General features: G+C 39.4%; 1 long non-coding RNA gene across 1 annotated transcript; it reads left to right on the top strand.

The window, feature by feature from the left end:
• Positions 1-29,433: 29,433 nt before the first annotated feature.
• On the top strand, positions 29,434-51,880 carry LOC139078932 (uncharacterized). Its single transcript, XR_011532124.1, has 3 exons — positions 29,434-29,614; positions 39,199-39,305; positions 50,819-51,880. It is a non-coding gene; the product is annotated as an uncharacterized lncRNA (long non-coding RNA).
• The last annotated feature ends 20,088 nt before the right edge of the window (positions 51,881-71,968 follow it).

Genomic DNA, 71,968 nt, shown 5'->3' with positions numbered 1-71,968 from the left:
TTTGCACGCTCTGCATCCCAGGGTTCACGAGTTCAGATCCCAGGCGTGGGCCTAGCACCACTAGTCAAACCATGCTGTGGTGGCATCCAACGTAAAATGGAGAAAGATTCACACAGATGTTAGTTCAGTGGCAATCTTCCTCAAGCAAAAAGGGGAAGATTGGCAACAGATGTTAGCACAGGGCCAATCTTCCTCACACACACAAAAATAATGATAATAAATAAAATAAGTACCTTTAAAAAAAAAATAAAAGCTCCCAGACGGTGATGTTACCATGCAACTTGTAGATTTTTGTGCAGCACAGATGTAAATAATGTCTGTTTTCTGGAACAGATAATCCCAAAGGTATGGTTATAGCCCTATAGGCTATTAACCAGTTATTTGTATCTAGTCCAGCAATCTTATCCTAACATTCCTTTATTAAATTGCCTATAAGTATCTAAGTCCTCAAATGCTCTTTGAGATCATCTTAACATCATTCCAATTCCCTCATTAATAAATAAGTGAATAATACCTTTGACATGTGTTCATTTCATAGTTGTAGGTGAATCACGGTTTTAATTTTCTAAAAATGATGTATCAGCAGCCCTGAGGAAGCTTATTAGGAAAATGGTTACCAAATCATTTTACAAAAATGAAAATTATTTGGCAATGTGAATTATCACTTTCTAGTTCATCTGTTAAATCAATTAAGAGTTTTTCTGTGTGTTTTCTTCTAGCTGGGCATTCTTGGGGCCAGGCCTTTGGCATGATCAACTACAGCTGCCACTCGCTGCAGCATGATGAGTTGGCAGCAGTTCTAAAGTGTCTTATGGAACTGCATTCACAATAAATTCAAAATCGCTGTAACAATCGCTATCGGCTTCCCTTTCTTTGCTTATTCCAATAGTACTGATCTGAGAGATAAGGCTCATGTTACCACATGCTCACAATGTCTGGCTAGCTTCACATGTATGAAATATGGTTTCATTCCAGTTTTTCTGCCAACAGGGGAGAATAAACAAAGCTAGACTCTTGTGGGTTTGTTGGTTAAGCCATTTTGCACCTTATTAATATGTCATGCTCAGGGATACAGAAATCATTTGGCAACGCTTGGAGCCAAATGTCTGTTTAATTCATGACTACTTTAAGCCATGTGAATTCTCATAAGTTCACATACCCAAGGCTTAGAAGAAAGAAAGGCGTGAACAATTCATATTTGAATTTTAAATTTCATGGATAATTCACAGTCTAATGATCCATGTTTCCATGGACAAACGGTTGAGGTATACGAATTCAGTGAGTTTGGAATAGGAAAAACAGAAAAGATATAAATAGGGGAAATTATTCTCTTCATAGAAGGATTCTCCACTATACAAAATAATTTATGATAAGACCTTTTAGGAGCAAAACCCCTTAGGACTTTAAGCTTTGCTTTTTCTTCCTTTGTTTTTTCCTCCTTTCTCAAGACAAATGTTTAAAGCAGTGTAGTAGAATAAGCAAGGCTTAGGTTCTGCTAGTGTGGGACCTTACAGAAACCTATTCATCTCGCTTGGATAGGATTTCTTACCCCAGAATGAAGGAGTGGGCCTGGTGGAACTCTAAGACTCCATCCAACTCCATTCCATGAGTTACAGACAGTTCTTTGAGAAGACATATTACATAAGCGATTCCTAAAGTAATGTGAGGAAAGTAACTGCCAGAGAACGTCTATATCCTCAGCTCACTTGACTTATGGAGAAAGGACCATGTCCTCTGATGGATCAACTCATGCTGCTAACTGTTTTTGTCTAAGAAAACAGATTTGGGTAATGGGAAACTATTGAAACTTTCAGAGCAGGTCAGAACTAGCCTTAACCTATGCAAAATCTTGAGGGTGAGACTGCAGATGGGGAGTCAGGCTGGAGGTGATGCAGAAGTGATGAACATGGAGTGGTGGTGGTGGTAAGGATTTGAATTTGACCCAGGGCAGGTGGTGGCACTTTGTCAATTGAGACTCGATTGTAGAAAGAAAGGAAGAACTCACATCTCTGGGATGGAGAGAGAAGAGGAAAAGACCTGTATAAGAGAGAGGAGGTGCTCAGCTCTTGCTTCATCCTTGGGATGGGGACCAAGGAGAATGGACCATCGCTCCCTATCCATCCCTGGCTCCTTGTTTGGGAAAGGGTCTCCACCATCCTCTGAAGTTTTTAATTTTGAGTCCAGGCTGAAGCTAGAGAGAAACAAGGAGAAAAGGAGGATCCAAAAATGGAGGCAAAGTCCACAGGATGGGTGTACTGCCGGGTCCTATAAGAAGACTGATAGAGGAGGTCATCATCCATGGTTTTGAGGGTCAAGTGTCTGTGGGAAGGGGGCTATTCTCCCACTTTCTGGGAAGAGGCAGAAGGAGGTTTTCCTTCCAGAAGTCAAGTGAGGGACGCTCTGAGAAAATCCCTACAGGAGAGCAGGGTGCCTTCAGAAAGGGGCACCATTTCCTGGCTGGTTCCCCACTGGGCTGCCGAGTCCACAGATCCACATCCATCCCAGCACAGGAGCCAAGCTTGGCGAGACCTGTCTCAGTGTCGAGGCAGCACATTCTCAGAGAAGAGGCTTGTGGCGTGTTTGCCTTTACAGTCCCCTCCCCAATCTGGGGGAGAAGGGAGGGCTGCTGAACATGTGCTCCCATGTTAGGAAACTATAGACATAGGAGGCCACATCTGCAAGGATTGATGGGACTGTTGTGATGGGTCTAGGAGGGGCATAGAGAAGCCCCTCCCCAATCCCAGTTCTCCAGGGTCCTTCGAGGATGTGTCTTATCACCTGTCTCATCCCTTAGCTCCATATGGAGGCACACAGAGATTCGCAGAGGGTAGGAGCCTTGGGAACTGCACAGGTGGCACAAACTAGAGAATAGTTTAGAACTTTTACTCCTGGTGGCAACGAAGGAGCCAAAATGAAGCTGAGCTGTGCCCCCTAAAAGCCACCAATAGTTCCTCTGCAGAGACCACCATATCAACACAGGCTACCAGAATCAGACAGAAGCAGGCCAAACTAGAACAAGCAGAGGATGCCTCTCTCCTTTGATACTCAAGTGTCAGGCAGTATCAGCATTACCTGGGAGTGATTAGCAATGCAGCATCCCAGGCCCAACCCTGAACCTCCTGAATCAGAACCTGCTTTTTATCAAGACCAGTGGGAGATTCATATGCACGTGAAAATCTGAGAAACGGTGCTGTACACCATGAACCTGTCACCAGCCAGGGGAGCAGAGCTTCTCCCTTCCTGCCAAGTCGTCTGAATGCGCACTGCAAGAACCTGTGCGAGCCCAGGGCCAGATGAGAGGTAGGAAGGGAGTTCCAAAGGGAAAAGAAAGAAGAAAGAGTATGTAAGAAAGTCCATACACTCGATTTTCGCATCACCGGGTAGACAGGGTCAGAGAAATGGGAGGAAAAAAGCTTTAGATGAAGTTTTCAAATGAATAGTCTTAAAGACTCAAATAAGACTGTCCCATTACTTAAACTGACAGGAATAATATGAAATGTGGTGAAGAGGTTTTTAGCAGCAGTTCAACAGAGAACATTTGAAATCAGTAATAAGGAAAAAATGCAATCATTCCATGTTTACATGCTCAATAAGTTGAGAGTTCTCAGGAAAGCACTTCAACAGCCATTCATTCATCCAGCAAACATTTCTTCAGAATGGACTAAGTGCCAGGCACTGTGCTAGGTGCCAGAGTGCAAACAGGCAAGACGTGGCCCCAGGGACTTCAAGGCGACTGAGTGAGACAGTCACTCCTTCAGCAAATATTTATTGTTACCCACCTTGATCTAGGAAATGTCATGAGCCCTAGGAATACAAGAGTGGACCAAACAAGGAAAGCCCCTCCTCCTGGAGGTTACCTTCTAGGGGAGAGATGGGCAATACGTGAGATAAATAAGTAAAATGTACAGTATGTGGGATAAGGGCTGAGAAAATAAAATAAAGCAGTGAAGTGGGACTACGAGTGCAGGGGGGCTGGAGCAGTTTTCAATGGGGTGGCTCGGAAAGAAGTATGAATTTTGAGTAAGCCTGAAGAGTGAGGGAGCACGCCATGTGGATGTCTGGAAGGAAGCAGTCCAGGCAGATGGAGCAGTGATTCAAAGGCTTTTCTGTGCCAGGACCATCCAGGAGGCCGCAGTGTGGCTGCAGCAGGAAGAGGGCAGGTGACAGAGGAGATGAGGTTGGAGAGGTAACACGGGCCAGGGAGAGCGAGTCTTGAAGGGCAATGTGAGGACTTGGCCTTTTCTTGTGAGAGACAGGAGAGTCATGGAAGGTTTTTAAGCAGAAGAGTGACAGGAATCTGACTTATGTTCTAATAGGATCGGTCTGGTTGCTATGAACAATGAAAGTGATGAGAAGTTGTCAGATGGTGGGTATATTTTTTAGCTAGTGTCACCATTTGCTGTTGGAGTGTGAAAAAAAGACAGTAGTCAAGGATAACATGTAAACAAAAAAGTATAATAAGATATTGTGTTTTGTAATAAGATATTGTGTTTTGTTAGCCAAGTTCTGTAAATCAAATCTCGTGTTAATCCAAGAGCTCTACTCTTGAGGCCGGCTCATCAGGCCCACTCAAAGCAGGACCTCATGCCGGGGCTACGTGGTCTATGAGCTGCATAGAGAGCTGCTCCACACCCACTGGATGCCATACAGGGTTACCATATTGTGATGAGGGCACAGAAAATGAAATCACAGGATGCTCTAGGTGTCACCTGTCTGCTTTCTTGGATCAAGTTAAACTACGTATTGGAGTATTTCTTACATTTCCCCCCAGTGTTCTCAGGTTGTAAGCTCTGGACCGCTTATAATCCACCCACTGGAGTTACTGAAGGCAAGACAAGATTTTACTAATGAGGTTCCTCTTATTGGCTTCTTCCATGCCAGCACTAACTCAAAAGATGGTCTCCTAAAGCCTCTTCCGTCCTTAAGAAACCCAAAACTAATTTCCTAAGGTAGTTGAACAAAAAGTGGCAAATGAGTGCCTCAGAGGGACAATTCATTCTGAAGTAAGCTAAATCTGAAGTATACATTTCTAAACATCCAATCATAAGTCTCAGTTATCTTCAGACAATGTCATCTCAACTAAGTTATTTTCAGACAATGTCCTCCCTGACTTCCTTTTTAAAAGAATCTATAAACCAGGATCGTAAAATCCAAAGGAATTTACATTTTAAACATCTAACCACAAGGTGGAGATCTAAAGCAAAGATTAGTTTTCATAGCCGGGCTCAATTTAGAATCCAGAACTTCTCCTCTAAGATTAGAGTTGCACGTGTTCTCAGATTGTGCCAGAAACTGACTTATTATTTTAAGCTAGGGGAAAACACAGTGCTTGTGTATCAGTGTGCTTTTGTACAGTTTAGGAAAAATATGGCATGCAAATATTTCAGGAAGTTCTAAGCAGCACAATATCAGGTGGCAAAGCGGAGAGACACTGATTAGAAATTTCAAGCTTTAGGTCTAAGGTAGGGAAAACACTGTTGTTATATCTCTTGATCATGAGTACATTTAACAAGGGCTGATGGCATTATTTTAGTGCAGACTTTTTATTGCTGGTATTGAATAACTAATTCCCTTTAACTTGACAGACAGCAGTGCCAGACGAGTGCTTCTGAAGATTTTAAACCATGAGTATGACTAAAATAGCCCTCCAGTTTTATTTCATCTGTCTGCAGTAGCAAGACTGACCTACACAAGGGAGGCCCTGGTGACAGCAGAAAACCCCTCACCTCCTTTTTAGATGAGTGGGTTTGATCAGTTTCCCCAACCAGACTCAAAAGGTGTTCGTTTGGTTCACAAATTATCTTCCAGGTTTACTCATCTAGAAGTTCCATTATTTTAAAAATAATCTGAATTTCCTTTGCTTTCTTGCAGTGTGAATAATTATTCTTCCCTGTAGAAACAAACAAAATTGAAAGAGAAAATCTAAGCTAAATAATAAATAGAAAACATGGTATGATCTTTTCTCTCTGTTTCTTCCACTTCCATATGCTTTAACTCATTTTAGAGATCATGTAACGGAAATAAACTATCTAGTCACAACAGCAGCTAAAATTCTTGGTAGGGTAACTCAAAGCTCTTCTGCTGTTTTTTATCGTAATGAAAGAACCCATTCGTGGAAATTGTTTTTCCTCCTAGTTTATTCAGGTTCTAAGACCTTCAGTCTTCAATTTATTAGTTTGATCACCTACATCTTAGAAAATGGAAAAGGATGGCAACCACAAGCTCAAGTATTGTTGTTGTCAGTTTTTAGGTGGGAATTTCCCCTTGTTCTTAGCACTTATTTCTTTCTTCATCTCAGTCACCTGCCTATGTTACAGTTAGTAGAGCAGAGGTCCATGCTGTTTATTTAGATAAGCATCAAAGTTTGGGATGCCGATCTGTACTTAAGAGACCTTTGATCCTGTGCACCTTGACTTGGAAATAAAATTGGAACTCTAACAAGAAATTTGTCTCTTCCGCTACTTTCTGGTCTCAGCACGTCCGGAAATACCAAGAGCCGGCTTCGTGGTAGTTTAGAACTTCCGCTTCCTGTTCTGGACAAAAGCAGAAGTGGAGAGACATGAGAATGTTAACCAAAAGCACAATAACCTTTTGCAATCCACCATAGTATCCAGATTAGGTTTTGTTCAAATGCTGCCTGTTTACTTAACCAGTGTAAGCTTGTATGATACCATTTCAAACCAAAACAAAATCTGTGGAGGACTTTCAGATCATCATGCATTGGCTGCTTCGCTGGGGAACCTGAAAGAGAGAGTGAGAAACATTCTCCAGGAGTGGCATCTGGAAAGCAAGCATGATGTGTGGGCCAGATGATCAATCACAAGCTTAGATGGCAATGGGGCTGCTCAATTCTCGATTCCTCTTGGCAGTGGTTCTCAAACTTCATGTGCATCAGAATCGCATGGAGGGCTGGTTAAAATGCCGATTACTGGGCCCATCCCACCCACCCTTCCCCACCCGTTTCTGAGTCAGTAAGTCTGGAGTGGGGTCAGAGAATTTGCATTTCTAACAAGTTTCCAGATGATACTGATGCTACTGATCAGAGGACCACTCTTGGAGAACCACTGCTCTAAGAGATTTTGCCTGCGAAAATGGGGAAACACACAAACCTTAGCAAATATTGGGATCTCATTTTAAAGAGGAAGTGAGACAAAACAGGAGCACAGGGTTTAGAATCAGCTATACCTGGCATTTGAATCTGGATCTGTCCAAAGCTGTAAGTCTGGGCAAATTGCTTAACCCGCCTGAACTGTACTTTCCTTATCTGTAGAATGGGGCATAAGAATCTTACCTGTCCCTGAGAACCAAACGAGACATTGTATGTAAGGCGTCTGTCATGGTCCTCTCGAAATGGTTATTTTTATTTTAAAAATTACAGATGCTATTAGTAAAAAAAAAAACAAACCACAAAGACAAAAACGAAAAACAGTTCATATGTAGGCAATGATCTCTGAGATCTAAGCATAGGAGAAACTTTGGTCAGGATGCAATATGGATTCAGATGAAATAAAAAGAGATTGATGCAGTTTAAAAAACAATCTTTCTCCTTTAATGTAAAAATCTCTCATAAGATCCCTGGTTCTTTCTTGAAACCTATCGCTAATTTCCATTTCTTTATTGCCATCTTAAAGCTCATTCTAACATTTACTTCTTTATTCTGCCTCTTGCTGCTTATTTCTCTACTCTGCTGTTTACACCAAAAAAAAAAAAACTATTTTTCTAATACAGAAAAATTCTGAGAGCCCTAAACTCCTATGTCATGGACTTAACTCTCTCCAGTTACCAAATCAGAGTTTGAACACAAGGGGGTAATTAACAGATTGAAGAAAACGAAGGAAATTAACAACATATGTTAATAAACTAGTCTAGTGACATTAAAATTAATTTATACTGCCCAGTTTCCATGTTAGTGAGGCATCTGTACATTTCCACCATAGTAGTAGTGTTTTACATCCCGAAATAAACGGAGAACTAGAGGAAAGTGACCAGAAGTTCCCCATCTCTTCCAGGGAATAAAAATGGGCTCAAGCCAAAGCACGAGAGATATTTGTTAAATAGAAGGGATAGCTCATTCATTTATTAGGTAAACATTCATTGTGAACTTACTCTGTGATGCTGGGAATATCCTTATGAGTAAAAGAGACCCAAGGCCTCACCTCATGGAACCTGTAGTCTAGTTGGGAAAACAAACGTTAATCAAATAAGCACACAAATGTATGAATAAAGAGACACAGTAATGGGTACAGTGGACCACAAATCTGAGTTAAACAACGCAGTGACAGTGGGGTTGGGGCAGCACAGATGAGAGCCTGCAGGAGCTAATACACCCTCTACAAGGTCATGAAATGACAGGAGCATGATGGCACATCTGAAGATATAAAAGGAGACTAGAGAGGCTGGAGGTGAGAGTGAGGAGGAGAAAGAGGAGAAATCGGGATCACGAAGAGTCTCGTAGGCCATGGGGGCCTTCATCTAGGAATAGTGGGGAGCCACAAAATGATTTTAATTCGGGAATGGGCATGATCTAATTAGGATTTTTAAAAGGTCACTTGGGCTTCAGTGTGCCAAATAGGTTGCCTGTGTCAGGGGATGGGGATGAAGAGGAGGAATTGATGGCAAGGGCGTGGCGGGGCGAGTCAGTGCAGCCTAGGGCACTGCTTTTATAGTCCAGTTGAGAGAGAAATGATTATGGATTGGACGTCATAGTGATGAAGTAGTTTAGTTACTCATTGTAATCTTCTTTAGTGAAAATTTGTGCAAAGAAAAATGGCATTTCTTCAGGGAGTCAAAGTGTAGACGTGCCTAAAAGCCTACAGATGGACCACATGGTTGTTCAAAGTCCCTTCCAATACTCTGATGTGATTTAGATAAAGTTTTAACTCACACTGTCACATCCCCAGCCTTATGAGTGATATTTTGTTTCATTTCAGGGCTATTGAATGGATTGCCCAAAAGACCCATCACCTGGGTGCCTGAACTCACCTTTTGCATTTCATCTTTTGTGTGGTAAAGGCTTATCATTTTTCAGGAACTACTTAAATAAATACCTCCCAGAGCAAAATTTTACTTCATTTTCTGGTTAAGCCACCAATGAGGATTAGTTAGAACTAGCTAAGAATAAGCTTCTGGAAAAATAGGACTGAGGGTCTTCCTTAGCAGACCTGAGGTGGCAGAAGAGGAAAGGGTGCTGGAGTAGAGCAGGGAAAGAGGAAGTGGGACACTAGGACAAACTTCACCCCCTTCCTCAAGTTTGCCTGGGGCCAGCCCTGTAAACATGAGGAGCCGTGTGAGGGTTGCTACAGGAAGTAGGCTGCCATTTCAAATTAGTGTTACATAGTATCCTCGCTCTATAGATTATCAGCACAGCGTGAAAATGAATCCCAGCCACACATTTTCTAATTGGACCCTTTGTTGTTGGAAATGATCCCAGTAAAGGCAGAGGGATAGGTTCATGAACATAGACTTTCTGTCCACCACAGCCCAGGAAGCCACTACTTCTTTTCTTCATTTCCATCCATTTGTGTGCTGAGGCCATTTCCATATTTTTCTACATGGTTCCTCTCTGGTGAGGGCTCATAAACTGTGGCCACTCCCAGGGTGGTAGCACTCCCTTCAGGTACGTCTGAGCCCTGACCCACTCTCAAAAGACTTATACCTAAGACATGACCTCTCCTTTCTCGTCCTCTAATACTGCGCTCAACTTACACGAAGGACCTTTTTCATCTCCTGCATGCTGTTATTAGAGGGAATTTTATTGCCAGTTGTTCTCTAAGATTCTTCTTAGAGTTGAAATCTTCTAAGGAAGTGTATATAGAAAGGGTGGACAGGTGGCAACTGGAATCACATTTGTCTAGAGTGATTCTGTAAAATGCAGATCCTGGGTCCTGGCTCAAACCTACTAGATCAAAATCTACACTGTAATAAACGCTCCAGGTGATGCCTAGCACACTCAAATTTAGAAACCACTGCTCTATGGTGATATTACAACCCCACATGGATGCGCTGCTGTGTCTCAAGTTAATGGGAGGGAAGGGAGTGGGTTGAACAAAACCCTCAGCCTTCCTCACCCTGGGAGAAGCCTGAAGACCTCCATTCATTAGGTCCATCAAGTAGATTGCTGAGGAGTTTTGTCTTGGACAAAAACACTGAGATCTTTCCTCTGAAATTCTTTTCAGAGTGAAATTTGAATAAAAGAAGGACGGTTATCATCTCATCTCATCTCATCTGGGGAGGTCACACTGGTGACAAGTGGGTGCTATGGGCACTTGGTGGTTAGGGGCCAGAGATGCTACACATCTTGCCTTTTGGGAGCCTCCCACACAACAAAGAACTGAGCTGTCCAAATACCAGTAATACCCCAGGTTAGAATCCTTCAGCTTTGATGTTACTATCATGATCCTGAATGCAAATGTTTGACATTTACCACAGAATCCTCTCTTTGTCCTATACATTGAATATGGTATATGCATATCTATATTGTTGAAGAGAATGTACATAAAATGCTCAATGCAATGCTTGTTTTATTCTAGGTAGCTCCAGAAGTTTCAGATTTACGTGGATTTCATCAATGGAAATGAATGATTGAGGACTAATTAATAAGATTTTTTTGCTGAGCTTGCCAATTTGAACACAATCCAGAGTGAAAAAATGGAAGAAGGTTCATATAACCTATCAACTTACAAAGTGTGTGACACCTCTTGCTTACCTCAGGAAAGTCCAGTATCTGTTCGACCACAATTCTCCATCTTCCCATCACCTTTGGTAATAACGTTAAAATATCCGATGGGTTATATAGAATTTTACCAAAAGTTGGGAAGATGGAGTGCTTGCCATTGAAACACTGTGCATTCATATTTGGCCTTAGTTTTCAGTGCTGTTAACAGTAGTTTCTAAGATAAATCGAGCTTTCTAGAAAAATAAATCCAGTGTTAGAAATCATAATTTGTACCAGACTCAGGAAAAAAAGATCCTTGCTCAAAAAATGCAGTTGAAATGGTATTCTTGCCAGAAGCTATATGCCATCCTGAAATTTATTGACTTTTTAGTGGAAGAAAGGACTTCAAAGCCATAAGTATACACATATGCTACAAGTATGTCCAAAATTTAAATGTAGGAACCTCTGAACCAACTTCCACATGATACAATTAGCAAGTCTATCATTTATATTAGTAGATAATATAAAAATGAGGAGATGTAGAGGTTGAGAGATGGCATAAATTGCGCTAGCAAAGAATAGCAAGGATTGGAAGATAAAGCTTTCTAAAATACAGATGTGATCAGTAACTCCTGATCATCTTTAAGATAAAATCCAACATTTTTTTACATGTCCTGCAAGTCCCTTTTGGATCTGACCCTTTGAAAACTAACAAAGCAATATATGTTTTAAGTACTCATTTCAAAAGCAAGGAAGAACACGCAGAAGCATAATATAAAAAAGAAAACATTGCTCTGAGAGATGGAATGGGTGACTTTCTAGTGTCCATTTTGCCACTAACCTCGTACAAGTTACTTTTGTCATCTGTGAAATTGCGAAACAACACAATAGCTGAAATCAATGGTGATGCAAACAATTTATTGGTTTGCTTGAATTTCTACTTCTTTGTCAGAATTGCTAAGCGTATCAACAAGGCTTATGATTGGTCTGTTTCACATCTTATTCTGTCTTTATGAGTTGCGTAATAGATTGACATAAATTTAAGAAGCAATTGCTAATAGTTTGAAGATTGATATCTTTTTAAAGTGGAAAAAGGACTTTTCGTTAAGGGAAAGCAAGCAGTGAAACTCATGCTCTCTTCGGTTTTATTGGAACGTAAAAGTTTTTGAAACTTCAAGTTTAGTACTTTGCCCATCTGCTTCTTTGAACATTCATTTGAGAAAAATGCTTTAAATTTCAATTGGGTTGCAAAAAGGCTGTTTTGATAATAGATCACATTGAACCAATTTAAGTTTGCGCTAATTCTAAATCCAAGGAAATGCTCCTTGTAGCTGCTCAGCAGAGGATATTTTTGGCATCTTTCACAGTGGTATTAAGAATTTTTTAGTATGTGAGTTTTCCCAAAGGCTTTTTCAAAATAGGCATGTTTCTAAATAGACTTTTAAAAGAAATCTCATAAAAACAATGATAGCGTGGCAGCAACTGCTTAGAAAAGGAGAAAAAAATCCACCCTCATAATTGGTCTATAAAGGTTTCTTTTAGGAAGCCTATGCTGCTTAAAAAAAATTCTAAAATTAAGTATCAAGGTTTTGATACTACTACACAAATTAGTCGACTATAAAATACTTACACAAAGATAAAGTGACTGGCCTAGAATATATTATTGCCATTTTGTCACCAGCTTCTCTAAATTTTATCCAGAGCAATCCAGTCCCCAGACATCAAGTTTAATCCTAAGAGGATGCACTTTTATGCATTTCTAAAATCTGAACCCTGCAAGAAACTGGCTTCTTGGGAGTGCCTTCATGACTTCCTGCCTGACACCTCCCCAACCTACTTCCCCTCCTGCCTAGAAGCTTCCTCCACTGAAAACCTGCGTTCACAAAAGACCCCCAGGGTGCTGCCCACCCTATATGGAGGCACTCAGGCAAAATTCTGACACTTGAGCAGCGACATTCCAATTAAGTGTACACATTGTCAAGGCACTGATGATGGAATTTTCAAGTATGTGGCAGAGCTGTGTTCTGGTGAAAAAGAGGCCAATTTCAAGTGTAGTACTTAGGATTTGCACTCTTTTGGGAAAAGAGCATTAGTCAGATTCTCACCATCACCCAATTAGGTACCGCAGGACCTAGAGAAGTTTGTGCCACATAAGAGTGACAGAGAAAAGGCATTAACCGTGTAACTGCCTCTCTGCTCCTGTGGAGCTGGGTAGACTTCCGTCTGGCCTGACGGGCTCAGGGGAGACTGGAGAGGCCCAAAGCCCGTCTGGATTTATATTAGAGGGCAGGAAAACAAAATAGATGAGGAAAGGATAAAAGGTGAAGGATTTGGGACAGCCTGTGTGAACTGAGTCTATGAGAGAGATTATAGCAGGAGAGAGAGTTGGAAGAGAAAATTTGAGGAGGTTCACCATGCTAAGGATGAGAGCTCCTCCTGAAATTTTCCCAGGACATTGCAAGAAACATTCGGTTTACCTTTAATTAATTCTCATTGCCTGATTGGTGTTATTTTGTATGTGACACCGTCTGCAAGGGATCTCTTGGTGCCTCAGGCATAACTGGACATCACAGCCTTTCCAAAATGCAAATCTGATCATGTCACTCCTCTCCTGAGAGTCCTCCAAAAGTTTCTAATCACCCTGTTTAGCACTGCATGATCTGGCCTCTTCTTTGTTTCAGTCACGTCTCCTGGCATCATCCAAATCCTATGCTTCAGTCATATATAAAATGGATAGTTCCCAAAATGCACTGTTGTAATATTTTGACTTATAATAAGAAATACATATTTGGTCTTCCTTCCCTTTCCTGGCACAGAACTGCTTAAAACCCTTGCAATTTCCTAAGTGATGAGAGAGGTAGAAGTGTCTTTCTTTATGTTAATGAGATGACTTTTGGAAAGTGCCTAAGGATGGGAACTGGTTGCCAGGAGAACCAACCATGTGATTAGAGGGTTGGACTTTTCAGTCCCACCTCCCAGGAGGGGAGAGGAGCTGGATCAATCACCAATGGTCAATGATTTAATCAATCATGCCTATGTAATGAAGTCTTCATAAAAACCTAAAAGGTGGCTTTGGAGAGCTTCCAGGTTGGTGAATACTTGGAGATGCAGAGAGGGTTACATGCTCAGAGAGCATGGGAGCTCCATGCCCCTGCCCACATACCATGCCTTGCACATCTCTTCCATCTGGCTGTTCCTGAGGTATTTCCTTTTGTAGTAAACCAGTAATCTAACAAGTAGAATGTTTCTCTGAGTTCTGTGAGTTGCTCTAGCAAATTAATCGAACCTAAGGAGAGGGTGTGGGACCCTCCAATCAATAGGCAGTTGGTGAGAAGCCAGATGACAACCTAGGCTTGTGACTGGGGTCTGAAGTGTGGGGGCAGTCTTGTGGGACCGAGTCCTTATCCTATGGGATCTGATGCTATTGCCAGGTAGATAATGTCAGAATTGAGTTGAATTGTAGGACACTCAGCTGATGTGGGAGAATTACTGGGTGGTGTGAACAAAACATACACTTTGGAACTGTGATCTCACAGTTCTTCAGGCCTTCACACTCACTTCCACTCCCTCAGCTTGAAATGTCCTCCTCCCTTGTCCTTTCATCCATCTACCTACGCAACAAATATTTGTTCAGCACTTGTTATGTGTTAAGCACTGTTCTAGGCACTGAGTGATCAAAACAGTAAACAAAAACAAAACAGTGAGCAAAACACACTAAAAAAGCCCCTGCCTCCATAGGCCATACATTCCCCTGGATAATTCTTCATGCCATTCAAAACACGCTATAATATCAACAAAACACAGCATATAGACCTCCTTAGAATTTTGTTTCAAGCACATAATCTTGAAAAATCGTGAGACAAATAAAATTTGAATTTGACTGGATATTTAAAAATATTAGGAAATTATTATTAATTTTTAGGTGAGATAATGTTACCTAACCAGGTTCGTTTTCCACACTGCACGATTATGCCAATCTCCAAGACAATGAATTTGCAAACAGAAAGAGTTTAATTAAAAGGCAGCCAAGTGAGGAGATGGAGGAACTAATCTCAAATCCACCTCCCCGAAAAATGGGGATTAGGGGTATTTATGGGATAGAGGGGTGGGGTGGTCTGAAGTGGGAATCAATGATTGGAGGTAAAGAGAAGTACGGTAATTGATGATTTGTGCAAGTGTGGTCAGACTTCATGGCTCTTCATAAGACACATGTTCACAAAATGGCAGAGTTTTCAGCTCCTTGATGTCAAAGGGTGACCTATTGGTCGTCCTCGCAGGCCCAGTTGATGAGTCTGTGGTCTCAACCAGCCTGAATTCGAGGAGAAGTAGACTCTCACTTCCTGAAAAACTTAAGCACGTATTACCACGGTGAGCCACGCATCAGAGATGTTATCTATAGGGTGGGTTTTAGTAATGTATCATCTAACTACTTTTGCAAACGACAATTAACTGAGTATAGTTAAAGCAAGTTGGCCCCCAGTTTCAATAATAGTATTATAGCTATGGTTTTTAAATAAAAACAAGAATCTTTATTTTTAGAGATATATGCTAAAAATACTTCTGGATAAAATGAAGTCTGAAATTGGATTCAAACAGTCCCTTGAGGAGTTGGGGGACAGGAGGAGAGCATAAATGAAACAAAACTGGCCATTTGTAGATTGTTAAATGATCTCTCTACTTTTGTATATATTTGAAAATTTCCATAATACAAAGTTTAAAGAAAGGAAGAAAAAAAGTAAAGATGCATTGAACTTCCTGACCCCTAACACACCTTCTTTGGGGCCTGAATTCCAGCTCCAGTCCTGAAACCCCTGGGTCTCTCTTGGTCTCCTAGCCCCTTGGCTCACCCCATCATTGTATCATTTCATGATAGCCTGAATTGCCCCCACGAGAAATTAGCCACTTGAGGACAAGGACTGTCTGTGTCTTTCAAATCATCAACTCCAATTACAGTGCCCAGCAGCAAAAATAGACACTGGGCATCATCTCTGCAAATGAAAAGCCAAAGACTATAAAAATCAGATTTCAGTGAATGTGTCATTGGTTTCAAAGGAATAGAAACTTGGTAGCTATCTTCTGTACTATGTAAAATGACCTGGCAGATGCAATCCCATTCGCTCAAAAGACATATTTATTGAGCCCCGTACTGTGAAAGAGACACTGTGCTGGGACCATATACTCCCCGTTAATGGTTGCCTTCCTTCTTTGAGGTCCCCATGAAAGACTGAGGGAAGATGTAGGGGTGCCCATGGACAGGGGCGAGCACGCGCACGCGCGCGCGAGCACACACACACACACACACACATTTTCTTACTGTTGGCCCTTTCAGAATCTAGTTGAGGAAAATAACAACAAAAAAGTTAGCATCTCTATAGCAATGTCTAGCATTTCTGTTTGCTCATTTTATGTACTGTTTTGACAAACAATGTAGGATTCTTTATTTAAAATGGTTGCTAGCCCTCTTTAATAAAAATTAAGTTAGCTGAGAATCAAAACAGGTCTGGTTTTCCCCCTGGGTTTTTTTTTAATTCCTAAAATAATTAAAAGACAATATATATGAATATTATTTATTCTACTACTAATATGAAACTTGCTGAGTCCTGACAGGTTTCAGTAAGCAGTGGGTGATATGAGTCTCAACTCAATCCCACACTAAGTACAAACAATAAAATCAACTTCGTGACAAAGTAAAATGGATAATACACTCTAGTATTGAGATATTCCTCTCTTCTATGGAGGTTACTTACCTCGACTTGAGTAAACCTACATCGTATGCCAAGGAAAGTTCACATCAAATAAAGAGTGCTTTCAAGAATATACACTTAAGTCACTTCACTCTTTTACAGATCTTTGAACTTAACTTGAAGTGCTTGAGGTGTGTCAAAATTTCAGAACCTGTGAAAATCTTGTTCAATTATGGTGCAGTCTGAAAGCTAAGATATTCTCCAAAACATTTAATTCCATCAATTACAAGATAAAATAGACTTTGCAAGAGCTATTAACAACACACAGGGTATTACAAAACAGAAACCAGGATCACTGTGGCAAATTCTCCATTACACCTGTACGAAGATTTTCCCTGAGCTGACATCTGTTGCCAATCTTCCTCCTTTTGTATGTGAGCTTCCGGCCACCAGCATGGCCGCTGATGAGTGGTGTAGGTCCATGCCTGGGAACCGAACCTGGCATAGAAGCAGAGTGCCCCAAACTTAACCACTGGCCACCAGGGCTGGACCTGAACACATTCTTATTGAATGGACAAGTGAATGAGTCTCCTAAGTTTGGACTAATGAAGCTGGGTCAAATATTAAAAGCCTATGTTATAGAAGAATATATGTGTATATGGTTATTATTCTAAGAATATACTAAATTCAAGAGTGGTGTCTTGACAAAAGAGTTTAGCGAAACTCCTTTAATGATAGCCAAAATATTATTTTGACCAATGATCTGAATGTAAATAATATTTCCAAATATTCAAGCATGTGTTTAAAATATTTAAGTATATTAATTTACAGTAGTCATTTCCATTACCTATGAAGAAATATGTGATTACCAAAGTGCATTTTACCTATCATTGAACTCTCTTTTCCTTGTCTGCTTGAAAAACTCCCACTTTTCCTTCACAATTCACAGTTCTGTGTAGCATAACCCCACTCTCTCAGACTTAAGCCTTCCTAGCATCTAATATGCCTTAGTCATATTTCTATTATAGCATATTATTATATTATAATAATATCATTGTTTGAACCCCTCCTCCGTTAGCAATTGATGGATCAGAGCCCATTCGGACTGATGGGGCAAATCCAAGCCAACATCCACAAGAGGGAGCCATAAATCAGGAATCAGAGACCAGAAACAAACCCGAGAATCAAGGCATCAGATTTAAATGGTAGCTGGAAGATGGAGCTAAAATGTAGGAAATGGAAGAAAGGGCAGAAATAAGAGCAGGTTAGCAAAAGGAAGAGGGTCCTGAATGATTGCCACAAACATTGGTGGGTCAGAGGCTAACATTTACCCGAAAGAGTTCTGGAACGTGAGGAATATTAAGCTGTTTAACAAAGCCAAGTTGAGGCAATCAGTCAGGGATGTTCTGTTTATGTGCCAAATGAGAGGTAAGCTATGGGGAGGGTAGAGGTCTGACCTCCTCTCCTGGGTAAGGAGAAACAAGGGCCTTGGTTCAGCTGGGATTTCAGAGCCGAGGCTGTGAATGAGTCTGTGGGTGAGCTGGTTGCTACAGGGTGAGAGTAGAGGGTAACTGAATCTATGGCTCAGGACCCAAGAAAAGGATAGAAAGAGCCAAGCAGGTTCCAAAGTACTCATTAATTTATTCAATAAATACAGATTAAGTGCCTGCAGGGTGCCAAGCACCGTGCTAGTGTCTTAGTCAGCTTGAGCTGCGATAACAAAATACCACAGACTGGGTGGTTTAAACAATAGGAATTTATTTCTCACAGTTCTGGAGACTGGAAGTCCAAGATCAAAATGCCAGCAGGGTTGTTGTGTGGTGGGAGCATTCTCCTTGGGTTGCAGATGCCCACCTTCTCACTGTGTCCTCACACAGTCTTTCCTCAGTGCCTGCAGGCAGAGAGAGAAAGAGAGAAAGCAAGTTCTCTGATGTCTCTTCTATAAGGGCACTAATCCCATCACAAGGGCCCCACCCTCACAACCTCATCTAAACTTATTTACCTCCCAAAGACCCCACCTCCAAGTACCACCACATTGTGGGTGCCAGCTTCAGCATATGAAACTGGGGGACACAATTCAGTCTACAGCAGCCAGGATGCTGTGACACTCATGGTGGAGGAGATGCTTTACAAGTGAGAGAATGCTACAGAAGGGAAAAACAGGGTTTTAAGGAGAATGTATTTCAGGGGTTGCTAGTCCAGTCATCAAACTTAAGGAATGGTGGAAGACAAGAATGGGACCCAAATCAGGGTCAGGAGCAGAGTCAGTGAACTGATAAGAAGAGCCAGCGGAGTTCAGAACTCCAGCCTGGGAAGATGTGCAGAGGTAGCAGCACGTTGGGCATGGATTGGGCAAGTGTTTCCTTCTGGTGGCTGAGACCAAGGGGAGGGCAGGTGAGCTGTTGAAGCTGTTCAGATAGGAGGGAAAGAGTCTTAGACACAAGTTCCCCTCCAGGCTGCAGCACACGCAGGAGTCCGTAAACGTTTGTTGAGTAACTTCAGGAATATGAGTGTCCTGCCTTTAGCATTGATTTGATTAGTCTGATCCATGAGGAGTATTTTTTTAAACCAATAATTCTTATAAACTGCTGTCCTGCTTGCCCAGTTTATAGATAATCCAGTTCCTTTTCTTCTTTCTATTGCCCTATGTCCTCTCCTGTTCCCCCTTGACTCTCCCTGAACATAAAGAGCTTTTTGAACCTTATAAACCAAAGAAGAGAAAAGGCATGAAGCCGACAATCAAGTTGGATACTTTGGGGAAAGTCATAGCAAAAGACTTGCAGAAACAATTGATTCTTTGTGATTTCCATTTGCCTATGGAATCCCTCTACCTGTACCACTGGCACAGTAAAACGACTAACCGTCATTTCATTTTGCCACTGAAGACAGTCCCTAAGTGGTTTCTAGTTCACAGCTAAATAAATGCTCTTTGGGTTCCTGCTGAAACCTGGTTAGGATGTTATGTAATAGAGGAAGACGCCTAGAGGGGCAGCAAGGCCGCTCGATGCTCTGTAGCACGTATTATCTTCCCACGGATTGCCTTGCCAATGTGGTGCTTCCCGGAGGTGCTTCCACTGGGCTCCCGGAGCTGCCTCCTCTGTCCTTGGCTGTGTTGCTGGGAATCTAGATTCTCCCACCATGAGGAAGTTCAGTCAGGGTCAAAGAGGCTTGTTTTCTCGTCCCCGTCAATGGATTTACTCTATAAACTGATTTGTCCTGCCAAATGTAAGGAAATCCTCATTGTCTTTTCACATTTGAGCTTCCCTGACGCAAACACTCTCTCAGGAGTCGTGATGAAGTTGCAAACTTATTTCATGCACGTTTTGTTTGTTTTTTCCTGGAATGATGATGAGATCAAGGCCTGTGTCTACGAAACAGCTTGTGAGAATTTCTGGAAGTCTGAGGTGTTTATCAGGATTGACGGTGGTGGTTTGAAGTTATTTCACCCCTTTTCAGTTTTGTTATTCTCTAAGGATTTTAATCGTGTTGCCTGAAACTTTATCACAGAAATGCCTTAGCAAGATAACTTTCCAAAGAGCCAAATGTTAGAAAGCCCCCATTCATGATCTAGTGTGTGTCTTGTAATATTTAGCTCCTCAAATTTGCAGGATTATTAAAAACAAGCCTTCCTAAAGTTGCACAGACAATTGAAAGGATACCATATATTACTTCAAGTGCAAAAAGATTAGATCTCAAAGGTGCTATGATCGGAAAAATAGTATCTAGAGGAAAAACTAGCCATAAAAATCATAGAACTTTTAAGTAATAGAGTGAAAATGGTCTTAAAGATGGGTGAAATAGTCAATATAGTCCTGTCACTTGGCAGATGAGAAAGCTAAGGCCACTCAGATGACATGATTTGTACATGGTGATAAAATTCATGGGTTGAAAACCAGGACAAGAATACAGGTCTTCTATTCCTCAGAGTCCAAGTCTGTAGTACAGAAATTTCTAGTCCACTCCACATCTTCCCTTCCAAAAATGCACATTTAGATATGCATGTTTTGTATTAAAATTCCAAGCTAGTGTGCAGTTTGAAGGGTATGTCTCCACGTATTTCCTTAAATGTTTCCAAACAGGTTTCTTTTTTTTGGTTTATTGCCTTGTGTTTGGCCTTTATTCTTAACTCAGAAGCTTAGCATAAAAGCAAGCCTTTGGAATTTTTTAAAAGATGGAGCTTTCCTTTGCATGTGAGACCTTAAAGCTTCCTCAGACCTTATTTCATCTTAGCTGGTTTGATTTTCATTTTTTTTAACTCCTTTATTTTCATTTAACTAAGAAAGTATGTTCATCACTTACTTCCTTGCACTGGAAATCCTTGTTTTGTTCAGCCATGAAAGCCCAAATACAATTTAACATCTAACAAGAGAAGAGGTGCAATTGGAAAACTGACAATTTTGCTAAATTGAGCAGTACTTCCTAGAAAATTATAGGAAATACGAATTCTCCAATTGTGAGCTATATACCTGTTAGCACTGAACGATAACCAACACCTTCTCTAGACTCTACCATCAAGGTATCTAGTCCCACATCCTTTTGCCAAGGTAAAGTATGGTCATCTTGGAGATTTAAAGATAGCCAATATAGATCAATTAAATTAGGAAGACAAAAGATTATTAGAGGGAAGATTTTATTTCTCCAGGCTGACTACAGTTCCAAAGAATGAATATTAAATAAAAATTCTTAAAGAATTTTAATTCAAATCTGTCTAGCACTCTTGAGAAGTTCATCAAAAGTATCTGTTGACATGTCATCATCCAACAAGTTCAAAGCACTTCCTACTCGGTAAAAAAAGTGGCCTGATGTTCCGTATAATCATGCTCTCTTAAGAAGAGAAAAGACTTTCATTTTACAGAAAGTGTTTTTCTCCCCCAGGAATTAAAAGGAGGAAAGAAAATCCAAGTTGTTGAGTGGAAAAATAATTGTTGTCGTATACCAGTATTAAATTGGGCTACAAACAATATTGATACATTTTATGTCTAAAAAAATATCGATATACTTTATCAGAATTGCTGTAATGGATGAATAATTATTTCACAATATAACCATGTATTTTACCAAAATACCTCCTTTATGTAACAAAAGTAAGCAAGGTTAAAAACAGTGACTCATGACCACCTGCTACTTCTAAACCTCGAGTGATATGCATACCTATTATTCAGAGGTTAGAAATGCCTTCTAGATCTCTCTTTTTATTCTCTACTTTTGTCAGCCAACTCACTTTATGGCTGTTAAGTCCATAAAGCTTCTGAATCCTCTACAGCTCATCACATAATAAAAGTTGGCCACCTGACATGCAGGCCTGGTTTTGTGAAAATACGTTAATCCCTCCCTAAGGCCATGATAACCTGAGTCAACAGTGAGCACATTAGTGAAATACAATTGCTGATTTATGGAGTAATTCCAGTTAGCCACTGAGCATGAGGCATCTTCTAGTTCTTGCATTGTTTAAAGATCCATTCAATTTGTTTGTCAGTAAGCTGAGTGGACATAAAAGATGAGGCAATGAAATCATGAGTTGATTTATCCATCTAAAATAACTCCCATTATTTAAAAAAAAAAAAACAACACAAGATTAATTCAGTTTTTGATTTCAGAAGCCATATCTAGATAGAGACTGAGAAATAACAAGGAACAATCTTCAAATTGTAAAAAATTACTAAAGGCTTTATATCAAACATTTTTATTGACCTTAGAGACAGTCTAGAGTCCTTAAAAGAAAATTGAAAACCTCTAAAAAGGTAAAACAAACTTAGACTACCATTGATTCCACCAAAGTGAAGAATACCATGCATTTTTTTCAAAACAGAATGATTAAAGACTAGGATAGCTGATCTAGATGAGGACTCTAGAAAGTATCTTGCCTTGGCCCCCCATCTGATAGAGGGAAAAATTGAGGACCAGATAGGTTAACTGATGGAGAGGTAAACCCAGGCCGGTGGCTAGCATGTGAATAAACTAGAAGTAGACTGAAGGTCACGCGAATCTCTGTGCTCTGCTCTTTCCACGTAGGACAGAGTTCGCGGTCATCCTCCCGCTTCTCCTTTCAGGATCCTCTCCTCATAGCCCCTTCTTCCAAGTGCCTAATCTAGGTCCTGTTCCTGAAGAGGCTGAATTTCTCAGTTAACTGTTAAGTTTGGAAAATAATCTCTTAAACCAGCGTGTGGTCTTAAACCAAAATCTGTTCCATGGTGTATGAGTAGACGTTGCCTAACAAAGATGGTCTCTGATCACATTGGTTTGGGAAAGTCTAGGTTAAACAAAGGTTTCTTTTCTGTAGGGTTACTTCAGGCCTTTAATATGCTGAAGTGCTTTTGCATCTTCAGATGCGCGGAGCCCAACTTTGTTTGATGTATCTTTTGTTTTGTTTTGTTTTTTAAACAGAGCATGTGTTGCAAACACTATGATAAAATGAAACACAATTCGGAAAACACTATGGCCTGAGCTAATTCCTAATGAGCTTTACTCAGATGTGGCCTTCCCAGAAATGTAGATCCTTTTATTATAATTACGAATAAATGATCATTTTGAAAATTTGCAAAATACGTAGTAGGAAATTAAACTGACCTCTATTCATATTAGAAGATATCCAGAATATTTGCATTTTAAAATTGGCTTTCGGAAAATTAAGAAGGCTTTAAGAAGTGAATAAATCACAAGTTAAGATGGCACTTCATGTACTGTGATTAAGATGCTCTACCAGTCAACATCAAATTACTTGACATATGTGTCTGCTTCCTTGTAAAGCCGATCCTAATAATGGAGGTGCCATTTACTAAGCACTGCACACCAGGCTGTCCCAAGCACCTCATGTTATTCACAACAGCCCTCTAAGGTAGACCCTTTCACAGTTCAAACCAAATTGGTCTCGTTTCCAGGCCTGTGCTATTAACCTCACTATGACACATCTTCCGCAGTCCATCCTTATCACCAAGTGCCAATAATTCAAACATGAACTCTGCTTTTTCCCTCGTACCACAGCTCCAGAAAGTGCCAGGATTCTCTCTATATTTCAGAACCATTTCCCTCTTTTTGTGTGGGAAATGCTGAATTCCTTTAGAGTAGGCACTTTGATTTCTGCAATGGATAGCAATGTCATAAACTAGGCAGGTGTAAGGGATGCAACTGAATTGATTCTAGCTCTAAAGGACTCAGAACCAGCACTGATTAATGGTGACCCCGCTGTTTCACTGCGGTCACAGCCTCTTATTTGAATCCAGTGCTACTCAAAGCTTGGTCCAAGGACCCCTGCCACTCCCCAAACTGTTTGTTATGAGTCTGTGATAAGGAGCTTGTTCCAAAAAGCAAATCAACTACCCCACTAAGCACACTATTTAGTTCAGCTGACATTTGCTTTCTAGGCAAGAGCTTCTGGATGAAAGAAGCAGTATGTAGATTTACATTCTGGTGCAAACTCCTTATGTCACTGAAGATGCTTCCAAACAGTCTCAGACACGCTACTCTGAGGGAGCAGCACTGCTCTAGTCGACTTGTTTAGGCTTTCTTTCCTTCTGATCCTAAGGTCTAGGTGGTAGAACAGAAAGAACATGGATTTTGGAAACGCAATCTGGGATCCCAGTGACGATTCTGTTGCTTACTTGCTCTGTAGCATTGGGAAACTTACGTAAACCCATTGAGTCTCAGTTTTCTCACCTGTAAAATGGATGAATTAATTCTTACCTCACAGGTTGGTTACAAAGATTAAATAAAACAATGTTTTTAAAGTGCTTAACCATGTATAGACAATATATTGTTAATGTGTTAATAAACCTCAGTCCTTTTCTGCTTCTGCCACATGGTTTCCCATACAGATGGTATTTTTCATTGAGACAGGTTTTGTCCTTGCAACTTTGGTCAATAGTAACGCAGAAGGAAAAGGTAAGGAAGTACGGTGTTGATAGGAAAAACATAGACCCTTGGAAAAGCACAATTCTTAAAAATTTATAAAGTATAAACAATCATTTATTTTACTTTGTCACCAGATCTCGTAGAGAAAGAAGTTAAGGATTAGGGAGAAATGTCATGCTGTGTTTGATGATTTCCAAAAAGATCCAGTGAGTATGTACACATTTGTCTGTATTATCCAAAGAACTGTTATTCCTTATCTCTTTGCTTCAGTTTATTGTCTAACAGGATTGTATTAAAGCTACTTAGAAAGGGCTGGAGGTTTATGACTTGTCAAAGTTAATCAGGATTCATCATACTTTTTAAAAAATTTTAAATAAGCTCTAAAAAGAATAAAATAAGCGTTAAAGTAAACTTGGGTGGCAGAATTCTTGCCAGATGCTACTGGTGGCCTCTTTCTATAATTGGCTTATTATTGGTCCAGGCTTAATTCATGTATCTGTTATTGTTAACAAATCTGAGGAGAATCTTTGGAAAAGCCTAGTAAGTTCTTTTACACTTGAATAGCCATGGTAGGATGTTGCTAAATAAATCTACCTGAAGAAGTTTTCAGATGACCCAGAGTTTGACTTTATGACATGGGCAATTAATATTTGCCTTGCTACAGTGATTGCTGCCTTGAAATTTGCTTATGCTTCGTGGAAAGCACTTCCAATATATTCTCAGAATTGATTGCTAAATATATTTATTAAAGAATATATTTCCTTACCACTATGAACTTTGATAGACATATTAACAACACTACCAATACATTATTCATTTTTTGGTACATAATTTTAAATGGAAAGTACAGTCTAAATAAAGAGTGAAATAGAAAGTCAAATAGAGAATAAGAATTTTTATCATTTCATTCAATGAATGCCTATAATTTTAATTTTTAAAAAAGTTCAACCTAATTCTAAGTACAGCTATTCAGCACAGTGGCGATAGACAAATACAATAACAGACCTTCCTCAGTGCGCTCACATCAGTTCTACCAAACATGTCTCTAGAAATATTTTCTCAGTCACTAGAGATGGGATATAATGAATTAAGTTAGTTTACATAGAAAAATCTTTTGCCTAACATTCCAAATAGGTTGACTAAGTTAATTGTTATGATACATTTTTGTCACTCATTAAAACGTTCTTTCATGTGCTCTCCATTTCTTTGTTTTGAGATTTCTCTGCAGGTACTTTCAACTCCCCAGCTCTCCACATTATCCATGAAAGGCATGGGAGAAAACTAAGCAATCATCCAATTACATCAGACTTTACTGACTTTTGCCTCAATTATCTAAAACTTCAGAAAAACAATATCTGTTCTGAATTACCTAAGTGGTTGCCTCAGTTTCTCCCATTTACTTTGTAGTAGTCTATACATAGTTCCAGAATCTTTAAAATGGGACCCCCCTGAGATTTCATTTTAACGATTATCTTACAGGAGTCTCTAGCGCTGAATCCTTCTTTTTAGCCTCTGTTGAAGGAGAGCGGGAACCTCCCTCCCTGAAGAGTGGTGACAATGTAAACATAAAATAGTTATCTAGCATTTGGTCAGACAGACAAGCACAAACAAAGGTCTTTAGAGCGTGCTAAATCACAACCATGACTGCAACAGTCGAAGCGGTCTCACGAAAAAACTTGTCAGACCTTACAGCCCTGTTTTCACAGGCGTGGAGGAGCATGACAGGATCTATTTCTCTTCATTTATCTTGAGCAAATGTTTACTTTGGCCTATTTTTGCTTCCTCCCCCACTTCCTACTAAACAAGTCACACTAGAATCAGTCATGTCAATATTTAAGAGACTCATTTAGCAGCGGCATTGTCTCCACTTCCCGTAATCACTGAAAACTAATGTGTAGCTATTTTCCACTTTCAAAATAGTTTTTAAACATAGTTATCCCCGTTCTTTCACCTTCTTCCCACAGTCAACCGCCACCTTTTCAAGTCAGACAACTTCTAATAATGGTTCATCAGTTCTAGAATTCTGCTTTGTCTGCGTTTCATACGCAGTGCTTCAAAGAAGTTGGAGGAAAGATAACAAATTAATCCATTAATTCAACCTAGTGAGCATCTGAATCAGGATTCTCCAGGGATAAACCCTGGGCATCTCCATTTTCTTACACTTTTGATAATTTCCTTCCCTTATTTGAAAACTTTGTTAATCAGACATTAGATATTCTGGATTGACTCTGATCTTCTTATTATGTCTTTCTTCTTGTCCCTTTTTTTTTCTGTTATTTTTGTTCTCCTTTCCAGGCTATGCCTCGATTTTATCTTCCAAACTTTCCAGTGTATTTTTTATTTTGCTGTCATATTTTTAATTTCCAAGATCATTTTTATGTTCTGTAAATTTTTCTTTTTTCATTGTGCCCTCTTCTTTTTTTATAGATAGAGCATTTCTTTTTGCTCCAAGGATGTTAAAATTATAGTTCCTTTGACATTTTCTCCCTCTCCATGCATTATCCCCATTTCCTGAGTTTCTTTTTTCTTTGTTTGTCATGAGGTCTCTCTTGGATATTGGAAGCTTTCTTCAAGTATGTGGAGATCCTTGCTTGTCCACTCATGTTTAACACAGGGCTGGGAGTGGGTAAGGCAGGCAAAATGCCTAGGACACAAAATTTAAGGGGGTACACATATACTCAGAGTTGTGCAAGGGCATTGTTGGGAGTGAGTGCAGTACGAGTGTGTGCTTCCTTAAGCTCTTCACTCTGGGCACCACCTTGCTTCACCCTGCTGGGAGCTCTGTGGGCATGAGTGGGGCTTGTAGCGTTATAGGAGGAGAGTGTAGGAGAGTTGTAGGGGAATCAATCAAATTGGTTGTCATGGGCCCCAAATGTCCATATGTGATGCTGTTTTCTCTGGGGACATTTAGGTTCTCCTGTGAAGGATCCTCAGCTTATCTAAAGAAAAATGAGCCTGACTGGCATTCGGAGCTGTATGTGGGGAAAAAGGATTGGGGCTCCCCATTCTGCATGGAGACTTTCAATCCCCTCTGTTTTCAGCTTAGCATTCCACTCTTATTCTTCTCTGGGGGCCCCAAGTCCTGCACTTCCTGGCTCAGTCTCTCCAGACAACAACCTCTCCTGAGGGAATGAGGGCTACACAGTCATTGGATTGTGATGGGTGAGTGGAAGAAGCAGGGACTCCTTAATGTTGCTCATCCAGACTTTCCAATAATCCCCTGTTTCAGCTTCCAGTCTTGCCTTCACCTTCCACGGTACCTGGAGCCCGTAATTCCTACAGTGACTTTCATGTACTTACACACACACATGCACACACACATCTACCCCAGACACTTAAGTTCACTTTCCTCCTCTGTGATGTGTTATTTGTTATTGCTCCAACCATTATCCATCTCTGGGGTCATAAATGTCCTTCATTCCATCAAAAGGGTATGTGTGTTTTTCTTTTCCGTTTTCCTTGTTCTGGAATGTTAAGTGAATGTAATGTTTCAGTGTTAAGTGAAGAGGGGCTGGGAATGTCTTTATTCTCCCATTTTTACCCCTCTGTTTTTAAAATACACTGTTAAAAAATTGTCTTTTAAGTGTTTACCTAAAAATTATTTCCCAAACCAATCACCTTCAGGAACTACTTCTTTTTAGCAACCCAGTGGATCTGAAGACGAGTGAATAGATTTTTCAAATCATACTTCTAACACTTGCTACACTTCCATACTTCTATTCAACCAAGAACTATAAAATGTTTCATAGTTAACGAGAAGTATGCTAGTCTCTAAGGGTAAAAAGTAATTAAGAAGGGTCTCTGCTTTGAATAGGTTTGTAGTCACTAGGGGGAAACAAGTACAAGAAAAATTAAGATCAAAAAACAGTTAAGGTTTTATGTAGATCTAGGTAAGGGCCAGATAGAGGTCACAAGGGAAGCAGGGTAAGGAGGTCAGGAAAGAGCCAGATCATGAAGGACAAGTTTATGTGTATTGAGACCAGACCCGGGGGTTGGAGGAGGGGAATCCCAAGCAGATGTTATGGCAGGAGCTAAACGAACAAAAGTGAGAAGAGCTGGACATATTCAGGAGACTACTGTCCATTCTGTGTGTAGAACAGATGGAGCAGAGGTATAGAGTAGTGAAGACAAAGACAGAGAGTGCAATAAAGGATCCAATTCTTCCCCTCAACACACACGCCCCGTATTCAAGCCCCCTGCCTTGTGACTTCACAGTTCTTCTCATTCAATAGGCAGAATCTATTTCCTGAACCCTGAATCTGGGCCAGTCTTTTGACTTCCTTTGGCTAATAAAATTCAGCAGACATGATAGAGTGCCAATTCTGAGCCTAGGCCTCAAGAAACCTGGTATGTTTCTGTTTACGCTTTCTCTTGCACCTCTGTCATCCCCATAAGCCGTGCCCAGGCTAGCCTGCTGGAGGACGAGGGACACATGGTCTGAGCCAAGCTTTCCAGTTATTTCAGCCAAGTCCACCCTGGAGCAACCAAGGCCAGCCAACCCCCAGTCAGAAGAACAACTCCAGCCAAGATCAAGAGAGCCACCCAGCAGACCACTCCAGATAAGAGAGCAATAAATGTTTCCTAAGTATGTCTCTGAGATTTTGTGGTTGTTTGTTACACAGCATTATTATGGCATAGACAACTGATACAAGATGTGGTCATTAGCCAGATGTGGAGGATCTTGTATGATATGCTAAAGAGTTTAAATTTATGCTTATGAAATAGTAACCCCTGAAGAGTGTTAAAAGGAGAGGAACATGATTTGATTCGCATTTTGGAAAAGTAAGTCTGGCTACAATGTGTAGGTTCAGTTGAAAGTGGAATCTCTTGCAATAGTTCAGGTAAGAGATAGCGAATGCCTGAATAAAGGCAATATCAGTGAGGGTGGTATGGAGAAGACAAATACCAGTGACATCAAAGAGGTAGATAATATAGCATGTGGTAGCTGGTTGGTTGCAAAAAGAGAGGGAAAGGAAAGATTCTGGTATGTTTCCCAGGTATGAGGTTTTGGTGCCATAAAATGAACTGCAACTAGGTTCTGGCAGGAAATATAAGTTCGATTTTACCACATTAAATTTGAGTCTCTATGGGACATTCAGGTAGATGTTTGGCAGTCAGTGTTACATATAAGTCAGGAGGTGAGGGCTCAGCTCTGGAGTTTTGATAGCAATACTAATTTAGGAAACCAAAGTGTATGGATGGTTAAGTAGAGCCATGAGGTTAGGTGGAATCACCCAGGGGGAGGGTGTATACTGAGAAGAGAGCCAAGGACAGGCAGGGCACTGGGGTAAACAATGTTTAAGGTGCTTGCTGAAGACGAAGGGCCTTTGCTGAAGCAAAGAGAAAGGGTACAGAAATACAGAGAATCAGGCATCTCAACGCCAGAGGAACACTTCAAAAAGAGAAGGATGACTGGTATCTACTTGGGGTAAGTTGTACCTCTCTCATTAACAATACAAGTCTATCAAAATTTTAGAACCAGAAAGGGATTTAAAGATCAAGATCTCACCCTTGCAGTGATATCTACAAAGTCATTTTTCAAACAAAGTAAGTAATTTTATAGGAATTGGGCCCTGCCAGTCTGATAGCAAAATGAAAAGTTAAAATACTTCTGAGAATATTTAAAAGAATCAACTCAATAACTGTGGAATCACTTTTAAGTCCCGTGAAATTTAAGAGAGAAAAGAAGAATTATTGTTAACATCCACAATAAGCTCTTTCCTTTCTAATTTCAGGTGGCTTCCCCTAGAGAACACTAGAACAGATGTTCAGCAAACATAAAGGTCATCTCTCTCCAGTGCGAGGCACTCTGGTTACCTGATTATTTATAACTTGTCATTTGCATCAGCTGATTTAAGAAGAAGCCAGGAAGCATTTAGGCCAAATGTGTAGGAACTTCCAGGAGGCTGATACTACATCAGGAGTACCATTCTAATCTTGCCCTTCTACAGGACAGAGACTAAACATAGTTAAATGAGTCTACTGTGTTAGGGTTGTTTTGTTTAATGTATACTCCCGAAAAACTGATTTCATGAGCTTCCCCTTGTAAAGTAGTGTGAAATTAACACTCCCCCAAAATAAGAAACTCCATCTTCGTATTTAGAATTTATTCAAACTTGGGATTTCTTGAACGATGCTAAGTTGTATGGTTGTCACTGCAGGCTAGTTTTTACAACACAGTAAATATCAGTGGACAGTGGACCCTACAAGTGAGTCTGCTAAGGTTCATTTTGGGTCTCTCACCTTCAGGAAGCTTCTTGAAGGAGAACATAGCAGCTGCTCTAACCACTGGAGGGGGCCATTTCATCAATTTCAAGCCTGCCTATAATTAATCAAAACTGTTCCTTGTCCCACCAGGTTCTCACCTGGTGATGAAAATGGCTTGCTTACCAGTTTCAAATGAGAAGACCCAGGACCCTTTGTTGGTTGGGGCTTGGCTTGAGAGAGTGCCTCAAACCCCTGATCACCCCTGGGAGGGCTGGGAGAATTCTGTCAAGAGTGCGGGTGACCCACAAACAGCTCATCAATGCCCCCACAGCTGTTCCCGCCCTATTATAGGCCTTGTCCACATGGAAGTAAGTGTTCCTTGCTCTCCCACGGACCAACCAACACGTTCTTTAAGTAAAATGTTTCTAAAGAAGAAGCTTACAAAACTTGGGGGCAGGTGGAGTATGATTCTATTTTAAATTAACTCACATTATTTCACTAGCACACAGCCTTGGAGACATTGGTGGTTAAGAACAGGAGGTTTTTAGTCAAAAAAATAATAATGTCTGTGCCTGTTTCAGTGGGCAAAAACAAAAGCCCAACTCAAGCTAGCTTAATAAGGATAAACAGGAATTTCTTGGGTCACGTAATCCAGAGGTCCACAGAATGATCCCTTCCAGAACAGCTGGCTTCAGAAATTAATGTCTTAAGGATGCTGTTGCACCTCCTCCGTATTTGGTTCTGCTTTCCTGTGTGTGAACTTTGATGTCAGGTAGGTCCTCTTGTCACGGTAATAGGTTGCCCTGTGTCAGCTCCAGGTTTAAATGGATCTTACACCTAGCTGTTGTCAATGCCATCAAGTCAATTCTAACTCCTAGTGCCCCTCTGGGCAGCAGAGCGGAACCCTACCCAGCCTTTTTGTGACATCCTCTCACTTTCCAGTACTCTATAAGACAATGCTCTGCTGCTCTTCACAGCGTTTTCATGGCCAATTTTTGTCCGAAGTGGGTGGCCAGGTCCTTCTCCTAGTCTGTCTTAGTCTGGAAGCTCTGCTGAAACCTGTCCACCATGGGTGACCCGGCTGGTATTTGAAATACCAGTGGCATAGCTTTCAGCTTCACGGCAACGTGCAGCCGCCACAGTATGACAACCGACAGATGGATGGTGTGGTTCCTTGACCAGAAAATGAACGCTTGCCGCAGCTATGAGAGTGCCAAATCTTAACCATTAGACCACCAGGGTTGGTTCTCACACCTAGGGACCCCACCAAAACGAGAGCCCCTCTTTTCCAAAAACTCTGCAAAAGTCTAGGTCCCGGCATGGCTTAGTCTCCCTTGGGATACCTGGCCACCTGTAATCAGTCATGCTCTCACCCAGGCCATGACCAATGCCACCACAAAGCTGACGGGGAGAGAGGGGCAGTGGTGTGGATGCATGGAGTGGGCTGCAAGGAGTTAGGATGAGGAAGAGCTGGTCTCCAAAATGCAATCAAACAAAAAAAGATTATTTCTGGAAGAAGAAGGAAGGGATGGTAGACATATAGAAATACTTTATATCTCTTACAGTTTGTAAAGCACTTATCATAGTGCTTGGAACATAAAAAGAACTTTAAAAGTAGTAGCTAAAAGAAGGAATAAGAGTATTAATAACGATCATGATAATAATATTTCCAAGACCCAAATAGATGATGATGTTATTTCAGTATACCACATTAAATTTGATGTTATTTCAGTATACCACATTAAATTTGATGTTATTTCAGTATACCACACTGTTCTTTGTACTACTTATTTGGTATATTTAGCTGCAAACTTGGACATAAATGACGTCAGTGCTATATGATTATTAATGAGAAATAATGAAAAGGCGAAGAAAGAGTATTCAGTGACTCAAGAAAATTGACATTTGGGCATAATAAATAATTTTGTGTTCTAGGAAATGGATAGTTGAATGAGCGGTCACTGGTTTTGTGTTCCTGCTTCAGCCATCACAATGCATCATTGGACAAATTTGTTATCTCGTTGACCTTTGAGCAGAAATCCCTATTCCAGACAGACCTACAAAACATGACTCAAACCACGGGACCTTTTTCAGGCGTTCTCCCCAGCCTGGAGTGCTATTGCCCTCCTCTCTGGCTATCTAATTCAGTCCACAACTTAAGGCCATCTCTGCTGTGAGTACTGCTCCAACTCTCACTGGTCTCTCATCTATCTTGTAGCAGTTTGTTAGGCATGTAAAGTCAACTGACAAAACCGGCAAACCCTTTATAGAATCTTGTGTCTATAGTACAATTTGACAATCATACTAGCGTGTATTGTCCCCCGTATATTTTTTGTGGTACACCTCATTTTTCACCTCTACCCGCTTGCAGTTTATGTCTGGTGATTCTGAACTACTTCTGCAGATTTTTGGACATGCCACACTTTCTCTTCTCTTGCAAATACCGCTTTTTGAATATGGAACAAGACCCTATGCTTTGCCACCCATTTCCCCACTCTTCACCTGGCTGCCTCTTGTTCATCCTGCTCAGCTTGAAGGTTGTCTCCTCTCATGAGCCTTCCATGGCTCTAAAAGTTAAGACAGGTGCCCCCCGTCCTTTTCCAGAGCCTCTGCACCTGTCCTGGTCTGCACTTTCTAAGTGAATATTATCAATGCAAAATCTTCACTAAGGCTTTGATCTACTTAGCAATTTAAAAATAACGCACAGGAAAAAATTAGAGAGCAATTTAATCCTAAATGACATTGTACTCATTGAAAGTACATGAGGAGTTCAGCAAAAGGGAAAACTCAGGAAGGTTTCAGGGAATGGTGTGTTTTATTCATCACAGTATAGCTAGCCCTGTGCTCAGTGCCTAGAACAGACAGAATAGCAGATTCAGTACCTAGACAAACAGAATAATTTGGAGGAATGCCTGAGGGGAGGGAGGGAACGTGTAACAGAGTGTGAAGCGTGACCTGAATTCGAACACACAGGGCTCAGTAGGGGATTATTGCATCTAGTTTGAATCTTGCATAAAACTGTATGAATCACACCATTCTTGATTTGAGGCAGAGGTAAAGAAATACCTTAAAAAAGAGCATAGAAAAAAACAAGAAGAGACATGGAGGTTTGGAGCAGTGAGGGTGAGGGAAGTAAGAATGAATCGCATCTACAGAGAGTTTTGTGGTTTTAAATTTACTCCCAGACTAAGAACAAATATATCACACCAAAGTCTGAGATTGTCTGCAATGGATTCTGAAGTATTGTTTTTAGTCAAGTCAGAGCCTTTAAACTCTGAGCAGAGACTGAGAAATCATAAAGCTCTTATCCCAAATAGCACCTCTCAGACGAATCTGGGTTGTATTTCCTAGGTACCAGAAAACAATGCATTAGTGGCATGATCCTTAATGAAGAGTTTGGGGTGATCTATTGTTTATCAAAGCTTTGGTCTGTGTACACGGGTTATAATGAACTAATCACCGCACAGGAACTTCATACACTCTGGGAACCATCCCTGAGTGTTGTACCCAGGGAACCTAATAACAAAACTTGAAGCAACTGTGTAAGGGCAACAGGAAAACAACCCAAGCTGTTATCTCTTATTGAGTCTATTTTCTGGTAGAGAATCCTGAGAAAACAAAAGACATCTCGTTTGAAGTGTTTTTGCCTTCTTCAAGTTTGAGGGAGAAAAACATCCCTTTGAAGTACTTACAAATTAAACACTGCTGAAGACTATTTCTTCCTTCATATCTGAAATATTTACTAATTCTGTAATTGGACAGTTTTGCCTTTCAAAAAATTGTTTATTTAATTAGCATCTATTTGTGCCTGGAGTTAGGTATTGCAGAGGATGATCCAAGAGAAATAAAATTACATCAGCATCACCTGGGAACTGGTTGGGAATGCAGTTTCTCAGGCTCTGCCCCAGACCTGATGAATCAGGATCTACATTTTAGCAGGCACCCCAGGTGATGTGAGTGCACCTGTAAGTTTGGGAAAGGATGTTGTGGGCTGTACATTGGAACCACATGGGTTTGGTTTGGTTTGGTTTTTGGTGTTTGTTCTTAATGCTGTTGCCTAGACCCTAGCCCCAGAAATTCCTATTTAATTTGTCTGGGGTGCATTCTGGGCACTGCGATTTTTCTGAAGATTCCCAAGTGATTCTAATGTGCAACAGAGTTGGAGAACCACTGCCCCGGGGTCACTGTCCCAGGGGTTTTGGTCTTTGTTGCAGCCTGGGGCACTTGCTAAAATGCACATTCTGAGTCTTTAGGTCTGGAGTGGATCCTGAGAATCTGCCTTTCTAACTAGTTGCCAGGTGATGTTGATGTAATTTTATTTCTCTTGTATCTTCTTCCTCAATACCTAGCTCCAGGCACAAGTAGATGGTATTTAAATAATTTTTCAAGGGCCCACATTTTTTTTCCAATATAAAGATAATTGTATTTTATGGCTATTTTTCATGTGTGTTTTTTAAAAAAGGAATGGCGGCACAAACTCACGCCCATAAAGAATAGTAAGAAAGAAAATTAAGGTTAACTTAAATATTAGCAGGCTGGAATGGGTTGAATTGTATCCCCAAAAAGAAACGGTGAAATGTTAAACTCCAGAACCTCAGAATTAACTGAAAATAGGTGTAATTGCAGATACAAGTAGTTAAGTTAAAATGAGGTCCCGCTGGAGTAGGGTTGGCCCTTTATCCAATATGATGGTGTCCTCGTAAGGAGAGGAGAAGAGACACAGAGACAGACACAGGCACGGTTATGTGATGATGGAGGCAGATATTGGAGTGATGCATCTACAAGTCAAGGATCGCCAGCAACCACCAGAAACTGGAAGATGCAGGGAAGGATTCTCCTCCAGAGCTCTCAGAGGGAGTGTGGCTCTGCTGACACCTTGATTTCAAACCTCTAGCCTCCAGAACTGTGGGAGAATTAATTTATGTTGTTTTAAGCCACTCAGTTTGCAGTAATTTGTTACAGCGGCCCTGGGAAACTGACACACAGCCTATCGCCTTTGTACTTACTGCAGAAACCAGGAGGCTTTGTTGTTTTGTTATTTTGCATGCAGGACATGAGGGCCACTGTCTGTTCACAAAAGCTAAATTGATCTGCCAATGGCTACTTCAAATGTGGCTCGTCATTTACTATTACATATAACGAAGGAAGGAATTATAAAGTAAGAGAAGCAAGGGAATGGGAAGAGTTATACTGACAGAAAAAATGAAGGAAAGTGGGGAGACTTAAAACTCAAGGAAAGAAATAATATATGTGTAGGTACTTTTAAAGTTTTTTATGAATAATCTTAAATTCGAGAAAAGTGCAAAAGTTCTCAGAAATGAAATTATCCCGTGATGGAAATACATCACTTTGTGATCATATGGATCTAGATTTAAAAGCCAGCACCATCTATGTGATTTTAAGGAAGTCATATAACGTTCAGGAATCTGTGCGATGAGAACGCCAGCAATAATACTTTTCTGTAGAGGTCGGTTCAGCAGCCTGTCAAAAACATTCAATAAATGGTAGCTGTCATTATCAGAAGGCAGGAGAAAGAGCATTGAACATAAATTACTCTAAGTTGCCCTCTAGTCCTCCTTTCATTCAGAACAAAATTAATGTTTATCAGTTAAGCTGAATGCCACCTTAAGCCCAACTCAGGAGAGAAAATATGGAATAGGTTAAAGAAAAACAACAGTAGTGGGGCCAGCCTGTGGCGCAGTGGTTAAGATCGCACATTCCGCTTCAGTAGCCCAGGATTCGCCAGATCAGATCCCTGGTGCGGACCTATGCACTGCTTGTCAAGCCATGCTGTGGCAGGCATCCCACATATAAAATAGAGGAAGATGGGCACAGATGTTAGCTCAGGGCCAGTCTTCCTTAGCAAAAAGAGGAAGATTGGCAGCTAACATTAGCTCAGGGCTAATCTTCCTCAAAAAACAACAACGGTAGCAACAGCAGCAAACCCTGCATCGGAGAGGGACCCCTGGGACTATCAGCCTGCCCTTGTGGTCAGGTCTAGGACACAGGACACCTGGGAGTGGTGCCTGGTGGGAGAAAAAGACTTTTAAAGTGGGGGTGGGTATGGGGTGGGTGGCCAGTGGTCCTGAAAACAAACTTTCTTTCACAATTTTCCCACAGATCAGTCTTGAGTAAATGGAATGTTTTTCCTTTCAGTGTATTCAAAACATATCTGATTTTATTTCTAAATCATTCCTAATAAGTAGGTCTGAGCAAAGACCACAACTGATAAGAAATTTATGTACCTATTTTTGTACAGAAAAAAGAATAAATGAAATAAAATTTGCTCTTAACCTTTATTTATTATTGAACTTCAAAATGAGAAAAACTAAGGCCCCATTTATAACGTTTTCAAACCAACTAAAATTCAGTACAGGCCAGTATTTTGGTTTTTTAAACGTTCATTAGACAAGAAGAGAAAAAAGTAGCGAAGTTTGTTCTACTAGAGACAAAATGAGAATTTATTTCCAATAAAGACACAACATAACCTGTCCCTCTAGTTTTGTTTTGTTTTCGGTCAGAAGAATTTCTACCACCAAGCAGACAAATAACTATATAATTTACTTTAACCTTCAAAATTATTCTAGAATTATTTAATTTCCTGGGTAGCGGTAGAATATAGTCTATTAATTAGATTGGGGGACTTTCATTTCTGGAGACGTTTGTTCATTCCTGGATGCTATAGATTGAACGTTTGTGTCCCTCCAAAAGTCATATGTTAAATGCCAACCCCCAGTGTGATGGAATTAGGAGGTGGGGCCTTTGGGAGGTGATTAGGCTGTGAGGGTGGAGCCCTCATGAGTGGGATTAGTGCCCTTATAGAAGAGACCCCACAGAGCTCCTAGTACCCTTCCATCTTGTGAGGACATAAGATGAAGAGAAGATGCCATCTGTGGGCCTGGCAGTGAGTCCTCAGCAGACACTGAATCTGCAGGCACCTTGATCTTGGACTTCCCAGCCTTCAGAATTGTGAGAAATAAGTGTTTGTTGTATACACCACCTATCTATGATATTCTGTCACAGCAGCCTGAGTGGACTAAGACACTGTAGTCCTACTCTCTTCCTATTTTATTACAATTTCTCTCATACAGGTCTGACTACCTGTGAAATCCTGAAGGATGGAGACTACCTAATTCATGGTTTTATGCTCAGGACCTTCAAGTTGCTCCATAAATTTTGTTGAATAAACTATTATAAAACTATGGAGTGGACCTTAACATGCACTGGTGAACTGTAACACACGAACCCTGACACAGTGGATATTTGTCAGTGTTTTGGTCTCCAATCATCTAAAGTGCCTTCATTTGTTTAAAGAATGCCCCTTTGTATAAAGATAAAAAGTCACTTCCCCAAGCGCCTGTAATTTCAATCCCCCATCACCTTTCAAATTGGGACATTATGACACTGCCAAGAAGAGACACTGGAGCTTCCTGCATGCTGGTGGCAGAGGAAGTCCCAACATCTAGTTTTCGAGGGGAGCGGTGCCAGCAGCATCGTCTGTCCCACAGGGTCCAGAGGTCAGCGGTAGTTGCAGCAGCAACCTCACAGGACTGGTGTGAACTGTGCCGCTGTCTCCAGCCCGGCACCCTCTGTTCCCAGTCCCTTTCTGATCCTGATTCTCCAGCCTTCCTGGAGATGTTGTGAGCTGCCCAATATCTTCTAGCTAAATCTCTTTTCTGCCTAAATCATCCAAAGTTCACTTCTGTACCCATAACTAAGAATCCTGCCGAGTCCGATCAAGCTCCATCACTAATCAGCAGACTGACAGTCTCGCCTAATACTCTGGGATTAACTAGATTATCTATTTATAAACATGACTGTTTTTGACTATATGCCAAAACTCCCTTCCAGTTCTAAAATTCTTTGATTCCATCAGGGCAGTTGCAGTGAGGGATGTAAATAGTATGTTAATCCAGTACCTGGGCTTCTCGTTCATTCATCCACATGTATGTGTGCATTCTAGACGGATAGACCACACATCACAGTTTTTCCAGTATTGCCTGTATCTTTTAAGAACTCTGGTCAGTAGAGGAGTCTGGACTTTTGGTGACATAAATTATATTAGGGCCAACACTGAGAACTGTACAAGCTCCATTGTCCATCAGCCGACTGTACCTCACATATCGCTGAATGTGTCACTGAGCAGGGAGAGAAAAGATGTTCCTTAGACCCAACTTAATCATGATCTGTAGGGCGATTTGCTAAAGTGCCCTCAAGGGAGTTAAGTATGCTTAGGGTGTTCCCTTATTATTCACGACTGTCACACAAATCAGGAAAAGTCATTCTTGTCCAAGAAAGAAAGGCGCTGGCAATTCAGTCACACAGTTGCCGGGGTGCTTTTTAAAAGCAGTTATGTGAAGGAAAATTCAGAGGAAGCCAAATTACACAGGGCTGGTTACCTGCCATCAAGCTGGCTGTGGTGCTCTTGTTCCCCTGATCTTTATTCCTAACAAAGGGCTCATGTACTTTGGCACTTATCAGAAAAAAGCACTAATTTTCTTTTCACTTCCACAAGCTATCTCTTACAGATGAGATTTAAATAGGAGATTAGCATGAAATTCTTGCCTTTTCTTCTATTTCTATAACCTAGAAACCATTCAGTGGATCCGATAAGATCAAGTTTCTTTGCAGTTTAACAATGAGAGGGTACCTTTGAGAGGTTATTATTATGAGGACCATGCTGTTCTTCAAGCTTCCTGGGGAGTGAATTATATTCTGTTATCTGTAACGAATTCAAAGAAGCCTCAAGAAATCAGAATCCGTACATTCTAAACAGCATATTTTCCCAAACATCTTTGTTTGTAGAAAGGAAGATTCCCTGCCATTCCCTGTTCTCTCTGGTGGTCAACACCCAAAAGCTTTTTAAAGTGACCTTTCCTCTGCCTGAGCGAATCTAACAAAGAAGAAAAAAGGTAAGAAGGGATTATGCGAGGGTGGCTTTTCTTTATTTGTCACCTCAAAACTTGGGATACATAAAATACATAATGGATAGGATTAAAAAATTGAACAGAAGAAAACAGAAATAAAAGAAATAATCTTAGGGCTAGGAGACTTCTTTCTCAACCAAGTGGAAATCTGTGGAAGTGTTAGTTGAATACGTGGGTCAATGATGGTTTGACTAGATTCACCATTTGTCTGGATAGAAGCCACACCACCTTCCTATGATTCTGCAGTAGTAATTAGCTGTGTCTTTCATACATGTCACACCCCACCACTCTTAGGTTGTGCTCTCTGCATTGTTGCTCATGTTTTTCTGCTATATTGATGATCCAACCAGACATTTCTTCTGAACAAATGCAGGCCATTGTTAAATGAATGGACAAGATTAGTCATTTTGTCTCTGGGTATAGAAAATACCTTGTTTTATTTTATGGCACCAATTTGTGCTGTTAGAATCATCTTCAGCAACAATCATTTGTTGAAAATCATAAGGCTTTGAAATGCAGTGAAAAGAATGTGGATTCTGGATTAGACAGATGAGTTTGTATTCTAGTCTCACCATTAATTAACTTATGTGTGTCTCTTTTCTTTCTTTCTGTACAATGATCTGGTAGGCAGTGACTAATAGAAATAGCAAGCAATAGGATATATTGGAGTATATGAGGAAGCCATTTGGTGTAAACCTAATTCGGCCTGACCTTGTTTTTCCAAAAGGGCCTGACCGTGGCGTTAAGCATGCATTGTATATCTGCTTTAGATATTCCCTATGCAAGAACAAAGGCCCTTGAGATAAAGGTGCAACTTCCCTCCCCCTCCCAACGTTGGCATTTCCTTAAGGATTAAGCATCTTTCCTTAGGCTAGGAACTGATTGCTGCGCTCACCTGTGACCACCCAGCTTGAGACAATAGACTTGCCTCCTGCTACGCCCTCTGAGATAGCAGAACCACTACCTGCTGTGTCCATCAAGCGCTGTGCTGACAGGGCAACCTTGCGACTATTGTGGGAGGGACATTTCAATCATGTGTGAAACATCCTGTTTGGGGGTATATAACCACTCTGTATACCTTCTTTGGTGCCCTTTCTTCCTTCGGGAAGAAAGGCCCCAGGCCACGGTCCTCAGATTTTAGCTCAGAATAAACTCTCCCAAATTTTCATTTATAGATTGGTTATGGATTATTTTTGTTGACAGCAGCCTCTAAGACAGCTCCCAATGATGGCCTCCTAGCATTCATGTTCTTGTGTAGTCCCCTCCCTTTGTGGGTTGGTTGGACCTGGTGCATTGCTTCTAATGACTAGAATGTAGAATATGGCAAAAGTAGGGGGATATCACTTGCAAGATTAGGTAACAGACTGTAGCTCCCATATTCTCGCCGTCTCTGTTTCTTTCTCTCCCTCTCTCTCTCTCACACTCTCCCTCGGTCTATGACCAGTAGCCAGTGAGGATCTGAGGCCTGCCAACAGCCATGGGAGATGCAAGAACTATTTGCTGGAATCTTAGAAATGGACTCTCTCTTAGTTGACCTTTGAGATGACTGCAACATGGGCCAAAGCCTTGAGTGCAGCTTTGTGAGAGACCCTGAAGCAGAGAACCCAGCTAAGCCAGGTCTGCATTTCTGACCCAAAGAAACTGTGAGTTAAATAAATGTGTGGTGTTCTAAGCTGCTAAGTTTGGGGGAGGTTCCTTAAATAGCGATAGATAACAAATACAAATGGAAATAGTAACACCTCCATTCCAAGGCTGCCACGCGGGTTAAAGATGGTGTATACATCATGTTTGTGCATAGCCTTTTCTCAAGAAATGGCAGCTCTGACTATTACCAAGTGCTCCTCTATATAGGGAGCGACTCTCTGCATCACTTACACTCTAAGTTTCATAATGCAACACGGGTTAAAGGAAAAAATAGTTCCCTTTAACCTCAAATTAAAGAAATTTGCAAAGAAGAGACTTGTATTTTTGGATGCTGGTGGAAAGACTGACTGGCAGCTCTTTGAGAAGTATAGACTTGATTGAAGCAATAAAGGAAGAAAATAAAATGAGCTAACATGGGTGATATGGAGAATGGAAATATCCTGTATGGACTAGGATTTAATGCCTTAAGAATAAGCCTCAAATTCTCTTCACTGACTGAACCACTCCTCAGGGCAGTCATTTTCAAACCTTTCATGTGATACTTGAAAATCTTAATGATAAAAGATTTAATCATGTTTTACTTGAGTAATAAGAAATTAAATTTGCAATCATAGAACTGAAAAAAAAAAAAAAGTAAATGTAAAGAGGGCTCCCCAGAGAGGCAGTATAGCATCAGGGAAAAAAGTCCCTGAATTCAAAATTAGAAGCTTTGATTCTGAGATTTGCTTTGCTTTTGCTCTTTCAAAAAGCACGTGTTGAGTGCCTACTATATGCCAAATCCTCTTTCATCTCTCTAGTTGCTGGGCTATAGCTGTGGGCAGAATGGACAAATCCATTGCCTTCATGGAGCTAGTGGGACATGAAGAGATACATAGATAATTACAATTGTTATAAGTATCACAAGGAAAAGAACAGGGTATAATTTTAAAATGACAGGAGGGAGGGACCAACACTGAATTGGAGGTCAGGGGAAGACTCTCCCGACGGAGTGACATTTAAACTGAAGGATGTGCATGAGTTAGCCAGGCAGCTGACTGGGGGGAGCGATATTTCAATCAGAGAAAATGGCGTGGTGGAGGCTTTAAAGCAGGAACAACTTGGCATGTCTGAGCAACAGAGTGGTTCATGGGCCTAGAACATGCTAGGCACAAAAGGAGAGTGGAGGTTGGACATACAAACAGGCCCAGATGGCACAGAGACTTGTGTGCATGTTAGCACGTAAGTTATCAAGGCATTGAAGGATTTTAAGTACAATGACGAAATTTATTTTTAATGAATGATCACTCTGGTGGGAATATAGAGCTGGGATTGAAGGTTAATGATAAAAAACCCAAAAAACTGTCAGAGGACCTGGTGTTAACTAGAGTGGACACGGTAGAGATGGAAAGAAGGGGATGGATTCGAGATACATTTTAAAGGAAAAATCCAGAGGACATGGTGATATGTTGGATATGGGAAGTGAGAGAAAAGGAAAGGGTTGTCAGGGAATGCTCCTGGGTTTATGAATTGAACAACTGGGTAATGACGTGGGATTTACCGAATGATAAAAACGGGAGCAGGAAGAAATTGGGGAGGAGGACAGAGAAAGTTGAAAGTTTCCGTTTTACACGTTGAGGTTGTGATGCCCACAAGACATTCAAGTAGAAACCAGTGGGCTGCGAGTCTGGAGCTGCAAGAAGAAGTCAAGTCACATATCATTTGTGAAACTTTGGACAAGTCACCTTATAATTCTGCACCTCAGTTTCATTATCTGAAAAATGAGACCCAACACCTGCCTGCCTCAATAGGATGGAGGGAAAGACAGATGTCTATCAAAGACAGCCTCTATGAATGGCCTCTCTGAACTGTAATTCAGGATAGACATGCAGAGCGCTTGATTAGTGACGGAGGACTTCTCACGGTGGTAAGGGAAATGCGAAAGAAGGGCATATCCTAAGTTTCAATGTTTCCATATGTCCCTATTGGCAAATGTACACACGTTTATGGAGAAAAAGAAAAAGAGAGAGGAGGGGGGGACAGAGAAATGGAAAGAGAGGGAAGAAAAAGGAAGGAAGGAAGAGGGGGAGGGAGAGAAAACAAACAGCAAAAACATCAGTGTTAGTGATTTTTATGCTCCTGTATTGGTTAAAGGATTACTTCTTTTAAAAAAGGTCAAATTATGACTCTAAAGCAAACATAAATGTGTTAAAGGTTTTATTTAGCCCATTAATGATGGAACTAGTAAGATGAAAACAACAACACTGAGTTCAATGGGGAATCCAAATACACACACATGCATAAAAACACACAAATATATATATTAAAGGAACACACACACGTGTGTGTGTGTGTGTGTGTGTCCAGGAAAGAGTTAACTCAGCAGGCTTGGGTTACTCAAACCCTGCACATTCCAAAGAAAGAAATGGTCCTTGGCTGACACCTAGGAGATGACCTCTGAGCCTTTGGAAAATCCTGGCTGCTAAGAGTGTTTTTGTGTGTCTGAGGCTTTGGACCGCATGACTGCACTGCACCAGTCTGACCTCTAGGACATGGAGACTGAGTAGCTAATGTCAGTCACTGGGTACTACATGCCTACATAACTGATCTCCAATAAAAACCCTGGATACCAAGGCTCAAGTGAGCTTCCCAGGCTGGCAATACTTTCCAAGTGTCACACATAGTTGTTGGGAAAAGTAAGTGCTGTTTGTTTTACTCCACTGGAAGAGAACAACTAGAAGCTTGTGTCTGGTTTCTCCTGGATTCTGCCCTGTCCACTTATTCTTTTTGCTAATTCTAATCTCTAGTCATTCACTGCAAAACCATAACCCTAGGTATGCTGGCTTTTTCTGAGTCCTGTGAGTTCTTCCAGTGAATCACCAAATCCGAGGACCTCTGTGTCTTGGGGACCTCTGACACAGCAGGCAATCAGTAATGCTAAAATCTATTAAAGATGAAAAACATGTCTGTTTTTTAGGACAGATGGAAATCATTTGTGTTCCACAAAATAAATTTGCATTACTAGTGGTGTTCTTCAATTTACAGATCTGTAAAAAAGAGCTCAAAGACAATAAAGGCACAGACTCTTATGGAATCAGTTAACTCTGGAGCTTTTACTAGACAACACATAGCATTCTATTGAAAGGACATCTAGTAATATTTTTGCCCATTTCAAAGCCTTTTACGATTTTTTCTGACATATTCATCACCCACTTTCTAATCATTACTCCTTAAGGAAGTTCATGGCCCAGGCAATGAAGAATCTCTAGAGGCTTAAATTAAACGGAAAATAGTTATTTTTTAAAAGGTGATTCTCACATTAAGGTATTTGATCAAATCAATGCCATTTTATTCTCCAATTTATTAACCACAAATTTTCTAATAGTAAAATGAAAATCTGTTCACTGATTTTTTCTCAAGAAGGATTCACAAGTCGAGCTTATTTGAAAGAGAAATCTGTTTCCAAAGGCGTAGCGTTAAGTATATATATTCAAAACTAAAGAGACTTGAAAGACTAAACAGGCTTAAGCCTTTAAGTTTCTTATCAAACAATTGCTGACTTTTAGGGAACTATTATGAAGACATAACCTGGAGAAAGTCTTGAACAGAACAAGATCATCATCAAAGGAGCTACCACATGAGGGCATACTAACAAGACTGAGTTTGAAAAAGAAAGGAGAGAAAACAGAATCAAAATTTAAAAGCTATCAGAGGAATGAGGGTAAACATGCAAACCCAGGATCATGGATTCTGAAGGCAAGCCTTAAAGCCTGCTGCCCAGTGCTCCCAAAGCCAACCCATTATTTACACTGCCAAAAGGGTGTTCATCTTCAAAAACTAACAAAATTATGGTTCTTCTCAGCCCAAAGTACCCTCAATGGCTGCCCACTGTCTGTGGGATAAATACAGATTTCTTAAGTTGATATACAAAGTTCCTCTCAAATCTCATTTTGTGCTACTCCTTAATACTGTTTACTCCAGCCACCAATGATTCCCAACTTGGAAGTGACTTTGGAGTTCTGAAAAATTTACTGCCCGGGCCTTCCCTTGGATTGATTCAATCTGCCCAGGCACTGATATCCTTTTTAAACTTTCCAGGTAATTCCAATGTGCAGCAAAAATTGAGAACCCATGGACTAATTGTTTGTAATCTCTACTTTGGGGCTCCAAGAAAACATGGCTGTATCAATTCTTCTCACTCTAAAAGAAACGATGGTGTCCAACTTAATTTAGGTTAATTTTTTCCTTGTGTAATATTTATCTTTTCCAAATTACTTTAAAGGCTTTGTTCAGAGGATTAAAAGTCACGGAACATAGATTAGCCTTTCTCTCATTCAGGAACAAATTCTTTTCCAATTAAGTCACATTCTTTCTGTCTCTGCATCCGAATGGATTCAGTAGGGTAGAAACAACAACAGAGCTATGAGCTACTCTTGTTTACTTTGGTTCCTGTCAGCAAGTACAGAGTTATCAGGTGTCGGTTAAATTTAGGTTTGAGAAAATGACTCTTATTCCGTTGCCAAAGACTAGCTAGTCAATTAACACGGGAAACTGATACCAAGACATGGCATTTAAAATAGTGTTCATGGACCCAACATTCTCTTCCTCACCGCCTTTATCCTCTTTTTTCTCTTTTTCTGAGTTAGAAAGAAAAGAGAGAAGGGAAGGAAAAAAGGAAGGCAAGCAGGCAGGAAGGCAGGTGGGCAGTGGAATAATTCAAGTATTAATTTTGGATTTTAGCATATAAATGCTTGTGAAGAAATAGGTCTTCAGCAGTCTCATAACAAAGGTTCTCTAGTTCTTTGGCTTTCCCCACCTTGATACATATGCCTTCCACCTTTTTGTTTCCTTAAATACCCTTCCTACCTGAGGTCTTCCATAAAACATTTCATCAGGCAGATAAATTGCAAAGCTCATATTTTCTACTGTCATGAAGAAATATAGGGTATATATCACTATAGGGTAAGTAAACCAATTGACTATTTTAGTTTGACTTAGGGTTGATCTTTTGCAGTTTACTTTACCCATTATTCCACCCCTACACCAATGTCAAAGTCTTCTGTTGGCTCTAGCAATAGCTCAAGCAGTAAGTGTCCAGTTACACAGTCTCTCTAAAATGTATGTTGATTGCTAAGCCCAGTAGAATCCCTTTTGATCTCAAGAAGTTCTCATGGAGGTATTCCTTCATTTGGTTCTTGTTTTTTCGGGGGCACTCAGCTCTCAGTCATTTCCACTAATACTCCAAAGGAAAATTTTCTACAGTATCTATTTTCTGCTTTCCAGTCTTTCCTTACAAAATTGAGTCAACTGGCTTCTGTCTTTTTCCATGACATTCTCACCCTTGACCAAAGTATCCTATTTTCGGATTCCTATTATCACAAAGTTCCATGTATTCTTCCTCACTCAACTCCTATAGTTTGTCCCAAGAGTCTCTCCTTGGCTTCAAGTCGTAGGTCCTTTAAAGCGCTAGTTTTCTCAAAACGCACATTTATATCAAAAGCCGATCCTGCCTCCTTTGCCAGAGTATACTTTAGTTCTCACATACTGTGGAGGCAGGAGTTTTCATTAGAGTCTTAAGATTAGTAGAGTTGTCTGAGTGACTTGAAGAACATGAAGAAAATAATCTAGTGTTGATTTTTAGATTTAATAAGTGAAGGTGAAAAAAATTTTAATGAAATTGGACAGAAGAAAAAGTACAGAAATGAGGGTGCTGTCCTTTTTAGAGTAGATAACCTCCAAGTAAGAGATAGAAATGCACTAGAGTTACCATAAGCTTCTTAAAAAAGCATCATGCAGTATGCAATGTATGAGATTCCAATAGAACAAAAGAGACAAATAAAATTATTTTTGATTAAAAAATAAAGCTAGTTTAAGGAGTGGTTTGGGAGGACTTCAACTTTACCCATGAAGACGGGCGAGAAGAATCACAAAAGCCCAGCTCAATTCTGCCATCTACTGCCTAGCAGCAGAAACCATGGTTGGTTGACACCTGAGTCTGTTCTGGTCCCCAAGGTCACTACTAGGGCATCAAGACCCATTTGAGGAAGACAATAGAAGCCACTGAGATTATGCCCAGGAGATGCAACAAGGCTTATATCAACAAATAACAGATACTGGGTTTGATTTAACCCAGTGAGTAATTAGACCAAGCCAGGGTTTCTAATATATCCATATCTAATAGATAACTAATTATATTCCACCCATTCTTAAAGCTTCACCACTACTGGAGTAAAAACTCAATCTATGTAACGTTTTTGAGTGTTCATCAACATTGTGCAAAGACAGCTGCCCATTTTTAGTCTGCTCAGTATCACACGGACCTAAAAGTGACAAACTGTCCTCTCTTTACTCACTCTTTCAGGAAGATGGATCTTAAGATATTGGAGTAATGGACTAGGAACAAGCATTCTGGGCTTCCTGTGCCCCATTATTCTTGAGCAATGTCGTCTTTAAAGGACAGAATAGAGAACATAATTTGAAAGACTGTATGTTTTTGCCTTCCTGAAAAAATGACTTCTCTATTAAATTCTTCCTTGAGTCATATTTTGACAACAAAAATTCATACCATGTTATATTTGTAGCCCACAATGATAGCTCTTGTTCTTACATGGAATAAAGGGCAAAGGATCACATTTTCTGTTTCCATCTCTAATTCCTAGTTCTGACAGTGAGAAGGAACACTGATAAACTTTAGCCTAGTGATTCTGCAATTAGCATGTGTTGATGATCTCCTGTCAGTTGCCTAGACTTTAAAGTAAGAAGCAAGCATTTTGTAAAGATTGTTGGAGAAGCAGTCCTTAAGAGCCTAGGCTTGTGGTCAGGAAAGCATGGGTCTGACTGCTGGCTCTATTGCTCATGAATTCTAAACCTTGCCAAGCCTCAGTTTCCTTCTCTGTAAAACCCTCCCTTATAGGATTGTTGTGAGCATTAAATAAGATTACACATGTAAAGAATTTAGAACAGTGCTGGCACAAAATAAATTCTCAATAAATGTTATCATTATTGGTATTATAAGCAGTGGACTTTCACTTTTGATAGCATAACCATACCCCATTGTTTTTGTGATACTTTATGATTTCCAAAAACTTCTGCTTACATTTAGCTCATTTAGTTAATTTCACAAGCCTCTGAGATAAGTAGGTATAATTCTCTCCCCCATTTTACAGATAAACCAATTAAGACTCAAAGAAGTCTGGTGGCTTGTCAGAGAGTACACAGCTGGCTTGGTAGCTGCAGTAAGACCCTGAAACTCACACTTAGCTCTTCTGATGCCACTGCAGCTGCTCTCAAGAGAGACGGTCTGACCATTGAAATGTCGCGTCTTGCTCAAGCTGGTATTAGTGAGACATATTCCAGACCTGGTTAGTTTTATCCTGCTCCTCACATATCCCAAGGCAAAGGGTTTCAGTTACTATTGAGACCTTTCTCAACCTCTAAGGAATAATCAGCTTGTAATAATCCATTATTCAAATGTACAAATCTCGTATGTATCCATTCCTGTGTTAATGAGGCTCTGCCAGCTTCAGGCCTTCCTGTTCAATGCCTTTTGCGGATATATCCTAGACACCCACCCAAGGAATCTGGGTCCCCGGGACAACAACAGATCTTTGAGTTATAAAACTGTTTTATCTCCACTTTCAGAAGATCCTACCAAATGTAGAAAAGAATTAGAAAGATCAATGCTGTTCTGTAGTGCCCAATCAAGAAAGGAAAATAAAATTTCACATTGTCCTTTCCTTTCCTTCCAAATCCAGATCCATCGGTTACTGACCCCTTCTCTTCCAGGCATAGCTAGTGCCTTCTTGCTTGTCTCGTTTGTGTCCTAAGGGCTTGGCTTGCTTTCTCCTGCCTGGGACATGCAGGCTGTTGGTTCTTTCTTTTGGCTATCTTTGGGAGTGACTCTGAAACTTCGGAAGATGGTAACCTTTGAGGATGCCTGTTGGATCAATGGAATTGTTTAATACTGCCAGAAATATTTACTGTTTGTCCCAGCTGAAAACCAAGATATTTAAAAAGACATTTTTTAGTTGCTCTATGGTCAAAAATAGGTCAAAGTGGAAGCTGATATTCAGAGCCTGCTAGGCATTTTTTTTCTATAGGCCTTCTTCCTTAAATTAAAATAAAACCATGTACCCAGAGGGAAAGAGACAAATTAGGGATAATGTAGAAGAATGGGTAGATTAACCTATAATGTCATTTAAGTTACAACCCAATTTCTGAGGAATTCAGAGCAATGGTCCTTATCTTACAAATCTTTGCACAACTGGGAATGCAGCTCTAGAGGCAGTTCAGATTCCACCCATTCCCTTTCACCAATCCCAAAAACCTCCCCTATTTATCTCAAAATGTTTGCAACCTCTCTGGGAACCCTTATCAAGACCATCCCCAGTTCCTACACTGAGGGGAGACAAAGGGAAAAAAGAGTCAAACAACTATAGAAGCAACCTTGCCCAAATCTGGCATCTTAAGTGTCTTCTCCACAAATACTAGTAGAAGAACACTTTAGCCATCTAAGCAGGTAACCTTAATTTATTTCATCTGCCAGAAACAAAATTTAGATCCAACCATTCTTTCATAACTAGTGAGCTTTACTGTACCTGATTCATGGCAGTAATTTTAAAACAATAGCTATGTGGTCTCTTTGTGTATATGTCTCTATATATATACATTATAAATGTGTGATAATTTTCTACCTCCAGATGATATTATCAAATTTAATTTGTAGAGACTTCTATTTAATTGGCTTAAAAACAAACAAGCACTATATAAATTGAGTATACTCTCACAAATATAATAGAAATTAACCCAAATGAATTTTAAGACCATATGATCTATGAAAACATTTGGTATTAAAGCTAATTTAAGTTTGCTGGTTTAACTAAAATAGACATGTCTTTAGAGTTATCAACATTAAATGTAAAACTTTTGTTTTATCTAGGTTTACTAAGAGTTAAACAAGTTCATGTTATCTTTATTATAAAGTTTGTCAGCAAGAAAAAATAACTAAAGGTAATAACTAACTGCTTTAATATCTCATGAAATTTTCATGAATAATCTGATTGTTAAGAACAAGTGAGGGGCTGGCCCATGGCCCAGTGGTTAAGTTCATGCGCTCTGCTTTGGTGGCCCAGGGTTCAGATCCTGGGTGCGGACATGTCACTGCTCCTTAGGCCATGTTGAGGTGGCATCCCACATGCTACAACTAGAAGGACTCACAACTAAAATATACAACTATGTACTGGGGGGTTTTGGGGAGAAAAAAGCAGGAAAGAAAAAAAAAGCTTGGCCAAAAAAAAAAGAACAGGTGAATTACACAGATGTTAATGAAGTGAGAATTTTCACGTGTAATAATTATATTTTGTGGTATGTGTACTTAAAAATAGCTTCCAAAATCTTTTTGGTAACTTGAAATCTTAGAGTTTTGCTAAGTTAAGTTAAATGATGGGAATTTATTGACTGTCTAGATCATTTCCAAATAAGATAAATACTAAAACATTAATTATTAAAGAAGTCTAAGTTTACCTAATTCTGACTTCTTATTAGAGAGAAACTAAAAGATAAATTTGGGTCTGTTAGTAAACATGTCTTGTGCTTTATTGAAAGATTGTACTAAGAAGGAGCATATGCTTCTAGAAATTATGAAATGAATTCATAAATTTGCCGATCTAAAGAATGCTGGTATGGCAGACACAATTGTTTACTTCTTAGTTTTTACTGGAAATTAAGGTTTATTAGGGCTAAAAATTCTAATTAATACATGCAATTAAAACTGCTAAAATAATAAGGGAAACATCTTAGTTTTCATCATTATATTTCAATAGAGACCATAATATACCTCTGTGGATATTAGATTCTAGTGCTGTTCATTGTCTTTTAAGGTTTTGTTAACTACCTGTAAACTGGCCTGGATACTGAACTCTTCTAGTTTCCTCCAATACCTGGCTACAACCCACCAAACTAAGGTATCCAATTTTCTCCCATCTTTCAACTTGGAATTATTGAGAACTGAAACTACCCTTTTTCCTGAAGCCCTGCAAGCTGAAACTGAACAACTTGATATAAATTTCAGAGAAATCACCACAATAGCTTATGGATGGACAATCTTCATGCCTATTGTTGTATGGGCCATTCAGACAGATCATCAGAGACCTTCAAACTGCAAACTAGAAAAATCTACCAGATTGCCACTGCCTGACTTCACTCCATCTGAAAATGCTTCAAGCTGACCATCTAGAATTATTCTCGACTGACTGCCTTCAGAACTCAGAAACTGGGATTATAGTCTGCTCAATCATTAACTATTGTTTTTCTTTTGTTTCCATAGAAATGCCTCTTATTAAATACCTGATTGCTTGTACTACAGGCCTAACTTTGGGAGCCTACCTGCGTCACTGCCTCCTGAAACTGGATTCTACTGATTAATTGGACTAACCTATTCTCTAAATCAAGGCACAGGTTCAATGAGATGGAGCAATCTACCAAGCCAACTTCTGGAATGTGAAACTTCTAATGAAGTTTCAAAGATGGGACTGGAGGGGTTCAGAACAGGCCTCCCCAAGATACATCACTTTGGCATGTGAAATATTTTGAGTTAAAATATTTTGAGACCCTAGAGGCTTAAGAGAAACTTTTACTTCTTTAAAGAATTTACACTGGGGACCTTGCCCATAACAAGAGTTATTACCAGAAATAAATTTTTATGACCTATCTGTATGGCAGGGCAAACCTCTAATTATTGAACATCTGCTCTTCTTATCACTCTGTGAATTACCCTCCTCCCTCTGAAGCCCTAGGCCCCTATCCCATTCCTTCATTCAAGATGGCATAAATACTTCATTTTACCTTGCTGTCTCTGCCCCTCTCATGTAGATGGGGTCTCTGTCCCTCTCACGTATATGGGATTCCTGCACAAACAAAATTAAATTTGATTTTCTCCTGTTAACCTGTTGCAGTTTAATTTTTAGATCAGCCAGAAGAACTTAGAAGGGTAGAGGAAAATATCTTCCTCCCCAACATCACCTTCTCTCCAAGACTGGCCTTCATCAATCTTCTTTTCAGAATGAATTGCTTTCTTATCAGTGTTTTCATGCAGTTTACCACATTCCTTTTTATTGCACTTGCATTTGATCATCAATATTTGTTTGTGTGTCTAGATTCTCCACTGGACTGAGGACTTCTTGAAGGCAAAAGTCACATCATTCAACTTTAGAGCGTCAGTGCCTGGAATGCAAATGTTTGATCTATGAAATATATAGGGCTTAAAAGCTGCAGGTAGTATGCTAAGGTTCACTGATATTACACCTCACACATCTAATAAAAACAGATCTTTCAAAATCTCCATGTGTCTTTTCAGAAGGCTCCACACAATTACCAAGTGCCAATGCAAAGGTAGGCTCACAATTAAGAAAAAGAGAAATATGGTACCACATACTAATTGGGAACTGAAATGTGAAAGAATTGATCCACTTATAAATTACATTCCAAAAAAGTAAAATCTTTCCATTCAGATTTTAGCAAATAATAATGAATATTTAAATAAATCATGGTGCATAATGCATTTATTATTTTGTCTTTTGACCATTCCTTGTATGGCTTTGGGTGAACTGAAGGAATTAACAAATTTTTGTTTTTCTTAAATCTCAAACAACTGTTAGTATCTCTGATAAACAGATTTTAGGACTATGATATCAAATACTACAGTTTTGTGGGTAGTGAGGTTCATAGCAGAGTTTAGAGAGCATGGTATTGAGTGTTAAAGTACAAACTTTTAGGGTGAGATAATAAAGTCTTTTGGGTGCCCTATCTTAGAAGAGCCTAGACTTCTTTTATTTTCTCCCAATCGTGATGAACAGGTAACTATTTTACCTTTTTGATTTTGTTTAAATCTCTTAGTTTTGGGTACATTTTAAATCTAGTGTCTAAATCTAGTATACCAGTATGCAAATTTCAAAGTCTATACACTTCTATCTTTGAAACAGGAAATCTTTTTCCCCATTGTTTTCTTAATGTTTGTTTTGAATTATCATTAATCTAGGTTCTCACAAATTCATTTGGCATTTATCCCCTATTCTCATAAAGATATAATTGTAAAAGTTTGTAAACATAGTCTTTCTCTAAAATAACAGCACACCCATATGTGTTTATTGAGTTAGCTATATTTCGAAAATAAATATATAATTTCATGGTAGCTTCCTGGGCAAATTTCCAGTAATCACCATGAAATGAAAAATGGTGGAAGAGGTAGGGGATGGTAGCAAATCGTTGGGGAGAAGAACCACAGGTTATCACAAATTTGAAAGGAGTAATCCTCAAGATTCAAAACTTTTACAGCTCTTTTTGTCCTTGTGCTCCCTATTGAAAACAGTCTATGTTAAGCAGAAGCAAGCCCACAATGCTCGTGAATAACTTGCATTCTTATGCTGGAGAGCAGCCAGTTACCCTGGGACTAAATTCCTGTTTACTTGGTAGTGAATGTGGGAGACAAGCTGCATGCCAGTAGCTGTTAAGGCAGTAAAAACACAGCCAGAGGCTGTCACAGGGAGGAAATCACAGAGCAAGTTAATTTGTGAACCTCAGGGACAGAGATTAAACACTGTGCAATGAAGCTCAAATGGCGGCCTTGTGTGAAGTGGGAAGAATCTGGGCTGAGAAGCCCCCTTAAGAGTTTAGCAAAACATTTGCATAACGAGTGGCACATCATTGTGCCTCTACTTGCTCTTTCTTATAATCAATAGCCTTCAAAATTTTCTTCCAGAAAGGTTGTTGATTCACTATTTGGCAGAAATGCAAGTTTGTTTCATTCTGATTATCCCATTCTTCCTGATATATCTGGTACAGAAAGAATTAAAGCCAAAAGGACAGTATTTGGGGTCGAATTCTGAGCATCCCAGACACAATTTGGAAACCAGGATAGCTCATTATGCTATTATGCTATGCATATGCTGTTATACTGGCTATGAAGCTGCCACATGCAGTGTTTCAGGGACTTGAGACTGCTCCAAGGGCTCATATTTGCATTCAGAACTTGAGTAATTTTTGACCAAGGGGAGAAATGAGAACTGCCAAATCCATTAGTTTGTCTACACCTCCAAACTGTGTGCTACACTGTGATATTCCACAGAGAGAAGAGAGTACCTTCATATCCTAGTTTCCTAGGAAATGCACAGTGACTTGTGGATCACTAGAACCTCACTATGGTATCCGTAGGTTTCATGTCATTAGTTTTACAGTTGTTTGGACATAGAGTTTATTTTTTTAAAACCCATTGGATAGAGTTTGGGATGGGCCAGTACTAAATCAATCTCCACTGCCATGGCTAATGATTTATATTACGTTCGCAATGTAGTGGAAAATTGAATGCATCTACCACATGTCCTATTTTGGAAGACCTTGAAGGTATTCTTCAATGTTTTATCAGGAAACATGAAAAATAGCCTGCCAGGTCCAGAATCCAGAAGCTTTATCCATTAGCACTTTAAATCTAGTCAAATGGAATGTACACACTGGTGCTGGGAGGTCTGGGTGTCTGGGAAAGATGAGCACAGCAGTACACTAACAGAGGACAAATGTTCAACCGACTATAAAGCTTAAGCCCTTAAAAGGATGCATTCTTTTTAAGGTTATGTTGTTGTCATCACTTTGCATTTAGATTTATCAATGAAAATACATGCCTTTTTTCATTCTTTAGTTCAGATTTTATTTCCCTTTTTTGAGGTAACAAAGATTCTAATAAAGAGATTAAGTCTCTGCCTAGTTCAGATAATAATTAAGCCATCTTCCAATTTTTCTTAAAATTATTCTTTTCTTTTTTGCATATTTTTCTCTCCAAAAAAGGACATGGTACTTTGAGAATGTCCCCAGATCAGAACCAGGAAAAAAAAGTGCAATTAATTTTCCCAGTATTGAAGCCCAACATACTGAACTGTATTTGGAATTCTTTGTTTCTTTCTTTCTCTCGTCCCTTTCCATACCACACAATATTTTCCCGGTCATGACAATTCCAAAGAAATATAGAAGGGCGTGGTTATCCTTATCACCACTTTCAAAAGTTAGAGGTGTCCTAGTTTCCATTTGGAGCCAACTGTGGATGTCATACGTGAATTTATCTTAACCCTCTTGCTTTTGGTAGTCTGTTTGTTTATATTTTTAGCTTGTGACACCTCTTGAGATAATGAGTTCTATGTTCAAAATGAGAGGAAAATCATTTATCTTTTACAGATACAGGCATGCCTTAAAGATATTGCGGGTTCAGTTCCAGACCACTGCAATAAAGCAAATATTGCAATAAAGTGAGTCACACAAATTTTTTGGTTTCCCAGTGCATGTAAAAGTTATCTTTACACTATCCTGTAGTCTATTAAATACGCAATAGCATTATGTCTAAAAAAACACAATGTATATACCTTAGTGAAAAAAATACTTTATTGCTAAAAAATGCTAACCGTCATTTGAGCCTTCAGCGAGTTGTAATCTTTTTGCTGGTGGAGGGTCTTGCCTCCATGTTGACGGCCGCTGACTGATCAGGGTGGTGGCTGCTGAAGGCTGGGGTGGCTGTGGCAATTTCTTAAAGGAAGACAGCAATGAAGTTTGCCACATTGATTGACTCTTGCTTTCACAAATAATTTCTCTATAGCATGCGATGCTGTTTGATAGCATTTTACTCATAGTAGAACTTTCTTTCAAAATTGGAGTCGATCCTCTCAAACCTTGCTGCTGTCTTATCAACTAAGCTTACGTCATATGCTAAATCCTTTGTTTTTGTTTCAACAAGATCTTCACCAGTAGACTCCATCTCAAGAAACCACTTTCTTTGCTCATCCATAGGAAGCAACTTTTCATCCATTAAAGTTTTACCATGAGATTGCAGCAATTCAGTCAAATCTTCAGGCTCCACTTCTAATTCCAGTTCTCTTGCTATTTCCACCACATCTGCGGTTACTTCCCCCACTGAAGTCTTGAACCCCTCAAAGTCATCCATGAGGGTTGGAACCAACTTCTTCCAAATTTCTGTTAATGTTGATATTTTGACCTCTTTCCATGAATCACAAATGTTCTTAGTGACATCTAGAATGGTGACTCCTTTGCAGAGGTTTTCAATTTACTTTGCCCAGCTCCATCAGAGGGATCACTATCTATGGTGGCAATAGACTTACAAAATATGTTTCTTCAATAGTAAGACTTGAAAGTTGAAATTACTCCTTGATCCATGGTCTGTAGAACGGATGTTGTGTTAGCAGGCATGAAAACCATAATCTTGTTGTACATCTCCCTCAGAGCTCTTTGGTGACCAGATGCATTGTCAATGAGCAGTAAAATTTTGAAAGGCATCTTTTTTTCTGAGCAGTAGGTCTCAACAGTGGGCTTAAAATATTCAGTAAAGCATGTTGTAGCCAGATGTGCTGTCCTCTAGGCTTTGTTATTCCATTTATGGAGCACAAGCAGAATATATTTAGCATAATTCTTAAGGGCCCTAGGATTTTCAGAATGGTAAAGGAGCACTGGCTTCAAATTAAAGTCACCAGCAGCATTAGCCTTAGCCCCTAACAGGAGAGTCAGTCTGTCCTTTGAAGCTTTGAAGCCAGGCATTGACTTCTCCTCTCTACCTATGAAAGTCCTTGATGGCATCTTCTTCCAACAGAAAGCTGTTTCATCTACATTGAAAAGCTGTTGTTTAGTGTAATTCCTTAGTTAATTATCTTAGCTAGACCTTCTGGATAACTTGCTGCAGCTTCTACATCAGCACAAGCTGCTTTTCCTTGCACTTTTATGCTATGGAGATGGCTTCTTTCCTTAAACCTCGTGAATCAACCTCTGCTAGCTTCAAACTTTTCTTCTGCAGCCCCCACACTTCTCTCAGGCCTCAGAGAACTGAAAAGAGTTAGAGCCTTGCTCTGGATTAGACTTTGGCTTAAGGGAATGTTCTGGCTGGTTTGACTTTCTATCCAGACCACTAAAACTTTCTCTGTATCAGCAACAAGGCTATTTCACTTTCTTATCATTTGTTTGTTCACTGGAGTAGCACTTTTAATTTCCTTCAAGAACTTTTCCTTTGCATTCACACTTGGCTAACTGTTTGGTGCAATAAGCGTAGCTTTTGGCCTATCTCATTTTTCGATATGCCTTCCTCACTAAGCTTAATTTCTATCTTTTGATTTAAAGTGAGAGACATGCAACTCTTCCTTTCACTTGAACGCTTAGAGGCCATTGTAGGGTTATTAATTGGCCTAATTTCAATATTGTTGTGTCTCAGGGAATAGGGAGGACTAAGGAGAGGGAGAGAGACAGGGAAATGGCCAGCAGAGCAGTCAGAACATATACAACATTTATTGAGTTTACCATCTTATATGGGCGTTGCTTGTGGTGCCCCAAAACAATTACATTAGTAACATAAAGGTCAATGATCACAGATCACCATAACAAATATAATAATCATGAAAAAGTTTGAAATATTGTGAGAATTACCAAAATGTGACACAGAGACACGAAGTGAGCAAATGCTGTTGGAAAAGTGGCACAGATAGACTACTTAACACAGGGTTGCCACAAACCTTCAATCTGTAAAACACACAATATCTGTGAAGTGCAGTAGAGCAAAGTCGAATAAAGTGAAGGATGCCTGCAGAGTAAATAGGCAGAGAAAGGAACGATCCAGGGCCTGGGTTACTGTCTTAGGGAGTCAGACCTGGATCTGGCCTTGAAACAAGGGACTTCCTCAAGTTGAGGAACACTGTTCTAGAATTTTTGCTTTGTTTGCCTTCTTCCCCTCCAGGGCAAAATCTGTGTCTTTGTGTTCTCAGCACCCAAACAGTGCCTGGTATGTACTGGCTCACAATAACTGTGTTGAAAAAAATGGATGGATGGATGGATGGATGCCTGTCATAAGGAACTGGAGGGCACACAAACGAGACAATTTCACAACTTCATAATTTTGGCAAGAATAGAGTACATTTCTCTACTAAATTCCTAATTCATGAATTTCCCACAAAGCTCTTAATTGATAAATATTGATTCCATTTCAGAATTCACCTCATCATAGTTTACTTTTAAAATATGCATATTTATTGTATAGATTACAATGGATTCAATGCTTTTGTGTGGATTATTGTATGGATTTATTGTATGGATTCATTGCTTTAATTAAAAATTGAAGTAGAAATAATTTAGCTGGGAATATAAGAAAATGTAAGGTTAGAGTGCATTTATGGAAATAAAAACTGACTGTAGGAAATATATCATTTTAATTACTGGACACAACTATATATAGAAATAAGCAAGGAACCAGCATAGAGAAGATAGAGAGGAAGCTGACTGGGTTGGAACAGCAGTGGGGAAGCATGGAGTAGGGAAAAAAGTTCTATCATTATGTGCATGGCTGTCTAACTTTGAGGATGTGAATGGAAACTGTGACTTCCAAGTTTCTCATCAACAAAATGAGAGTAACAATATCTATTTTACTAGGCACATGAAATCAGAGCTAAGATCCAAATTACATGACATTCAAAAATTAACTTACTAGCATTTTTGTTGCATATTTCTCAAGGGCAAGAACTCAGTTTTATTCATCTTTGTACCCATAGTCCCTAACACAGTGCCCACACAGCATGTAAATGAATGGAATTGTTTTAATCATTAGGCTATACACTGTCAAGTAAAGATCAGAGAAGAAACGCACAAAACAAAAGGCAAGGTTTGCAAGGTAAATATAGATGAGTGTGTGTGTGTGTGTGTGTGTGTGTACAGAAGAGAACAAAGAGGAGGAAATGGGGAAAGTCTAAGTGGGATTGTCAAAGTGTTATCAAAAAGAGACAGTCACATGACATGTAATGACAATGGCACTTAAGACATTATAAAGGGAAAGAGAGATTCCAGTTGAAAAGGAAGACAATTGGAAAAACAAAAAAAAGACATACCCTTCCCCGCCTCCCACATTTCTTCTCCATTTATCCAATTTATGTTCTTCTGTTCCATCATGTCCAGTCTGCTAAGTGATGCCCTTACCGATGACTTCATTCCAAACTGATTTCTACCTTCCCTGAATTGCTAAATAAGTTCGTCGTTATGATTTCCACTTCTCACTGTAGCATGTACCCATCTGCTGTTTATTCACTGCTTTGCCTCTCTCAGATTTTATGTCAGAGACTGCTAATGGTCCATCAAAATCCATTCTTCCTTTCTCCATAGTTCCTCGACTCCCTTTCAGTCGGGTATCTAAATGATTATGTTCTTTCCAAAGGAAAGAGGGTGAAAATGATGTATGCCACTGGTGGGCTGTGCCTGTAAAACCTCTCAGCTGTGCCCTTCCATGCTCTTCCCCCTTCCCAAAGGCTGAATGGTGTCAGCAACGTGTTGAACACGGCAGAGTTTTCATCAGCTTGGGTTCCTCAATGATTGCATGGAGCAGAGGCCTTTCACCATCCCAGAACAACCAACAAAAACCTAAATAATTTCTTGAGGGAGAAATAAACTTCTGTCATTTTTGAGACATAAGACTTTGAGTCTGTTTGTTACAGCCCACCCTCACTAATACAGACAGGTATATCTCTTCTCTCCAATTAGATTATATTTCTTAGCCTTATCATCCACCCCAGCACTAAGTCCATATTAGGTAAATGATAAATATATATTTGTATTTTCTTTTATTAAACTTTTATTTAAAAACTTCCCTTTCTTGTCCAGCTAAAATTAAATGGAGCAGAGGGAAAATATCACAGCTACAAATCTGGGAGGGGAAATAGAATTGACAATAAAGTGAAGAATATGGAGGAAAGGCATACTTCTCTGGAAAGATAGAATCCAGACGATATTAAAAATATTATTGTCACTATTGTTTAAATAATATTCCTGTGCTATCCAGAACCACTAACAGAGACTCAAAAAAGTTCAGAGTTTTCTGTGAAGCATATGGGTCCTTTAAGAGAAAAATTGTATCTTCTTATGTTAAGATATTTGTTATCAGAATCTTTAAAAATAAAATGTTAGACACGTCAAAAACATCCTAAATCTGGAAGAACTGTGAACCCAGTGGGAACCACCATGCTGGATGTTTTTGGTACCATTACAGAGGCCTGGGACTTTTGTGCCTTTTGATTTCTGTTATTATCTTGATGCTATCAGTTTTTATCGCAATATGTGTCAGTGATTTAAAATGGGCTTTTACTTATAAGTGTTATTTAATCAAGAAAAATTTTTAAGATGATCTATCCTCAAATCCTTGGCAGAAATGATTAATATTTCTGTAAACAAAAAGTAATAATTACCAGCAATAGAACTGTAAAAGAACTACTGGAAAGAAATTGGTAACTTCTCCTAAAATCGGAACAGACTTAGTATCTAAATAGATTGATCTTCAGTCTATTCAACCTGGCACTGAAATGCCCAATATCCCCCAGCCTACTGCCTGGGATTCATCTGTTGAGAGGCCTGTGTCCCATCAGACAAGGAAAATGGAGAATCCTGGATAGAGACTGTAGTGCTCTTGACAATTTATTGGCTCAAATATAGGTCCTGATCAATTTCTCACTGACATTGTACAGCCAGTTCTGACAAAATGCATTGGCAGGGATGCCAAGGAAGGGGAAACTAAAACAACAACAACTACAAAAAGTCTGAGGATCAAAGAGGTTTGCTTCCTGTCCCTAGTGCCGGCAGAAGGAGGTCTTCAAGAAATGAAGGCAGAAGTGAAATATTAGGCTCCAAGGTATTTAGAAGACTTCCACCAAAAGTTTGGAAATGGGAAAAATGACTTTGTTGACCTGTCACAGAAGGATCTGTTTATCCAAGGCGTGTTTAAAGGGCTGGTGTGGCTCCAATACTGATTCAGCTCAATCCAGCAGATTTGATGAACTCGTGAGATTGTTGAAGGTGAATTTCTCGCTGGCACCACCGTACGAATGTTGTCAACATCGTGAAGAAAGCATTATTGTTCATGTTGCAGAATTTCCTTCTTCATCCCCAGCAATCTGATTTAGAAAACTTCTCTGATGATGCGTTTCAAGATTACCCATTATATGGAATTCATATTGGAACCCTTATATTTCTTAACTAAATCAGATTTGTTCTTTTAGTAGCTTAAGAAAATACCTGGTCAACTGAAACTGTGTCATATCATGACACAAAACTTAAGAAACTGCCCCATTATAAATACTGAGCAAAATATCCATACATAGTATAGGTTGGTAGGCTCTAAAGAGCGTTCAATCCTTTCTATATGTTCTGTCCCTCTAGAATTTCTCTTGTTCCTGCAAGGTCATTGATAACCTCTCAGCACCTCAATAACTGTTTGGGTTTGAATCTCAGCTTGCCTTTTACTAGCTCTGGGACCTCAGGCAATTTATCCAATCTTTCTGTGCCTCAGTCTCCTCATCTGAAAAATAAATTAATATATGTGCAGTCCTGTTTGACATGTAGTATTAGCTCAATAAGTGACATTGATGACTCCCAAAATAGAAATTCCATCCCACACTTCTGTCCTGTTGAGCCAGTTGCTCTAGTTCGACCACTGGGACACTTGGGGATTCTGTGGGCATTTTAAGCTCCACATGCTGCAAATCAGATTTATCATATTCTTACTGAAAACGGGTTCTTCTCTTGTCTGCTTTTTATTTTCTGAATTTGCTATAATTTTCAAATCTAAGCAAATTGGAAGCTCAAATTTCATCCCCAACTTTGGTCCGTTTGCCACATAGTTTTCTAACTCTTTTTTGGGAGTAAGGAGATTAGTGAGTTAGGTCATAGATCTAAAATCCTGGTACAGGGGCTGGCCTCGTGGCAACAGCGGTTAAGTTCGCACGTTATGCTTCAGTGGCCCGGGGTTCTCTGGTTCAGATCCAGGGTGCGGACATGGCATCACTTGGCAAGCCATGCTGTGGTAGGCGTCCCACATGTAAAGTAGTGGAAGATGGGCATGGATGTTAGCTCAGGGCCAGTTTTCCTCAGCAAAAAGTGGAGGATTGGCAGCAGATATGAGCTCAGAGCTAATCTTCCTCAAATAAATAAATAAATAAACAAAATCCTGGCACATAATTCTCAGTCTGTAAAGAAATAACGTTGTATGGTGACAGATGGCAACCAGACTTACTGTGGTGATTATTGTATAATGTATATAAATATTGAATCACTATGATGTGCACCTGAAACTAATAGAATATTGCATGCCAATCGTATTTCAGTAATAAAAAAACTGCATGGCAAATATATAATTGGATGTTTGAAGAAAAAAGTGGCTTGTCCTGAACCTGTTCCAGAAATTTCATTATTTTTTCTGTACTGTTGTTTATTTCTTAGCAAATAATGTTTACATTCATTTGTATGCTCAAAACAAAGATAAGTATGGTTGCTAAAGAATATTATGCCATTAAACTTCTTGTTTTAACTCTTCCTCATTAAGCTTCTTGTTAAAAGTTAACGAACAGTTTCCACTTAGTCTCTTAGTGGCAATTAAGAAACAAATAAACGTTAAATCCCCCATGAGCCACAGAATGTTTTAATCTCAGAACGAGAAACAAAAATACAACTTCTTCCCAAACCAAACAAAGCAGAGATTTTCAAATTTTAAGAGAGCTGTCGAAAAGACTGAATTCCAAAATATGGTGAGCGTAGACTAGAAAGCTGAAATTAAAAGTCTGAACATTAATAAAAGATTAGAACGTTACATCTGAAAAAAAGTGTGAAAAGTTTTTGTTATTGCACCGGGAGCCTTTCACACATGATTTCATCTAGCCAATAGAGGCACAGATATTCCTGTTTTTAGAAAAATTTACATACTCTAGATGCCACGCCGGAATTCAACAAAGATAGTGCTTTATTATGAAAATAGAGTATTCAACGGATCTTTTGACATTCTAGTGGCCACCCAGAGGTGCCTAAATGCTGTAGGACTTCCAGACAGGGCCAACACTTCTTGGAAAATTTCTCTGGTGGTCATAGCCGAGTGCTTAGGTACTCGGGGCCATCCTAAAGCTCAGGACTCAAGGCAGGAAAAGATATCCCTGGCCTGGGAGTGAGAATAGAACCTAAATATGCCTCCCACAAGACTCAGTGGGAGCAAAAAGAACCTTAAGGAACCAGCCACCAACAGAAACTCTACTCTCCCTACCACTTCCTGTCAAATAACCAAATGAGTTCACCGTAGGCAGCATCTCCCCTTTGCCTCTTTTTCCTTTTGGGATAATTAACATTCAGATGTTCATTCTTACCATAAATAAGTGTACTTGTTTCTTGAGGTTTATCTGGAAAAGTCAAAATCCAGCCTAGGCATCAACATACCTTAAGAGTTGTTATCCCAATTTCCTTTGTCAACAAATAAAAGGCATAAACTGTAAGAGAATCAAAAATGTTTACTTGGAGGTCTCAGGAATTGCAATTCGGGAGACACAGATTCAAGTAGAAACTCAAATGTGCTCTGAGGAGAAAAAAAGAGCAAGAGTTTATAAAGGCAAAAAGAGATACATTCCAGCAAAGTTACATAGGTTGTGTTGCAAGATTTGTGACTGTTGCTGGTAACAACAGTACTTCTCGGCTATAGGCACTTGGTTGCTAAGACCATGTCTAAGGCAGAAAGTTGTTATCCACGGGAGTAAGTATATTTCTTGCAAGAAGGTCAGGTTGATAGCAGTGAAGCACAGTTCAAAAGTTTACATTCCACCTGGGTAGAGACGCGCAGAAGCCCCGTAATCCTAATGGCCTCCCAGCTCCATTTTAGGTGCCCTTTAGGTGTGTGATTCCATTTTGTAGTCATCTTCCACACCATGAAAGAAGGTCACACAGGGAGAATTCTTATGAGCTGTAACTAATTATTCAAGTACAAGGTTAAAAAGACAGAGGCTAGATTCATTCTTTCCTCTTTGGATCTCAAGTGCATACTGTCCAGTTCATCCTACTTCTCTGTTCATTGCATGCTATGAGCACAGTTTCACGCAAGGTCTCATTCTTGTTCAATTTTTTTTTCTCTTCATCCTCTATCTGCATTCCCATTTCCCCACTCCTATACAGATATGCAATTTATTTTAATATGTGTCAAATATATACGTATCTCTAAAAAATCACTGTTATGTACTGAATTGTGTTACTGCCGCTTCCACCACAGGTCCAAGGGCAAGGCTGTTTTCTCCTCTATTTCAAAGAGTAGGACCATCTCTCCAGTTTCAGTGGGCCAACATGTCCCTGCCCAATGCCTTGGAGGTGGGGGCTTTGCAAAATGTTGAATCAAAGAGGATTATTATTATTTTTTTAATTGAGTTCATAATAGTTTACAACATTGTGAAATTTCGATTGTACATTATTACTTGTCCGTCACCGTGTAAGTGCTCCCCTTCATCTCCTGTGCCCACCCCCAGCCCCTTCCCCCGGTAACCACTGAACTGTTCTCTTTGTGTGCTTGTTTATCTTCCACATATGAGTGAAATCATATGGTGTTTGTCTTTCTCTGTCTGGCTTATTTCGCTTAACATAATACGCTGCTGGTCCATCCATGTTGTTGTGAATGGGATGATTTTGTCCTTTTTATGGCTGAGTAGTATTCCATTATATGTAGATATACCATGTCTTCTTTATTTAATCATTGCTCATGGGTACTTAGGTTGCTTCCATGTCTTGGCTATTGTGAATAATGCTGCAATGAACATAGGAGTACATAAGTCACTTTGAATTGTTGATTTCAAGTTCTTTGGATGAATACCCAGTAGTGGGATAGCTGGGTCATGTGGTATTTTTATTTTTAGGTTTTTGAGAAATCTCCATACTGTTTTCCATAGTGGCTGCACCTGTTTGCATTCCCACCAGCAGTGGATGAGGGTTCCCTTTTCTCTACAACCTCTCCAATATTTGTTATTTTTTTTTTAGTGATTACAGCCATTTTAATAGGTATAAAGTGATATCTTAGTGTAGTTTTGATTTGCATTTCCCTGATGATTAGTGATGTTGAATATCTTTTCGTGTGCCTATTGGCCATCTCTATATCTTCTTTGGAGAAATGTCTGTTCATATCCTCTGGCCATTTTTTTTTTTTTTTGAGGAAGATTAGCCCTGAGCTAACTGCTGCCAGTCCTCCTCTTTTTGCTGAGGAAGACTGGCCCTGAGCTAACATCCATGCCCATCTTCCTCTACTTTATATGTGGGATGCCCACCACAGCATGGTGTGCCAAGTGGTGCCATGTCTGCACCCGGGATCCAAATCAGTGAACCCTGGGCCGCCAAAGAGGAACGTGTGCACTTATCTGCTGCGCCACCAGGCTAGCCCCTGCCTTTTTGTTTTGATCCTGGTTTCCTTTGCCTTGGAGAAGCTCTTTAATCTAATGAAGTCTCACTTGTTTATTTTTTCTTTTGTATTCGAAAAGATTCTTTTAAGATCGATGTCAAAGAGTGTACTACCTATATTTTCTTGCAGAAGTTTTATGGTTTCAGGTTTTACCTTCAAGTCTTTGATCCTTTTTGAGTTTACTTTTGTGTATGGTGAAAGATAGCAGTCTACTTTCATTCTTTGCATGTGGCTGTCCGGTTTTCCCAACACCATTTATTGAAGAGACTATCTTTTCTCAATTCTATGTTCTTAGCACCTTTGTCAGAGATAAGCTGTCCATAGATGTGTGGTTTTATTTCTGGGCTTTCAATTCAGTTCCATTGATCTATGTGTCTGTTTTTGTACCAGTACCATGCTGTTTTGATCACTATGGCTTTGTAGTACATTTTGAAGTCAGGGATTGTGATGTGTCCAGCTTTGTTCTGTTTTCTCAGGATTGCTTTAGCAATTTGGGGTCTTTGGATTCTTTGTTCTATTTCCGTGAAGAATGTCATTGGGATTCTGATTGGGATTGCACTGAATCTATAGACTGCTTTGGGTAGTATGGACATTTTAACTATGTTTATTCTTCCAATCCCTGTGCATGGAATATCTTTCCATTTCTTTATATCATCATCGATTCCTTTCAATAATATCTTATAGTTTTCATTGCATAGGTCTTTCACCTCCTTGGTTAAATCTATTGCTAGATATTTTATTCTTTTTGTTGCAATTGTAAATGGAATTGTATTCTTGAGTTCTCTTTCTGATAGTTAATTATTAGAGTGTAGAATTGCAACTGATTTTTGTAAGTTGATTTTGCACGCTGCAACTTTACTGTAGTTGTTGATTATTTCTAATAGTTTTCTGATGGATTCTTTAGGGGTTTCTATATGTAAGATCATGTCATCTGCAAACAGTGAGAGTTTCACTTCTTCATTTCCTATTTGGATTCCTTTCATTCTTTTTCTTGCCTAATTGCTCTGGCCAAAACCTCCAGTACAATGTTGAATGAGAGTGGTGATAGTGGGCATTCTTGTCTTGTTCCTGTTCTCAGGGGGATGGCGTTCAGTTTTTTCCCGTTGAGTATGATGTTGGCTGTGGGTTTGTCATATATGGCCTTGGTTATGTTGAGATAATTTCCTTCTATCCTCATTTTGTTAAGAGTTTTTATCATAAATGGCTGTTGGATCTTGTCAAATGTTTTCTCTATGTCTACTGAGATGATCATGTGGTTTTTATTCCTCATTTTGTTAATGTGGTGTATCACATTGATTGATTTGCAGATGTTGAACTATCCCTGTGTCCCTGGTATAAATCCCACTTGATTGTGGCGTATGATCTTTTTGATGTATTGCTGTATTCAGGTTGCCAATATTTTGTTGAGGATTTTTGCATCTATGTTCATCAGTGATATTGGCCTATGGTTTTCCTTTTTTCTGTTGTCCTTGTCAGGCTTTGGTATGAGGATGATGTTGGCCTCACAGAATGTGTTAAGGAAGGTTCTGTCTTCCCCAGTTTTTTGGAATGGTTTTAGAAGGATAGGTATTAAATCCTCTTTGAATATTTCATAGAATTCACCAGGGAATCCATCTGGTCTTGGACTTTTAGTTTTTGGGGATTTTTTCATTACTGTTTCAATCTCTTTACTTGTGATTAGTCTATTCAGATTATCTATTTCTTCTTGATTCAGCTTTGGGAGGTTCCTAAGAGTTTAAGAATTTATCCATTTCTTCTAGATTGTCCAATTTGTTGGCATACAGCTTTTCATAGCATTCTCTTATAGTCATTTGTATTTCTGCGGTATCCATTGTAATTTCTCCTCTTTCATTTCTAGTTTTACTTATCTGAGCTTTCTCTTTTTTTTTTCCTTTGTAAGTCTGGCTAGGGCATTGTCAATTTTGTTTATCTTCTCAAAGAATCAGCTCTTTGTTTCTGATCCTTTCTACTGTCTTTTTTGTTTCAATTACATTTATTTCTGCTCTGATTCTTATTATTTTGCTCCTTCTGCTGACTTTGGGCTTTGTTTGTTGTTCTTTTTCTAATTCAGTTAGGTGTGGTTTGAGATTGGTTATTTTGGATTTTTCTTGTTTCTTAAGGTGAGCCTGCATTGCGATGATTTTCCCTCTTAGTACCACTTTTGCTGTATCCCGTGTGAATTGGTATGGTGTTTTCATTTTCATTTGTCTCCAGATATTTTTTAATTTCTCCTTTAATTTCCTCAATGATCCATTGGTTGTTCAGTAGCATGTTGTTTAGTCTCCACATCTTCATCCCTTTCTCTGCTTTTCTCTTGTAGTTAATTTCTAGTTTCACAGCATTGTGGTCGGAAAAGATGCTTGATATGATTTCAATCTTCTTAATTTTATTGAGGCTTGCCTTGTTTCCCAACATACGATCTATCCTTGAGAATGTTCCATGTGCACTTGAGAAGAATGTGTATTCTGCTGGTTTTGGATGGAGTGTTCTATATATATCTATTAAGTCCATCTGGTCTGATTTTTCATTTAATTCCACTGTGTTTCCTTGTTAACTTTCTGTCTGACTGATCTATGCATTGATGTGAGTGGAGTGTTCAGGTTCCCTACTATTATTGTGTTGTTGTTAATGTCTCCTTTTAGATTTTTTAATTGTTTCTTTATGTACTTTGGTGCTTCTGTGTTGGGTGCATAGATGTCTATAAGTGTTATGTCTTCTTGGTGGAGTGTCCCTTTGAGCATTATATACTCCCCTCTTTGTCTTGAAAGAGGATTATTTTTTAAACTTGGGATCTAATGGTTTTTGCCTTAATCCTAGGTTTTTGACTTGCTTGGGATCCATCATCCTTTCCTTCTTTCTGATTTCTCCCTTTTGGAATGGGAATATCTATCCTATTCCAGTCCACCATTGTATTTTGGAAGCACATAACAAGTTTGGTTTCACAGTTCACAACTGGAAAGGAATTTTGCCTCAGAAAGAGTCATATCTCAAGTCTCAACCATATCCGATTTAGACAAGACTTTGGACTTTATACTTTAAAGTTGACCCTGGAAGAGTTAAGATTTTGGTGGCTACTGGGATGGAATAAATGTATGTTGCATGTGATAATGACACGAATTTGGTGAAGGAGGTTTGGGGTAGAATGCTATGGACTGAATTGTGTCCTCCCCAAAATTCGTATGTGGAAGCCCTAATCCCAAATGTGACTGTAACTGGAGACAGGGTCTTTAGGAGGGAATTAACTCTCTCTCTCTCTCTCTCTCTCTCTCTCTCTGCCATGTGAGAGGCAGCCATCTGCAAGCCAGGATCTCACTAGAATCCGACCATGCTAGCACCCAGATCTTGGACTTCCAGCCTCCAGAACTGTGAGAAAATGCAGTCCTGTTTTTCAAGCCACCTGGTCTGTGTTATTTCGTTATGGCAGTCTGAGTTGACTAATATAATCAGAGTATTATTTTGTGCCCTTATACATTTTAATTTATATAAATGGTAGTGTGCCATAGTTTAAATTCTGTTTCTTCCTTTTTTCATTCAACATTGAGTGTTTAGGTGTATCCTCGTTCCTCTATGTATATCTAAGTCATTACTTCTGATTACAGTGGAGAATTCCAGTGTACTCTTCCAATGTATCCTTTATCTATTTTCTAGTAGTTGACTCTTGGTTGCCTGCTACCACAAACAAGGATGAGTTGAATATTCTAATACATGACCCCTGATAGGTTTCTGTGGAGTAAACACATAGGAGTATAAATTTTGGCTTAAATAATACATGCAGATTAAATTTCCCTCCGTGCTGCCAGATTGCTTTTCCAAATGGCCAAACAGTCTGCACTTTCTTAGAGAATATGAAGAGTTTCTATTCTCACCAGCATTTGGCATCACCCAACCTTCTACTTTTTGCCACTTGATGTATATAAATTAGGAAACTCTTAATTGTAATTCTCATTTAGATAAATTACTACTGACATTGACATCTCTTCGTATACATGTTAACCATTGGGGTTTCCTCCTCTGTATCTTGCTAATTCATATCCTTTTCCATTTTCCTATTGTGTATTTTGTCTCTTTTTCATTGGTTTACAAATGTTCTTTAATATTCTAGACACTAATCTCTTGTCATTCTTACACATTGCAATTGTCCCATCACTTATCTCAATTTTGTGGAACAGAAATCCTAATTGTGCTATAGGCAAATTTATGTTTTCCTTTTTTATCTTGTTGAATTAAGATATTCTAACCCTAACTTACAGATATCTTTCCATATTTTATTTATAAACTTTATGGCATTACCTCTCACTTTTTAAAGATTTTATTTTTTTTTCCTTTTTCTCCCCAAAGCCCCCCAGTACATAGTTGTATATTCTTCATTGTGGGTCCTTCTAGTTGTGGCATGTGGGAAGCTGCCTCAGCGTGGTTTGGTGAGCAGTACCATGTCTGTGCCCAGGATTTGAACCAACAAAACACTGGCGCTGGGCCGCCTGCAGTGCAGTGCAAGAACTTAACCACTCAGCCACGGGGCCAGCCCCCATTACCTCTCACTTTTTACGTCTTCAGTCCATTCAAACTTTATTTTTATATATGGTATGAATTAGAAATCCAAATTTCTTTTTCTCCACCCAGTGAGACTGTTTTTCCCAATACCATCTACTAATAATCCATCCCCTTCTCCATGTTTCTGAGATACGACCTCTATCATACGCCAATTTCCCATTCATAAACAAGATGTCCTGAGTTCCATTTCACCTTCATTGGCATAGTTTATGTTCCTGTGACAGACCTCGCTTTATTACTGATTGCTCATATCTGATAAAACAAAAAAAGGTATCCTCCTTTTTCTCTTTTTTTGCAAATTTATCTTTTCACATACCTTTACTTTTGCATATAATTTTTGAATCAATTTGTCAAAAGCTCCAAAAAACTCCTGTCAGAAAATTTATTAAAAATGCACTGACTGCATACCTAATTTGACAGCAGCTGGTATCTTTAAAATCTTCTATCTCCCCATAAATGAACATGATATATTCTACTATTTAGTAATACCTTCTTTTGTGTCTTTTAATAGAATTTTAAATATTCTCCATAAAGATCTTGTGCATTCTTTAGCTTATCAATTCCTAGATACTTTATAAATTTTTTGCTAATATGAGTGATATCTTATTTGCTATTATATTGTCTAGTTGATTATTTCCATTGTGGAGGAATATTTTAATTTAAAATTTGATCCTCTATCAATTAAACTTGAAAAACTCTATTAGTTCTAATAGTGTAGCTCTTGATTCTGTCACGTTTTCTCCGTTGATGAGTGTGTCATCTGCAATCAATGGCAGTTTCCACTCTTCCATTTAGTCCTTACACATTCATTTCTTTTCTTTTGTCTTATTGCACCATCCAGGACCATAACAGACGAGTATAGGTCTACATATATCAACTGGTTTGAGATGTTTATCCATATTAATCAGATCTACATTCTGCTTACTTGTATGTGCTTTATTTTCAACTTCTGAGGTAAGTATAATAAAATGTTTAACTACTGTTGTGATTTATCTACTTCTTCCCACAGTTCTATATGTTAACTCTATGATGTTTGGTATATATTCCTTTTAGCTCATATCTTCTTGGTCTGTTGTTCTTTTTTACCAATATACACATTTTTATCCTTTATGATTTTTTTCTACTTTACTTGTGTTCTAAAAATTTGCAATGAGGGGCTGGCCCCGTGGCTGAGTGGTTAAGTTCCTGCGCTCCGCTGCAGGCGGCCCAGTGTTTCGTTGGTTCATATCCTGGGCGCGGACATGGCACTGCTCATCAGACCACGCTGAGGCAGCATCCCACATGCCACAACTAGAAAGACCCACAACGAAGAATATACAACTATGTACCTGGGGGCTTTGGGGAGAAAAAGGAAAAATAAAATCTTTAAAAAAAAAAAAAAAAAAAAAAAAATTTGCAATGAAATTCTTTGAATGTTTGGAAGAACTCAGTTTTAAAATGATCTAGAATTATTCGTGTGTGTGATTTCATTTCTTTGACATTTATCAAAACCTTCAAGTTTTTCTATTTCTTCTTGAATTAGTTTTGATGAGTTCTATTTTTATCCAGGAAACCATTTCAAATAACTTTTCAATATCTTCCGTAAGACTATTAATAATATTATTTATTATTTGTATAACTTATGTTGTATATATGTCCTCATTTTGATTCCTAACATTGCTTTTATTTCTTCTCTCATCTTTTCTTGATCAAGCTCTTCAGAGGTTTATCAATTTTATTAGCCTTTTCAGAGAACTAGCTTTTGATTTGTTATTCTTCTCTTCTGTATCTGGTTTTCTATTAGTCATTATCTGCTCTTATTTTTATTATGTCTATCTTCTAGATTCTCAGGTTTACTACATTCTTTTTCTAAATTCTAAATTTTGATGATGAATTCACTAAGCAAGTTCACTCTTTCTGATTTTATGTTAACTTTTAAAGGCCATGGTTTTCCCTGAAATACCACTCCAGCTGCATCCCATAAGTTTTAATATGTGGCATTTTTTGTTATCACTTTGTACTAAGCATATTCTCAATTTAATTATGATATCCTTTTGAATCTATTTGTTATTTGTTTGAAAATTCCCAAGTCTATGGAAGCTTTTAATTATGTTTTTTTCTTATTAAATCTAACACAATGGACAAAGTTTGTATATTATCAATTCTTTAACATTTGTTTAGAATTGCTGTATGGCCTAGTGTGTGATCAAGTTTCCTAAATATTTTTTGTATGCTTGAGAAGAGT

The sequence above is a fragment of the Equus przewalskii genome, chromosome 23 (assembly GCF_037783145.1).
Source record: "Equus przewalskii isolate Varuska chromosome 23, EquPr2, whole genome shotgun sequence".
Taxonomy (NCBI): Eukaryota; Metazoa; Chordata; class Mammalia; order Perissodactyla; family Equidae; genus Equus; species Equus przewalskii.
Note: the sequence above shows the minus strand (reverse complement) of the source record. Positions and strands in the feature narration are given on the sequence as shown.